The 62,907-nt window shown below is 40.5% G+C and overlaps 2 protein-coding genes across 3 annotated transcripts in view; both read left to right on the top strand.

The window, feature by feature from the left end:
- Positions 1-6,798: 6,798 nt before the first annotated feature.
- Positions 6,799-38,801, top strand: SLC38A9 (solute carrier family 38 member 9). Its single transcript, XM_082013367.1, has 13 exons — positions 6,799-6,870; positions 7,441-7,562; positions 7,711-7,774; positions 7,890-7,983; positions 8,949-9,119; positions 11,687-11,746; positions 13,997-14,194; positions 17,119-17,226; positions 20,791-20,897; positions 27,616-27,729; positions 29,039-29,187; positions 36,773-36,862; positions 38,573-38,801. Exons 1-13 carry the CDS (start codon positions 6,814-6,816, stop codon positions 38,736-38,738), a joined length of 1,500 nt encoding a protein of 499 aa, XP_081869493.1. The 5' UTR covers positions 6,799-6,813; the 3' UTR covers positions 38,739-38,801.
- A 23,667-nt stretch (positions 38,802-62,468) lies between these two features.
- Positions 62,469-62,907, top strand: part of PLPP1 (phospholipid phosphatase 1) — a gene marked incomplete at both ends in the record, with an annotated part of 71,649 nt that continues 71,210 nt past the window's right edge. For both annotated transcript variants that reach the window (XM_082013370.1, XM_082013369.1), the window contains one exon: positions 62,469-62,526. In XM_082013370.1, the coding sequence (XP_081869496.1) occupies positions 62,469-62,526 (58 nt within the window). The remainder of the gene's footprint in view (positions 62,527-62,907) is intronic.

Here is a 62,907-nt window from a genome sequence, read left to right as displayed (position 1 = left end):
GACATATCATGAAGGTGATATGTCAAAATGCCAAGATCCACTTTTCAAGAGTGAGGTTAGGTATTGTTTCCTCATTGTGTATTTTTTTTTTCTTGTGATTTCTTAGATTTGGAGACTCGGGTTCATAAAAGGTCACAGCGTGTGGTGTTTTGTTCCGTCCCCAAAAGCAGAAACATGTACTGAGATTGTGTTCCCACCTCCACAACCTCCAGCTTTGGAGATCCGTCCACTTTGTCCTTGTTGCTCCTCCCTTGAGTTCGTTCTCCCATTTTCTACAACCTAGTATTTTGCCTTCCAAGCATGCAGAGGCACAAAAATGAAGGGCATGAGCCCTGGGATATCAGGAAGGCCTGGAAATCATAGTGGGGCCAAACAAGGCGGAACTTCATCTCTGCGTATTAGGAGAGACAGCCGCAGTCATTAGAAAAAGGAATGGGGAGGAACAGTTCACCAGGGTGTGTGTCAGTCGTGATCAGAGCAGTGGGCGGTTTGAATGGTTTCTTCCTTAGAGCTTTAGGGAGTAGCAGCTCCAGGGAGAGAGATTTATCCTGCATAGAAATATCAAACAGTGCAAGTGCAATAGTATGTGATTTGTTCTTCTTAGTTTGCTCCTTTTTTTAACTCACTGTACAGAAACCTGATCGGACCTTGATGGGTGGTCATTTTACTTTTATTGAGATAGCTCTTGAAGTGTTTTGTGTGATTTGCTTGTAATCACTGTTTGTCTGTCTTAGTGCTGTTCTGTTCTTTTGTTTGGGTTGTTTGAGATTTGGCGGCATTTACATAGTTATTTGCTTTTCTTAACAGCCTGGAGGATTTGAGATTTTTGAAAGGCATGCTTTTCAGTGTTTACATAAGAACAATAAGCTAATTGTTTTTTAGAGTTGTAAATTATTTTGTGTAGTATTCTTTTGCTAATTTGGGGAAAATATAAAGCCACTTTTAATCCTCTTAAAGAGGATATTATTGTTCTTCACAATGACCCGAATTACTCTTACCGTATTAGGTGCGTTTTGCCCATTCTGTAGGTCCCTGTAAAAACTACAATGTCATTGCTGCAATGGTTTATTGATGATTATTGTATGCAAGAGAGGGAGTGTCTTTTTTTTCTTCCAACTGCTCTTTAGATTTATTTATTGTCAACAGGTACTGCAGTTGTCTTCAGGAATACTTAAACCTTCAAAGAAACAAATGCTGTTTTCTGTTAGTTGTTTTGCATATGAAAAAACTTGACAGTGCTCCCTGCTAAAGGGAGATCAAGCCTTCTTCCTTTTTCTATTCTTTTTGAAGTCCTGTAGTGTTCTCATACAATGTGGGAGAGATCAGTAGGTGAAATTAAACAGTTATAAATTAAAGTGTCTGTAGATGGCAGTCAGAGAAGCCTTTTTCATGCAAAAGTGTTTGGTTCCCTTTTATTTTCAAAGTTCTTTTAACTTACAAAAAGATAGACAGTGGTCGGGACTAACCTGTGCAAAACCACCATTTCTGCATTCGTTATGCTTTTACTGCTGCCCACACAGATAGTCTTTCTACTCCGTTGCCAGCTTTTCATTTTCTATGTTACTAACATCTTTACTGATTCCTAATATTACTAATTCCAACTGTGAAGAATTAGAACCTTCTTAATTAAGAACCTTCTTACTTCTCTGTAAGAGAGGAGTAGAACAGCTTTGCCTTTGACACAGAAGAGGGAACAATGCTTGAAATGTGGTATGGTAAAGCTTGTGATTCTTTATTTGTTAAAATGTGTATCCTGTGAGCAACAGAGGTGGCTTAGTATTGTGCTCTGAACGTTATTTTGGTTTTGCATCCAGCATTTTAAGATACTTGTGTGGTCATGGTGTAATCGTTATAATGACAACGGTGATACAAATGTGGAAGAAGTGTAAGTCAAATGTATCGCCAAGAGAATAAAGATAAACTGTAAGCATACTGCTTACAATGATTATGTAAATTCAGACAGTTTAGAAAATAAAAATCAAGCTAGTGGTGGAATTCTTAGGAACAGGTTTCCTTAAGAGAAATGCACTGACATCTGTAATGTTCCTATCCAGATAGGCAGTTGCCAATTAAAAGATAGAAACCTGTGAGTATAGTCTTGTTATTGTTACTTTTTTCCTTACTTTAATTTCCATGACAATGAATCAGTTTTACTCCTTTGTTTCTCCTGCACCATATACAGCATTCCTGTAATAATTTAGTGACTCAGTAGAACAGTAAAGCCCTAGGAATTTACTAGCTTTATTTCTGTGTAATAATCCTATCACATCCCTGAAAAGTAACTGACTGATGTGCGATATCAAAGAATCTGTCCAATAGCTCCTCATGGTCTTTTTGAAGGAGAGAAAAGAAATTATTAAGCATCCTCTAAAGTGGTGGGTTTTTTGTGTTTGTTTAAATATGAAAAGTTTGTCTAACGTGAAGTCATTAATACTGTCATGTAGAGTCAAAACACACACTGACACGAAAAATTGTATTATATTGTAACAGCTCAGTACTCAGAACATTACTTTTGATGTCCAGATGTCCAGAACCAGTTGCTTGTTGTGTAAAAATATTTCCGCTAAGGTACTCAGAAAACAGTATTATTTAGTTTAAAACTTCTTGAAGTAGATATTTGCCATACTGCTTCATTGCTCTACAAGATGTAATGCATTGCTGAAAATATCCAGACAAAAAGATATAGCATCCTTATGAATGCTAGTGGTTGCAAGATTGTATGTAGTTTGCCAAACAAATTTTCCTATTGTGCTGTTCCCACTAACCTTCCAAATCCAACATTTGAACTTTGCCTAGCACAATATTTGGAAACAACTTCAATCATGAACATCTCTTCTTGTTTTCTTTGCTTGCAAAAATTGCTACCCAAGTTCCTAATGTGAGAAAGTTTGGACAGAAGCCCTCTTCTCTCTTTTCCTGGACCAGCACTGGAATTCTTATTAACTGTCCCTTTGTGTGACTGAGAAATAACTAGCAGATGAGTGTAGCTGCCGGTTTGCTGGGAATAATTTCTGAAGTACATATGCGGTGTTGTAGTGTATGGGAGGTGTGGACTTCCTGCATGAGAACCTGCATCTTGTCCATACTCATGGTGCTGTGGAAAACAGCTGGTTTTACCGGTGTTTGGCGTGGTAAAGAGAAGATTGTTTTTCAGTCTAGCTATTGAAATATAAATTGTAATTGTGTTTTTTAGTATGTATATAAATAATTTCATTGGACATTATAGTCTATCTCGATGCATGGAAATTGTCTGCACTGTTTTGCATTGGTAGTCACACCCTCCGGTCATGTAACCTCTCCCCTTCCTCCAGATCACATTGTCCCACATACTTTTCATAATCATTTTGCCACATGCGAGATATGATGTGATTGCCTGTATAAATCAGCAAGTTTTCTAGGGATCTGTTGCAGCTGCTGATGCTTGCATGTACGGAGTGCTTGTCTGCTAGACTTAAGGTCCCTGAAGAAAGTTTTCCACAATACATTCCAGATTATATCCTACCTGCTTAAGGCTTTGAAAATCTCAGTCTTTGAGAACTTCTTTGAGCCTTTGAGTGTTTCTCAGACTTCGGAGTATGCCCTACAACCAGTTTGATCAGAAGTGTATCTGGGGGCCACACTGGGAAATGGCCATGACCCTAGACAGCGTGCTACCCTCTCCTGCTGGGGATCAGGGAGGAAGGTTACATCCCAGCCTGTCCGCATAGCTACCAACTCAGACTGATGGTTTCAAAGAGATCTCCAACAACCATAAAACTGATGAGTGGACAGTCTATTTTAGCATAGTCACTTGCTCAGTAAGACTAGAGGTGCAGTGGTACCCTGAGAAAAAGAAAATTAATTTCTGCTTTAGATCATTTTAATTCTCAACAAATGTACACCAGACGGTGTCAAGAGGGGAATTAGCCCAAGTACTGGCAGCATTAAACATGTGCACTTCTCCAGGCAGGAAGCAGCAGCAACAGATATATAGAATTTCCTTGGGGTTGTTTAATTTTTTTTTTCGCACTGGTAGATTAGATTCTGGATCGTACCCTTCTGTTTTGTGCTGGACCATAAATTGCATGTTCAATCCATACTCTGTTCATAATACTGAAGAAAATGAAGTATCTTCCTCTAAAGAATTTCTTAGCTACAAACAGATACATTTTTGCTACATGTGAAATTTTTTCTTGCTATTTGTTTGGTCATTGACCAATAATACTGCTTTCCCCATAAAATAGGATGTTGTATTCACGTTTTCTGTTATCTTAATTTTAAAATAATCCATGGCTTTAACTTGAATTACTTTAAAAAATGATCTCCTACTGTCTTCCAGTCTGGAAGAGTTTTCTCTGATGCCCATGTCAGCAGTTGTTGAACACCATTTTGAAGGAAATCTTTGCCACAGATCTGCTCACTTTGAAGCAAAATTTGTCTCAGTGTAGTTTTTGCACAGTAGCAATGGAAGTTTATGAGGATGTACTAATAATACTAACTGGAGATGGGAAAAGAGGTAGTCCTCATGAAACTCTTCACACTATGCAGCTGCCGTATAACTAGCAAAACACATACTTTTCATGTTCTGAATATAAAGTGTGTCAGGATCCAAAAAGAAAACAGCAGAGAATTGGCTGGGGGTGGGGAGGCATTTAAACATATTACATGTCCTGTTTTCATAATTAGTCTTTATTTTAAGGTCTTCTAATGAAATACTTGTTAGAAGCGTCCAATGACTGGATCAGCCTAATAAATTTTAAGCTAAAACAAGTGAAGTCCTTTAGAGCTGACAGTCCATGAGTATTGTATGTTACGTACTTATGGAATTAGTTAGCCCTGTGTGCCTCTGACTTGTGTAATGAATCTATTGCTTAAAATTTATTCTTGTTTAATTGCGGTATCTCTTTTAATTGTTTATAAGAACAGCACAGAAGCCCACATACAAAATGGGGATTTCCCACATCATGTCATAGACTTGGAAAAAAAGAGTTGATTGAGAATGTTTTAAAAATTGAAAGTGTGTTCACTTTCATTTCAGTAAGTGGGAAAGAGCTTAGCAAGTCTAAGCCATTTTTAACATGAAAGAAGATGTAAGAATTAATGAAATCTAAGATGAAGGCAAGAATTAATGTGGAGAAAAGGAAGTTACTTTTTTCTGTTTTCAACTTTTGTCAGTCAGTCTTTGTTATTCCCATAAATACTTTAACCTGCGGTGTCCCCTTAAGCACACAGGAATAAGGACGTACCTTCATCTCTTCCAAAGATACAACAACCAGCTTCAGAGCTGTATTCTTTGTCTTCCAGATAGAAGGTGGTGCCATGGTGCAAATGCTTAATGATTCACTGGGAAAGAGAATGGGACCTTTGTCACGGTATTGAGAGCTGGGGCAGGAGGGGTTGACCAAGTTCCTTTGTAATCTGAGACAGAAATGGGTATTGAAAAACTGTCAATTCAAATAGGCTTTGCTCACATTACAGAAAAAATGTCATGGATTTATTGCTGACCTAATTTCTGCCTGAAAATTGTTGTGATTGGTACTTCTGTGGGTTCTGGTTTTGGGATGGTTCTTGTTTCTGAGTGATTTAAACATCAACGTTGAAGAAGAAGATTAGAAAGCTGTTGAGAATGCTTTAGAAATTAAAAACACTGGTGAAAGGGGGAGGAAAAAAAAAGGGCAAAACCCTGTATCAAGGCTTCCAGGTCACCAATACCCCCTCTCTTTTTTGAGAAATTAGGCTGTCAGTGCTAAGACTGAATGTCACATTTAGGCAATAGTATAATATGCCTATATGGAAGTAAATTATACTTGATTTAAAAATAAAAATCTACAGTATCTTGATTAGGTTGAATATCTCTTGCATGAAGCTAGATTTATGTTGTGTTGTAACTTTAGGAACAGCTTTCACTCTGCTCTGTTCCTACATGTGTGCAGATAAAACAAGGGGTGTGTGGTGTGGTTGCTTAGTGGCTGTGACCATCCTGCAGTCTAACTCAGCTAGGAAAAAAGGGAAGGGAGACCACCTGTATTTTATACATCTCTGCATGAGAGATGTAGGACTTCTGCTGCTGACAGTCCTGTTCTCCGTGATTACCCTCATTAAATCTGTTGAAGTTGTGAATTGCAATAGTTCAGAATTGCAAATGGACATCTGTTGCTCGATGTTCTGTGACAAATTCCATTCCTGGTTGCATTGGCTTAAAAATAGTATGAGGACATGGACTTATTTGGGCTTGATTCCTTCCCCATGGAACACAATTTCATGCAGTGTTTTTGGCTAGATTAGTAGTTCCTAGCCTTTTCATACGTGGTCCTTGTTATGACCTCTCATTCCTGTATTTTTCTCTGTCTTCTTTCTGCTTCTGCATTCTCATGCTTTCTGTTTCTACCTCTGTTCCTCATCACTAGTTCGGGCAACACCGGTTATAAGCACTAATAAGCTTGGCCAAGCTTATTAACATGTAGTTCTGGTGTGACTCATTGTTGAGAACTAATAGACTGGATATTAGGTCTGAATTTTGATGTTAGGTTGCCCCACAGAATCTGGGCAAGAGGCCATTGTAATATGGGTGATACAAACACATGGTTCTTTCATGGGTGGTAGCGTCCCTCATGGCGGTGATATTTTTGCATTTGCTTTCTGTGAGTGAATGACAGACTCATCATGAGTGATACTGAGCTGTTCTCAGAGTTGTATATTACCTCTTATGTTCTAGGTTTTAAAGGTTTTGTTTTTCTTTCTTTTTTCCCCTCCTTTAGACCATTTCATGTGGAGCCTACCAACATAGTCAGTGTGAACGATGACATGCAGAGAGTCACTGATGAAGCTTCAGCAATGAATAAGCGGATTCATTACTATAGTAGACTCACGTCTCCTGCAGACAGGGCATTGGTAAGGCAAAGACAGGGTCAGAGTAACTGAGAGGTCTCTGGCATGTTGGGTCTTCCCCAGCCTAGGTTTATAAAAGAAGCACAAATAAAAGTAGCGGGAGAATTGCTCTGCAGCTTGCTTTGAAGTAAATATCTAGTAGCTGAATGCCTTAACAAGGTCTTGTGTTATCACAAGTTGAGATTGACTTCTTGTACAATGCCTTCACCATCCAAAGAGAAGAGAAAACATACAAACAGCTTGAATTTTGTAACAGTGGTCCAGGCTGCTTGGATGTGTGTACTCATTTCTCTCATCTATGAGAGGATTTAAGCAGTGGTCAGCTGCAGTGATTGAACTAGCATGATCTATGCATAGTATGTTACAGGCATTTTGCAGAAGAAATTTTTCTGCTATCTAGCTAAAAATCCTATCAACAGCTTTTTTTTTTTCATAGGGAGAAAATGAATGTAGTCCAACTTTTTTTTTAATACACTTTTCATGGGAAAAAATTGTGATTTACAACAGTTGGCTGTATTTGAGACAAGTTACTTTGATGTTACTGATAAGTCTTGGTTTTTATCCATTTATTAGATTGCTCCTGATCATGTTCTTCCAGCTCCTGAAGAAATCTACGTGTACAGTCCATTAGGAACTGCTTTTAAAGTTGACAGTTGCACAGATGGCTATGGTAAAAACTCCAGTATAGTGACAATGTATGTTAAGCACCTTGCCATATATTAGCCAGAAAATGCATTATTATTGAATGTTCTATATTGTATGCATAAGTATTGTAGCTAAGAGGATAGTATGAACTAAGAGTGCTTTTTAAATTATTCACTGGCTTTTTTCTTTTCTTCCTAGATTTATGATATGGAATACAATGATGGGTACATCTATATTAAGTATCCCATGGGGAATAAAACAGGTAAAAGTATGAAAAATGCATGCGTATGAAAATGTTTTTGGTAACATGGCTTGCTCTTAATTTTTCTGTAGTGTTATTGATAAATAAAGTAGACTGTTTTTCTCCCTCTTAACAGGCAGGCTTTACTTCTGGAATAATTCTCATCTTACTGATGGGCATTTTGACTCTCTATTGCTGCTACAGAGTTGTGAAATCACGGAAAATGATACGTAAGAAAAACAAAGCTTCATAACACAAATGTTTCCATTAAGTGTGAAATGCAGAGATCTAATAGATTCTTAGTTTGTCTGTATCTTTGCTATATGTTAGACTCGACCTACAAATAAAAGCTGTTCCTTTGAATGTCTCCCTAATTTTGTAGACTGGATCTAAGTTCTGTAAGCTAAATGTCTGTCTTCGCTTATTAGATTATCCTTCAGTTTCTTGGCACCTAAGTAAGTATTACAGCCAAACCCAAACTGTTAGCAAGCAAGGTCTCAGATGTTCACGTGTTTGAGGACTTACGGAGTTAGAGGCTCCTGTTCTTCTCCATAAGCGCTGTCCAGTTCTTTACATGTATTTCTGATTGCATTTCACAGTGGAACAGCATGGGCTGTAGCTGCATCCACTTGTAGATGTAGCTTGCATGCCTGCACTACCCTAAAAATTGTGTACATTTTGTGTTTGAAGCAGTTTATGGACAATTGCCTCACTGACAGTGGTTCTACTTAGAACGTACTTCTGTTGTTCAAAACTCATCTTGCGGCTCTTGTAGTTAATGTTTTTATGCATAAACTAGCCCCTCACTTACTCAACTAAAGGCAGTTAAGACCTCCAGTTTGTGACAACTCATTTTGAGGACTAGGTCATGGTCTGGCCTACTTTGCCATAACTCCTGCAAAAGGCTTTAGCTGCAAATGCATGGCTTGATTTTTTCTACCATATCTTATTCCAGTGCTTGTGGAATTACCCGAAGCAGTGGTATGGCCACAATAAAAGCCTCTTACTTCTTCAGGTTCCTTCAGTCACACGCCTAATGAATGTTATACTTTAAAGTTAACAGCAGTCGTCTTAGCCCTTGGAAGCACTGTGAATTTTTGTAAGAGTATTATGACACAAAAACACATCCTGTCATGAAGAGTTCTGTTGACTCTAATATAACATTTTGTTATGTTCCTGGTTTTTGTATCTCTAGCTTTAATAGATACCTCAAACTGGGAATTCCCAGACGTTTGCAAGTATTACTTTGGATCCTTTGGTCAATGGTCAAGCCTTTTATTTTCTATGGTATCGCTTGTTGGAGCCATGGTTGTTTATTGGGTGCTTATGTCCAACTTTCTGTTCAACACAGGAAAGTTTATATACAGTAAGTATATATTTTTGGTTAACTTTTACAGGTGTCTTGTGGAAAGATCAAGACTTTGGTTTATACTGAAAAAGGATTGTCCATTTTACTTAATCTTGATTTTTCTGTTACTTTGTGTGAAAAGTCAAGTGAGTGGAGTTATAGGCAGAGTCATGTGTGTTTTCAAAGGCAGTTTCTCAATCTTTCATTAAAACCACACTTTTGAGAGACAAAGTACCAATTTTCTGATTTGCATGTCAGTAATGAGTTTTCTTGGTGTAGTTTAAACAACCCAAAACTGGTTGCTTGTTTCCACTTCATATTTTCACTTGCTCTTATTTGCATGAGTGTAACTATTTGAACAGCCGTATAACACCCTAGGCTGTTGAAATGATCCAGGTTAATGAAAAAAAATCGAGTTTCATTCTAGATTTCAACAAACACACTTAGAGTGCTGCCATGTAGAAAGTGTTTACAAGCGTCCCTGAAGGAACGATGAACTGTAGCACAGTGGAAGAGCAATTCTTAGTCTGGCATTGCTACAAAAGAAAACATATTGGTTGTTTACACCCTTGTACGTGCACAGACACACAAGCTTTTGTGGATACAATCAATTAGGTATGTAGAGTTGTGGGAATAAATGATGGAATTGAGAGCTTTGAAAACCTGACTCATAGCGTTGAATAGCACGACTAAGGTTTAAGAGTTTCTGTTTTGAAGGTAATTAACAAAGCTCTGAGGCAAATAACAGCACAGACACTTATACCTCTTAAACAATGTTTAATTAGAGTTCCCACCGTCCCTGAAGGACATACTTTACTTTATTGGTTAATGACTGGTATATTTTACAGCTGACCTAATTCATAAGTTGCTCAGGCCATTTAATTTTAGACTTTTTTTTTTTTTTTTAAATGAGGTTAGCACTTTAATCCAAAGTTATCCTAAACCAAATAACCCCAATTCTAATAAGAAAAATTCAAGATGATCAAAACCGTTCCTTTTCTAGGAAGAAAGTCCTGCTTTTCCCTGAGATTGGCATGTCATTTTATCACTTACCTGTATTTGTTTGGGGTTCTTATTTCAGTTGTTTGCACTGTGATAACTTTAATCATTGGATCCTTGTCTTAAATTTCATTGTGGCTACTTAATTACTGAATTATAAAATGGGTAATAGGATGTAGGTTTGACACAATGACATCTTCCAGCCGTGTGTTACTCTAAGCAGGCTACTGTATTTAATTCTAGTGCATTCAGATTACTTTTTTAAAATCTGCACACAAAATTTAGGTGGGAACAAATTGATTTTCTAAGGGAGGATGGTCTAGAAATTAGTAGTACACAAAGAATGCAAGAACTGCAAGCCGAGTATGATATCCTGTCTTTTTTTTTAACAGCTTTTTTTCTGTTTTTGTTTTATGAAACAAATAAATCCACAAATGGAATTGCTACTCCTAAAACACTTTTTAAGTACAGAGAAAACATAAATTGGCTATCCATCTATAACTAATTTTAAAGTGCTCTAATTCTGTAAGAGCTATCAGTTCTTTTGATGGCTTCACACTAGGTACTTTTTTTTAAGTAGAAACACAAAACAGTGACGAAGTGAGGAGGTGATGAGTGATTTTAGTTTAATCCTCTGATTGTTGTATACACTGAGCTCATCAGTAAGTGTGAGAAACTCAGTTGTAATTCAGGGTGTCATAAATCAAAATGAAGAAACAAAAAAGAGTTTTCTTCCCACAAGACATTTTGCTTTCTTTATGAGAAACAAGCTGCTGTTAATTGCGTTTAAAAAATCTGAGGCCTATTGCCCCAGTTGATGTTCTGCGTGCATAATATACCCACATGCAGCAGAAATAAATTTTAACCAGAGACAGACTAATTAAATTTCCAAGCTGATGGGCATTTTCTGTGTGTATATGTACATAAATTTAAGGAAATTGCTATGCAGTACTCTCATACTGGTGAAATTGCAGAAACTTGGAAATATGTGGTGTGGCAGAGCAGTAAAGTAACACAGGAGTGTAGTGGAAACAAAATACTACTAGAGATGACTGTAGACAGAGAGACATAAACCTTTTTCCAGAGATTACCTCCTCTAAAATACAAAAGCATCCCACAGAGCCTCTTCTGAAAAAAAAGGTTAGACAAATGAGTAGGGGAAGCTTTTTCCATATAATAGCATCTCAACTAAGGGTATGGTTGCATGCCCTTTTTTTCTGTCCCAAAAGAGGCTGGTTTTAAGGTGCATCGCCTGACTAACCTACTGTACAACACTGCAGACCGAGGAGCTGGGACAAGCCGAGGTGTGCTGGGGGAACAGGAGTGAGCAGCTGGGAGGGGGGGCTTGGGAACTTCTTAAACGGGCAGGGCTGCTTAGAAGAAAGTAGTGCAGTGGGGGGCTACTTTAAAACACTTCTAAAAGAAAGTTTTTTTAATATCCACTTGGGGTTGGGAGAGTGCAATGTACTGTATATGCCTCTGATACAATTTGCCAAAGTATTTCCTTACTTAATTTTTATCGAGTCAACAGATAAAAGCCTAATAGCAGGTTTGGGACATTGATAGCAAGATTTTCTTCTTTTCAGACTTTGTTCATGACATTAATGTAACCGAGATTGTTCCTGGCACAAATGGAAGTAACAAAGGTAAGAAGCACTTACTGGTATAGTGTTTCCTGGTCTGGGGTGGGGGTTTAAAGACAAATCATATTTCCATGCCTAACCACATTCCAGTCATAAAGTGTATATCCTCAGTTCTAACTACCTTTTTTTTTTTTTTTTAATGTAATTTTCTATCTGGGATTTGTACTTCCACAAATAACCACACAGTTGGAAAGCTTAGTAATTGGGGGGGGGGGGGGGAAGAAAGTGAAAGAAAGTGACGATGGGAATAATGATTAAAAAGCAAATTATGAGTTTGTGTATACCAAAATAGATCCTCCTTAAAACCGTGAATGTTAGACCTCTTAACAGTAGTTGCACAATGAGGAATTGTCTTAAGTAATTTTAACTTTCACACCCTAAAATTGAGGCACATCAGATCTGTTTACTGTTTAAAATCTTGGCTGGTGCATCTTCGCTCCTGACCACCTCTGCAGCAATGTTCTTATTTGAAAAAAATAGGAACAGCTTTAGTGATGCTGAGCGTAGGAAGAAACAAGTGTCAGGCTACATAAGCTGAGCGACTGCTTGCCTTTTGTGAAGAGTCTGACATTTGCACAACGAACACAAGAAACTGCAGTCAAGTGTGAAGATCGGTCTGTTGAGTGTTCTTAAGTAGGCAGACTAATGTAGAATGAAGGCAGCAGCTAGGCATTGTTGGCTTCTGATCTTTCCACCTGTACACAGTAGCTGAACATGTAGTACTTTGTTATGAAGCAGAAAATTTTCTCTATCCTGGGTGCTTATAGGAGTGAGGAAACATTTCAGTACCAGCCAGACAGCTGTGTGTCACACTAGCTGCAGCCGTGTTTCTGGAGAGCAGCTGTTGGAGTCAGGCAAAGGAGTTGAGAAATACTTCTGAAAACCAGCTGATGTGTATTTGAGCTGGTGTTGAATCCTGTTTCTCCTACAGTCCTTACCAGCAAGGCACCAATAGCTGCTGCAGCAACCTTGTGCTCTCCCTCTGCTTCTGCTGTTCTGTCCTATTCTTATGCAGCAGGGAGTATAACTTGGAGACAAAGTAGACAACAATATTCCACAGCATCCTCCGGCAACTGGAAGATTTGAAGCAGCTGCTTCAGAGAATTAAGGGCTGCCAGATGCTTAAATGACTCTTGGCAGGGCATTCAAGGCTACCAAGGAGATCAGTAAGAACAAAAGCATTTTTCAAGGTCTGTGAAACATTCCTCTTATAAGCAATGGAGAGAAAGCAATAAGAAAGCTGGAAGTAAAATAATATAATGGTCTCTCAAGAAATTTGACAGAAGACTTTTCACACCGTTGCCTTTGTAACAGCAGGCATGAAGGCAATCAAGTGTTGTGGGATGCCAAAATTTAAAGTAAGGCATTATGAGAACAGTAAGACAGGTTCATATTTCAACACATAACTTTGTAGGCATGTGTTAGAAAGAAATGCTGATATTAACAAAAATCAAATAAACACGTTTTTATCAAGGGATCTTTTTGTTCCAGTTACTTGTTCAGGTGCTGCCATTGATCAGCCACCATGTAACAGGAGTGTGATGTTCCCTTTTGGTAGTGCTATGGGTGCATATCTTAAATTGCTTCTGTTGTGTTGTGGAGCAGTGATGTACTTGGCACCTGGCAGGGCACCAGGATGACAGGATGTTTTGATTCGGTGCATGAGTTTTAGACCTGCCAGTAGTTATAGTAGCTTTCCTGGCATCCTTAGTTTGTGTGTTCCCAGAGCAACCTACAGTGATACAGGCTCTTCTGTACACAGATGCGCTTGTGTCTTGGTTCATAGGATCTTAATGGAGTGTGCAGGGACAGATTACAATGCTAAATACTCTGCCAGATGCAGAGGTGAATTGCTGTGTCTTGATTCCAGCAGGTGACTGTAGGCACTGAACACACCTAGTTACAGGTGTGTGACCTTGAAGGCTGATCCTATGCCACAGCTCAGGCTTCAAACAAATTAGCATCTTTGTTGTGCAAGGCTGAGAGAACCATAGCACTTGTCATCTTAGAATGAAAGGTACTTGGCAATGAAATCTTAGTGCTGAACTCCTGATTAATAAAAAAAAAAGAAAAGAGAAAAAAAAAAAAGAAAAAAACCCCAACCAAACCAACAAGTAGAAGTTAGGAACTGAGTTGTCAAACATTGCTTTTGAGTGGTCCTATTCCCCATAGGTAAAACACTCTCCAGAAATTATGGGATCTTGCTCATGAACCCTTTTCATCTGGTGATATTTTTCTTTTCCTTTCTTCCAGTCATTTGTCCAAGTGCTGCTAGCGGTCACCCACCACAGAACAGGAGTGTGATCTTCTCTTCTGGCAACAATACAGGTTTTGAACTCTTTGAAGAGTGGTGGAACAAATCACAAACAGTACCGTTTTACCTGATTGCTGTTCTTCTACCCCTGCTAAATCTGAAGTCTCCATCCTTCTTTGCGAAGTTTAATGTATTAGGTAGGTAACATACTATTAAAGTATTGGTTCTTTGTGGCTAAAATGTATATAAAATGGTGAAAACTGCTCCAATGAGTAGAATCATACAATAGAATCATTTGCGTTGGAATAGACGTTTAAGATCATTGAGTCCCACTGTAAACCTAACACTGCCAAGTCCACCGCTAAACCATATTCCTAGGCACCACATCTACGCTACTTCCAGGGATGGTGACTCAACCACTTCCCCAGGCAGCCTGTTCCAGCGCTTGATAACCCTTTCAGTCAACAAATTTTTCCTAATACCCAGCCTAAACCTCCCTGGCGCAACTTGAGCCCATTTCCTCTCATTCTATTGCTAGTTACTTGGGGAGAATAGACCAACACCCACCTCACCACAACCCCCTTTCAGGTAGTTACAGAAAGTGACAAGGTCTCCCTTCAGCCTCCTCTTCTCCAGACTAAACAATCCCAGTTCCCTCAGCTGCTCCTCATAAGAGTTGTTCTCCAGACCCCTCACCAGCTTCGTTGTCCTTCTCTGGACACACTCCAGCAACTCAGTGTCCTTCTTGTAGTGAGGGGCCCAAAACTGAACACAAGATTCAAGGTGTGACCTCCCCAGTGCACGATCACTTCCCTACTCCAGCTGGCCACACTATTTCTGATGCAAGCCAGGATGCTGTTGGCCTTCTTGGCCACCTGGGCACACTGCTGGCTCATATTCAGCCGACTGTCAACCAGCACCCCCAGGTCCTTTTCTGCCAGGCAGCTTTCCAGCCACTGTTCCGGTAGTTTGCGGGCAGCCCATATTGTGCTTCAGTGTGGTTTGTTGGTTGGTTTGTTAATCACCCACAGGCTTTCTATCCTGCTTTGCTTGAGTCTTACAATTAATAAGGAGTTAATTTTTTTTTCTTTGCTCCCTTGGTAATCCTGTAAAAGAAGTCCCACTATATTTACAACAGATTTTCCCAGATGGTGGTGCACATACTGCTATGCAGCATTTGATGCATACTACCTTGGCACAAACAGTCAGGCATACCCTTCCTCATCTGGTAAACATTTCAACACAGGCAATTACTTCCAAAGATTAATTGTTTCTGACCTGAAGTCATTTGCTACCAATCAGTGGATTGATTAATCACATCAATCAATCAGTGTAACCTGCTGCTGTGCTTCGCCCCAGCTCCCAGTACCTTGGCCTGTTCTATGCTACAAGGACAATAATTGTGACTTCTTGCTTCCAAGTCTTGAGATAGAAGACCAAGGCATGTGGAGTTGGTAGAGTGGATAAAGCACATGAATGATGGCTGGGGTTGGTCACAGTTTATGGATTAGGAGAGATCTGAGGGCATAACATTGAAGCCCATGATGAAGAGAAAGGGTAAAAGGAGATGGTGATCACAGAACAGGTTGAAAAAGATGGATATGTATCATAAAGGAAGTGAGGACAGGGAATTGAAGGTCTAGTGTACCTTGTCCTCTGTTCCAATGTGACAATTAGAGCTTGGATCTGCTGTTGTTGAAACCACTAAATGAAAATACAGCACAGTAACTTGGGTAAGTGCTAGTGCTTCTACATAGAAAGTAAGGTTTTTATGTAGACTAGATATAACACTAGGGATAAGAAAATATTTTATCAAGGGAGATCTAGCCGTAATTGTATGTGTTTTTAAAATAAGCACATTAGTGGTCAACTTTTTTTTAATTTGAGAACCTGCATATTAACATATGAAATTTCTCATAACTTCAGTAGGTTATTATGTAATTCAGAAGGTGTTCAAAGTTGCCTTAATTTTTGTAAATTTTGAAGTTTATAGAACAAGAAAAAATGGAGAGCAATTTTTGAGATGGTGAAATGAATCTTAATACAGAACTTTTACTTATCTTTACACCTACAGAAACCTAAATCATTAGGAAACTACAGAATATGTTATGCTGATCCTCAAGTGTAGAACGTTTTGTCTTCCTAATTCTTTGATGATGCTCTGTGAGACCAAACGATAATATCTTCAGTTTATTTTTTAACCCTGGAGATACTGCTAGAATGAAATGACATCTCACCTGAAACCATACTCTAAACTGTAAAAATGCTGTTTCTTTGTCTTTACTTACTTATAGTAAGTTCTCTGGTGACTAGCAGTATTATTGACTGGGAGGTTGCATTGCAGTAGCCTTAATTACCATTGCACTGTTTCCTTCAATTTCTAGGTAGTTACTGTTCTGCCCTTATATCTTTCAAATGACAGGAGACAAGATCATATGCTCTCCATCCCACATGCAGACACAGCAAGATATTTATATCCATCTGTGATCTTATCTGTAGTCCTCTAGCTGTGCACCCTATTGCTGAATGCCTCTGAACCAACGAGATGGAATGCAAATGTAGTGTTATGATAAAGGTTATCCAAAGTTATGATCAAGACAAGGTTTAAATCAGTAGTGAGCAAATGTTGTTATCAGCTTCTAGCTCCCACTGTAAAGTTCACAATTGCAGTAAAATTTCATGTCTTACTAGGCCATTTGGTTCAAAAAGTCAACGACTGAATGGATGTTGTAATAGCTGAAGTACTGTGGCCGACTTTGCCTCATGTTGGATTAAAATCCTGACAGCTGAAGCCTGAACTGATCTGTTACTGCCTTGAGACCTCCCTGTCTGCCCAGCACCAGGGATTACAGGGTTACTTCTTCCACTGTCACTAGTGCAGTGTCTGGAGAATATTAAACATGTTGAAAGCTTGAATTGGGTGCAAGTGCATTATTCTTTCTCTCTGACCTATAAATGAAATAAAGAAAAAGAAAATTTAGACCTAGCCTGTATTTTTAGGAATGAATGCTAACCCTAAATGTTTGGGCTACTGGTAACTAGTTGGATGGAGCAGGAATAAAACACAGCACAAATACTTTCTACTGCCTCATGGTGTTTATTTGGCTCTTGCCTTTTCCAGGTACAGTTTCAGTTGTCTACCTAGTTTTTCTGGTTACTGTAAAAGCTGTTCGTCTGGGAATCCACTTAGAATACAACTGGTTTACAGAGAATGATTTTTTTGTACCAGGTAAGATAATTAAAATGCAGTAATGAAGCCTATCTATGATTTTTAAGGTTTAAGTTTTTTTAAAGCAGTTAATGAATGACTTTCTCATTCACCTTTTAACACCTCTGTGATACAAATAAAGTGAGGAAATGCTGTCTGGTGTTGCGTGTAGAGGGTCAGGAAGGAACCCTTGTGACAAAGTGACAAGGAATGCCTTTCCCAGTGAGGTTCCTTAATTAGCGGACAGTATCAGCACTGGTAAAGAGGAGTGCTTATTAGAGGTATCTCCAAAATTTATCATGTGACAAGAAGCTTGCCATAGCCCTGTTTTGCCTATAGTATAACAAGTTCTAGCTGCACCATTTTCAGATCATGCCTATTTCAGTAGCAGTTACAAATGACAAACGGTAGACAGGCTGACTGGTAAAGGTGCTGTAAGTTCTCCACGCACTGTCTTGCTTAAATGAAATAGCTCATTCACATAATTTATAAGTACAATTTTCCTATGCTTTCCCAATCTATCTCAGGTTTTAGTCCATAATCTTAGCTCTTCTCTCGTAAACACCTGTTAGCTCTCCAGTATGTTTCTTTTGTTTTCCTGAATGTTGTTTTAGTGGCTGTTTGTTCTTTCCAAATTACTGTTAGAAGTTACTGTGTCAGATGTCACAATCATAAACAATGGTATTGCATGAACACATGGTCTAAAGAGATCAGTTTCTTGTTTTAGGAGGCCTGGAATGAGAGATCTGGGGTTAGGTCTTAGTTGTTTTTTTCCCATCCTTTACAATAGGCAGAATTGTGTGACCAGTTAGCTCCAAGGAGCTGTGTCCTGTACTATTGAGTTGTAGCACTCCTGTTCTTAGAAACAAGAGTATTTTGTCTTTATTTAAAAGTTAACCTGTTTACTTAAGGCAAAATTTAGAGTTATGCACCTTCTTGGGGTTCCTTTTGTGGGTTTGTGCGTTTTAAGTTTCCCACTCGCAGTAAGCACTGTACTAACAGTTTTACACATGGGCCTATTGTTAGGTCCAATGAAGTAGAACTGGAGAAGAAAACAAGGATAACTTAAAACATTAGGATGGGTTTTGAATTACTGTTGCAAGATAGAGATCAAAAAAAAAGGAAAAACAGGGTTGTTCCATCATTCTAATAGAACCTAACCTGATATGTGGAATCATGGTAACACACTGTGGCAACAAGAGTAACAACTCAGTGAGTAAACTATAGATAGTTGAGTAAAGTTACTGATACGAAATTCAGCGGGTTTAAGTGTGTTCACATCACAGTTTGCAGTTACTTATTAGTCTTGCAGCTACTTATTCTGTGTTGTCTTTTACCACTCCCTTTTGGTTGATCCGTCTCTCTAGTTGAACTGAAATTGATCTGGCACAATAAGCAGAATAAACAGCTTAGCTAGTGTATTCCGCGTACGTTTGACAAAGAGGTCTGCTCAAAACCCAGTATTACCCTTCTCCACTACTCAGCCCCTACCTATCATCAAATCTCTTTGTTCATTTTTCCCTAACTGCTGAAGGTGATGTCTTCCTCATCTCAGCCAGGCATTCAGAATTCTATTGCAAAGTCTGAATGCCAAGAAACAAGTGAAAGGCTATGTAAAACAGTTTCTTGTGCTTGGTCATGTCACCAAGAAAAAAAAATTATTGTCCTTTCTGGCTGAGTCTTCAAAGCCAGGCAATTTTTGCTGAGTATGACTGTGTGGAAGACTAAAGCAGATGCTTTGAGGATGAACTGGATTATCTCCATAATTCCCTAAGAATCCTCCTGACTAGTGCAGCATAAGTACAAACTTAAAGATAGATATAGGTAGCTCTGAAACAGTGCTATGTATGCTATCTACTTTCTTCCATCACTGCACTTACTTTTAGGCAGAATTTTTGGACTAACAAACTTTGTCTCCAGTGTAAAAATTTGGATTTCAAAGCACTGGATGATTAACATCTGCATTAGTGACCTAATTTATTTTGTATGGCATTATTCATAATGCTATCTGTAAATAGAAATGATAAGCATGTGCTGCTCAGTCAGGAGATAGACCACAATATTTGGTCTTGCTCTGTTGGGAGCATGGAAACATGAGTTTAACCTGAACTGCCTCAGCAGACAGTCTTAAATGCTCACATGGCCTCATATCTATGGACTTTTCCTGGGAGTGCAGGAGAAAATTTGCCCAGACTATGGCTCACTAACAAACCCACATAAGCTGGAAACCAGCCTAAGTCTAAGAAATCAGGTTTTAAGCATCTTGAAGTTCAACTCCAAGATCTATTAAGCAGTCCTAGTGTAATGTGAGTTCTAGTATGACATGTGCTGCAGGTCACTAAGAAGTGGTGCATCCGGTAGTTTGATTATTTTGGCAATGTGACTAGTACTGCTAGGATATAGACAAAGCATGTAGCTAATGCATACAAAGCCAGCTACTACTGATTCTTGTTGTGATGGAATAAACACAGTGCTGAAAGAGATTCTGAATCTGTCAGTTTGATTTTTATTACTGAGATTAAAGTACTGGATGAAAAACAAGCCCAAAAGTCGCTTGTACCCTCAGTTCCATCAGTAATGCATCATGCTAGCTAGATATTGAAGATACAGTGAATCCAGCCCTAGGGCAGGCATATTTTCTCAACCTGGATGAGCCCTTCATTAATTGCTTGGGGTGTTTACCTTGTTGACTTCATAGCACTTAAGAGAAATCTGGTTTAAATAAGTTTGCATGGAGCTCTCTGCGGTTTGATCTGTAAGGGTTTGTGAACCTCTGATGAGTGTTTTGCTGTATTGCTGGATGCTTTCCAGAAGCTGAGCTAGCTCAGGGACCTCTAATTGCTGTTAACTCTCTAAAGAGTACATTTATCCTTATATAATACCAGCAAGGATGGTGCTTTACACACTGTGAATTCCTAGACCAGTTGCAGCGCTTCCAGAAACACAGTCTTTGGAAACACAATCTTTTGAACATAATCCTTCAAGTATTAAAAGCAGCAGAGTAATTCTGTTCCCATGGAGACAAAAAAATAAATTCTGTATAGATGCTGCAAGGTGTATGATAAGACAAGAAGTTGCTCTGCCCTGGTTTGTAAGCAGAACCTCTTAAACATCAACAGATGTCATTTTTCCGCTGGTAGCATAAGTGACTTCTTAACAACCAAAGATGCTTACAGCGCAAATGATTCCATTCCCCCCATCTCCCTGTTCAGGGACCAATAGTTATACAGCCTGACTGCAAGTAATTGCTGCCGCAAAAATGTGTTCTGTTGAGAAGCATAAAAGCTTGTGTGTGTAAATCCTAGATTAACCTAATAATCTTTGATTGTTGGGGTCTCTCGTGAAACTTTGCTGGAGAGTGTGCTATATAGTAACCACTGCCTTAATTTTGTACTTCCTACATTGGAAGTACATAAATACCCTGCATAAATATCTACATTGCCTGTAGTCAAAGATAAAATAGGTGTCCCATTTCAACATGGAGGTTCATGTTTTCACCAGTAGATTCCATGGCACTGTATGTACTCTGCATTTTGGCATTGTTTGTTTCAAAGTAAGTTACTAACACTTTTTTTTCTTCCTTAGAGTTTAGAATTCTGTTCCCTCAGCTCACAGGGGTTCTGACGCTTGCATTCTTCATCCACAATTGTGTCATCACACTTCTTCAAAATAACAGGAATCAAGAAAACAACGTAAGTAATTTCACAAGACTCTGCTGATTTGTATCTAGATTGCAAGGTGACACTGATTTTTTTCCTGCCTTCTTTTGAAATTGATCCAGGGACTGTAATAGCTTCAGAAAACAAAACTCGCTCTTGTGATCTGATAAGAAACCAGTTATACATACTTTTGACTGGCTACCAACCAGTAACAGATGCATTAACAAATTTATTCATATGCAAGCCTTGAGGAGTGTCCCAGACCTATTTGTGGTCAGGCTGGTATTAAATGGCCAAATCACACAGAAGAGGAAGAAGGCTTGACGGTGTTGCAAGACTCTAGAAAAACTGTCCAATGTTACAATGAAAAATGCTGGAGAATATTGGGCTGATTTTAGGAGAGTCCTGAACGATAGCATTGTGGTCTAGGTAGTATCTTTTCTCAGAGTTGCTTCAGTAGTTTTATGTCACAGTCCAAGTCAAGGTTCATAAGGAAACCTGACCCTATTTAGGAGATCCTCAAAGTTGAAGCCTGGATTGGGAATCTTTGTGATATGTAGCCTTTGGACTGGTCCTTTGCCCTTGAAAAAGTTATGTACTGCTCATCCAGATGGAGCTACTTTCTTAATATCTTCCCATTATAAAATACAAGATGGAGTAAACATGATGCAGAGTTAGAGTCCTAGAGTACATTTCTACTGTAACTATTTTGATGTTTTAATTTTTTCCTCCCTACTTTCCAGGATTCTTGTCCAGCTTCATTAAAATCTTAGCTGTAAAGGTAACTACAATAACATACAAAGATTTTTAAATATTAACTGTATGAAAAACTGGTACAGAATCCCAGAATCCCAGAATGGTTGAGGTTGGAAGGGACCTCTGGATGTCATCTTGTCCAACCCCCCTGGTCAAGCAGGACACCTAGAGCCGGTTGCCTACACAACACATCAGATAAAATCGATCTGATTTGATTATTCAGAGGTGAAGTGCAGGTTACGTGCCAATGCAGTGAGACGACCTTTTGCTTTAGTGATCTGCATAGTTACTTTTTTGTCCCTGTGAACCAAGGCCAGGTTGTGAGTGATCATCTCTGGAAAGGATGTATGAATTCTCCTCCAGGAAAGCTTGTTGGTCTTTATTGGGCATTTCTGAAAATAGTTTAACAGCTAAAGAGGGGGTTAGTGGAGCCCTGAAGAAAGAAAACTAAATAAGTTTCTTCTCTTTTCTTAAGACAATCTTAGGATATGGAAAAGGGCAAGATTTCTCTTTCTCTATAGCTGTGGCTTTCAAGTTCTAAAGGCATGGTCGCTCCAGCAATCATCTCTGTATGCAGAGAGGCCTAATGCCTCTATGCCACTTTCAAGACTTTTGCTGTGTCTTTTCCCACAGAATCACAGAATCATTAAGGTTGGAAAAGACCTTTAAGATCATCAAGTCCAACCATCAACCCAACACCACCAAGCCCACTAAACAATAGCCTGAAGTGGCACGTCTACATGTTTTTTGAACACTTCCAGTGATGATGACTCCACCACCTCCCTGGGCAGTCTGTTCTAATGCTTGACCGCGCTCTCAGTAAAGAAATTTTTCCTAATATCTAATCTAAACTTCCCCTGGCACAACTTGAGGCCATTTCCTCAAGTTTTATTTGGATAGAGATTTCCTTCCCTGCTTGTAGCTGTACAGGAGCTTTTCACCTAGGTCTCAAAGTGTTTTTCAAATGTTAACAAAGCACTGATGCTCTTGAAGAGCTAACTTTTTTGTCATTATTTCACTAAGCTGCTGGACTAAGTGGGAGATTTACATATGCATAGGGTACTCAACCTCTGTCATAAGTTACGGTGCTGAGGGTATTTTTTTCCTATGTATTTACATCAACAAGATGCTTTTTTACACCAGCATCTCATGGGGAGTCGAATGGAGACTCCACTGTTTCATGGATCGACCTGTTAACATGTCACTTCCATCAGAGTTCTGCAAAAAGGCACAGAACTTGGCAAGCTGGAAAAGTACTGTTTTAGTTTTGAACAAAACTTGCTGAAACTAGTGGTCATAAGAACAACTCTTTGAGGAGGTGGAAAAAAGTAAGAGAAACAATAACGTTCCTTTTATGGAGTCAGAAATGAAAAACAATAGCAGCTTCCATTCTGGTCCCAGGCGTGTATCACTGCCCAAAGCTAAAACACACATGGGAGAGGATTCCTCTGGCTGCTATTCCAGTACAGTGGTGTGGGTGTGAGAAGAGCAGTGCACTGGAAGCAGCCAAATGTCAGCAGCACAGCCTGGAGAAGCCCTGTGAGCAGGGTTCCTAGTCTGCAGTTGAAAGTTGAGCTCCCTGTTCCCATCTGCCTTGTATTTATTGGTGTAGGTTTTTGTGCACTGCACAATCAACTGGTTTGGAAACTGGTTGCATAGAAAACTAACCAAGCCACAAAAAGGTGATTAGTTGGGGTTGGGGGTTTGGATCATAAATGTCCAAATTTGTTTTGGATGTTTTGGATGATAAAAAATGATGATAAAACAAATGTTTTGGATCATAAATATGGTTTTGGACATAAATCCCCCCCTGATTTATGTCATTGTTCTGGTTCCCTGAGCAACTGTACAGATGCTGCACAAGCCCAGAGCATGATCTACAGGCATGAGTATGCTAGTGCTGTCTCCTAACAATTGTTTGTGGACCTACCTGGGTGAAAGACTGGGAGTGGGGAGATGTTTTTTGTCCAGATAGTAACTGCAGAAGGCATGGAGCTGTGCATGATTCTTACTTTCTGCAACATGGAAACACTGTTTATTCCCTGTAAACAGAGTGAGCTTCTATTGATGCTGCTGTACCACTGGTTTCTCTTTCCAGCCAGAATTATGCACAGCACTGTGCATCTTGGTGAAGTATTTTTTTGTCACCCTGTTAAATGTTATCACTTGCCCTTGGTGCTTGAACAGGTGAAGTCTGTTTTTTATGATATAAATCAGAGTCCTGTTGAGCTATTACAGAGGCATCGTGCCTTTTTTGAGAATTGACCAGTCTAAAATGAGATGATCAAAAGGTGGTACTAATGTGGTAGTAATTACTAAGCACGGGTATAGGCTTCTCCATCCAAGATGCAACTCTACAAACCTGAAGATTTTTTTCACTGTGGCAATGAGGAAAAAATGAACTATTTTCTCCATGGCATACAACAGGGAAAGCAAGGCCTGAAAGTTGCCTGTTCTTTTCAGCGTCACATAGGAAATATCTATAGAGCCACAGAGCCTTCCTTGTGCTGCATCCAGTCCTGTGCCACAGATCCAGCTTGCTCCTGGGTACTAACCTATGACTGTGCTGTAACATCTCGTAATTCCAGAATTTTCTTTGTTAGCTTCACCAGAGTTGTCAGACTCATCCTTTTGTTAGGCGACTGATTTCTGCCTTCGTTCTGCTGCTGCTGCCAGCCTCAGTCACTCAATCTTCTGTTCTTCCAGAGGCACTTTTAACACTTTGTTCTATGCATCTGACCGGACAAGCTCCTGGTCAGCAGGTTAACTGCAGGTAAATTGTTCTCCAAGTTCCACCTCAAAATCTGCCTGTTAGGTCAATTGTACTTGACAAGGACTTGGCAGGTGGCAAGCTGCGGTCCTTATGGACTGTGACCTGCATGTTATCTTTGATACTTCCCTTCCATGCTGATCCCCCAAATACTTCCTTCTTTCAACGATTTTCTTCTACCTGTGATTCTTAGATTGTAAACTCTAGGTGTGAGGACTGCCGTATTCTTTACGCCTAGGCAGGTTCCACCACAGTGATGTACATTCCTGAATATAAATGTCTTAATATGAAATTTAAAATAGACAAATGCGATTATTGCTCTGTTACTTAAAATTAATCCTTTTATCTCTCTCCATATGTCATTTGGTTTTATCTGGAATTACGTTGTCTAAACAGTATTTACAGTCAAGGTCTTTAGAGAGTGACCCCAGGTCTCCTGAAGAGTAATGAACTGTAATCAAAAGATGTTACGTACACAAACACACACTCTTACACAAAGATAACTGTCTTATATGCAGAAACAGACATTTGCAAGGGAGCTGACAGATGTTTGAGAAAAAATAAATTCAGGTTTTTGGGTTGTCTTTATTTCTTTTCTGGTTTCTTATGGAAATCAAAATCCCGGTATTCTTTGTGTGGTGACAGCACCTGAAGAAAAGGGTCTGTTGTATTACATGCTATAAAAATACATTATTAAATTTATCTCAGTACTTAGTTTCAATACAGATCAAGCCATACACCCTTAAGAACTGTAGGAACATGAACTGGTTAGTGTAATCAGAAGTAGTAGTGTACCAGCTATCTACCCTTAATTAAGTGTAGTCCGAAGGAAGCAGTAAGAATTTAATTTCAGATTGCTTGCCCTCACAACTGCAAGTACTTGTCACAGCAAAAATAGTTTTACAGTTGGTTCTAGAGCTCATATGCAGGCTGAGTACAAATAACAACTGCAAGTTACTGTGCTGTCTCTATGCATGAAGAATACACCTAAAGTGCCAGATTTAAAGCACATGAAAACAGGTTTTGTCAGATGATGTGCCTTAGGAAGGTCTTGGGTGCATTTTAAAAAATTGTCCAAGTCCTGTCTTCAAGATATGAGAGTCCATGTCTCTGCAAAACCACCTTACCTTGATTAGTCTCTAGCTCCTGCAGTTAATGGAAGCTACTTATAAATACCTGTAAGAAATCTGGATGCTCAGGTTTAGTATTCCTAAAACCACTTTTTAGGAGGGTCACTGGTGCTTTTGAAAATATAGCTGTTATATAAAAACCTGTACAGCTTCTGATGTCACCGAGGACAAATTCTGGGAATAATCTGAAGAAAATGCTATTGCCCAATCTCTGAGAGAGGTTGGTAGTCCTTGCTCGGTGACCAGTGCAAGGAGAGTGAAGACTGGAGAAGCGTCTTCCGGCTGCATGTACCTGGTTAGCAGGAGGTAGAGGTTGCAACTGGAAGTGTGCAACTGCCAGGGGCATGAGGGCCACCCTGGGGTACATATTAGCAGAGCATGGTTGTCGGATGAGAAATGTCATTGGCCTCTTGCAGGCTGATGGGGAAAAAGGCATCGATCTGCTACCCCAAAAGCGTGGGCAAAATGAGCAGGAGATTCTAGTTCCCTCACTAAAATCTGGCTTCCTTCTGAACTTTTCTTGAAAGTCGTAATCTAGCATTTTGTACTTTCCTCAGGGACTACCTTGCCCTCAGAAGACCCCAGAAAGGTATAAGATATGCTTCCTTTGTCAAGGAGATAGTGTGAAGAAGCATTTAAGGAAACATTTCCATGCACAGATGTGAGCAAGCTTTGCCCACACTCTGAGCTGGCTGGAGGCCATAATTATGATCCTGGTCTGGAAACCGTATAGTCCTAATAATTTGGTGCTGTGCCAGAGCTAATAAGACTTGCTTCTTAGTCATAGGAAAAAGGGTCATGTATTGAAGCATTACTAGTAATCCTTTAAGAAGCTGATTATTAGCAGCAGCTGAACAAATGCTTTGCTATAAGGTAACGACTGTTTTGTAGTTAGCATAAGCTTATACAGAATGTAGTTAAGTAATAACTAGAAACAAATGGTCTCCCACTTTATTTAAAAAAAAAAAGAATTGATGTAGAAGAAGAATAGCCCACTTAGTACATTGCTATGATGTCACTCTGATATATATGTGGATGCTGCATTTTCATAAAGTACTTGGGTAGATTTGGTACTTATTTTCCAATACTAAATGTTCCTAAAAATTTTAATTATTTTTGTGTAGTTGACAATCTTTCTATATTTTAGATACCTTATAAATATAGTCCAAATTTTCAGAAGTTAACATTGAAGTGAAGGTTTTCATCCATATTTAGGTACATGTAATATACCTATGACCCTAGGTTCAGCAGTCTCTTAAAAATCTTTTACTGTTATTTAGTGCATTTATCTGGAGTGTTTATAGAAATTCAGTAATAAAGTGGACAGGAAATTTTAAATGAAAGAGTCATTATAAAATACAGTGCTAAAGCTAAAATATATAACATATATACCTCTGTGCCTACCTATGCTTTTCTCTTTTATTTGTGTTTTATTTGTATTTTTTATTTAACAGTATATTAGCTATGTCTTCCATTATCATGCCATTCATACAGAAGCCTGACATATTATGTTCTGGTTTGGAGCCAGTGTGTGTGGATTATCCTCTTAGGTTTCAAAGCAACTTCTTAAAAAATGTCCTTACATTATATCTGCGGTTGGGTAGGCTAATGTCTTTAATTGCAAGATTTTAGCCCTGAGAAGAAATCTAACATACAGCATTGCTGGGCTTTCTGTCTTCAACAGCTGTCTCTGTGTCCCAAGGGTCTTTATAGGAATAGGTGAATTTAAGAAAGTAAGAGGGGGTTTCTTGTTTGTTTTAATAACTACCGTATGTTTGTGTGTCCAGCAATAACGTGCTACATCTATTGGCATATCTGTTTCTTGATGCCTTTTCTGTATGTAGATAGATACATAATACTTGTCTAGCTCCACTTTGGGGTCTCTTACAACTTTCCAATCTGATCCAGGACCAGATTTGAAGTTCCCATCCAAATAATAGAAAGTAAAAATGTAAAAGTAATAGTAATAAATATAAAGTAGTAATAGATATAAAAGTAACAGTAATAAATGCAGTAGAAATCTTTCAATGAGGTTTTTATTTTGCTTGCTTTGGTGTGTCAGGGTTGGCCAAAGTAAGATTTTATTTTTCCTCAGGTGAGAGACCTCTCTATTGCATACTTCCTGGTGGGATTAACGTATCTGTATGTTGGAGCGATAATTTTTGCATCTTTTCCTTCTCCACCATTATCCAAAGAATGTATTGAACAGGTGAGATACTTTACTGCAGTATATATTTGTCTTTGATCTTTTAATAAATATGTATTTAAAAAAGAACTGCTACTGCTTCTTGCTTCATGACTCACACTGGCAGACACGTCTGTCCTTGACTCTGGTCAGTTGGCTAATGTCTCATGGGCACTACCACAAGCAGATGAGTAATGCTTGTGTTATCTCATTTATATTCATGTCTGGTTGCCAGTAGTTCTGCAAAAAACAAGCATGTAATAAATACTCTGTGAAAGTCATGAAGAAAGGACTACAGTGAACGAGTGAACAGTTGAGGCTTTAATTTCGTTAATCCTGAAAAGTTTAGGTTTGGTGGTGCGTGCAGTGACCAATCCCACTCATTGGGACTGGTTTCAGGTACTCCAGAAAAAGAAATACAATGTGAATGCAAGCTTGTTTAGATAGAAGTCCTTGGTATGGGTAGGTTTGGAGTCTAACACTATGGTGAGCCTTGCCAGCAGAGTTCTTCAGGTAAGAGCACCACATGAAACACCCTGTGAAGACTATTAAACCCTTATCTGCTTATAGGCAAGGCAGATTCCCACACCCTAAATTACATCAAAGATAGGAGTTATCAATTGGTGATCCATTTTATGCCAGGTGTTCCATGTCTCTACCATAATATTTAGCAATAAAGCAACATTTAAAGGCTTCCTCTGACTATAGGTTAATTCGAACTGGTACCACTGTTTAACCATGAAATGATTTTTTGAACCATTTGAAATAACTTCATGGGGTGAAATCCACAGTTAAATAATAAATGACAAGTGATTTTCTTCCCATTTATGTTCTGTAGTTACGCTAAGTAGTTACAAAGCCATTTGTATATTTCCATGATACTTAAATCTTATACTACTTTTTCAGATGTTACCACCTGTAGTATATGATCCCTTCCTCATTTGTATATGACCCAGTTTTACTGATCAAATACTTTTTTGATATCTTGATACGATATGACGAATAAAGGAGCATATGAAGCCATCTGCCTAAAAAAACAGGTGGCCCTTCCACAGTCTTGATTATTTGAGGATGTTCAAAAAATTAGAAAATAATTCCATCTTTAATGCTAACATGAAAGCTGACATTAGCCCTGTAATATTAAAAAATCAGTAGTATTTGGTGGCAAGGCAATTGTAAAAGAGGAGAGGGTATTTAATGTTATGGAGTTCATTTAGCAACTTAGTCGCTTGGCTTTTTTTTCCCCTTTCTTTTTTGCACTCAGTTATTAAAAATCATCAGATACATGTAATCAAGCCACCATTGATAAGTGTAACATTATTCCTATGTTTAGAATTTTCTAGATAACTTTCCCAGCGATGACATCATGTCATTTGTTGCAAGAATATTCCTGCTGTTCCAGATGATGACTGTATACCCACTGTTGGGCTATCTGGCACGAGTTCAGCTGTTAAAACAGTTTTTTGGAAATGCTTACCCAAGGTAAGAAGTCTGCTTCTTGACAAGAGCTTGGCGCAATTTGCTAAGCTGGCCTTCTGTTGTCAGAAATTTGGCTGAGCTTTCAGGGGTTTCCTTTGCTGCGTTAGGTGCATTTCAAAAGCTATTTCACAGTGTTTGTAGAGTCTTGGCAAAGCAGAATGGGGGTGTTCTTTTGTTTTAGCTCTTCATTTTTTCAGTAAGCAGAGGAATTTCGTCAACACAGTTCTTTTGCGTTATGCATTTATATGGAGAAAGAAAGGTTGTACAGGAAAAAAATTTGTTCAGTCTAGAAACATTTCATCAAGTAGTCTTCAAGCTGTGAAGGACATACACTCTGGATATTCACATTTCAGGATGCCATATGTGTTTTGATTGTGCGTAATTAGTAATCATCCATCTGTTTTTAAACAGAGCTAATAGCTAAATGAGTTGTTAGCTGTGTTATCTAGGCTGCTGCTATGCTTATGAAAATAGCTTTTCACATGCTAATTTCAGGCATGAGCCACACCCCTGCATTTGTACAGTGCCTGAACTCCAGGGAAGAGCTGATCCAGATTTCAATTTTAGTTCTGTTGTTTTTTAAATAAAACCTAGGACATTTATATTTGGAGTATTGTCTGAATTTGTCACAGCTGAGAAGTTGGCGTTTGTCTCCAAGTTTCTTACTTTATATTGTGAATTACTGTTGATGTAGGAAAGGAAGAAAATAACCCAGGAAGAAATGTGTATTTCCTCTGTGGCACCAGCAGTAGCATACAGGTCTGGGAAGACTTTGTTCCAAGTTTCAGGTTTCTTCTGGGTCCTAAAATAGGTATGCAAAGGTCTAGAAATTGGATGACTAAAATTAGGCAGTGAAATAAGTGCCTGCTTTTTTTGGTGCTAAATTGTATGCAGTTCAATGTTGAGGAGATTTTTAGGAACGGCTGCAAGCTACTGTTGGAAACATGGCCATTGATTTAAGTGCTAAACATGGATTTCACAGCCACCAAGAAATAGCCATGTTCTTTATATTATGTGGATGTGCCTCTTCCTATCTCCTCCCTCCAGTTACTCCCTGACGAGAATGGTTTTCATTTTCCTCATGACCTCTCCTAGAACCTACAACTTCATACCACTCACTTCTCAAGTTAATTCCAGCTTGCTGTTTTAAGCCTTGATGGTATGACGAAGGTGATGATACAAATTCTTGCTTGGCTCTTGTCTCTAGGATGTCCTGTGGATAGCTTCACTTTTTTTTTTTTTTTAAGACTGCTTATAGGGAGGTATTTAAAATTTCTGAGAAGTCAAAAATGGTTTCTAGGAAGCCACTTAAATCACTCCAACATACAGTGATAAGGTAGTACATTTTGGCTGGCTGGCTGTGTCTCCCTCTCTAGTATCTCAGGTATCTCAAATATAGCACAAAAACCACTCAACTAGCCTCCAGGCTCTGGCTTCTGTGCATTTACAACCAGCAAGGTCAGCCCTTAGTTTTTCTGTGCCATGGGGACTAACTGAAGACCGGTAGCAAGCACAGGACCAGTCTCTGGGAGGATAGTAAAGATTTGATTCACCTGGTTGTGAAATATGTCTTTTGATGACTGGTTGCCATCAGTAGCTAAAGCTGACAAAGGTACTTTAGTAGCACTGTGCCTATATCATCTTTCTAGGAAAAATTTCATTATTCTGAGTTTTTCCCTGAGCTGCTTTTGTCGGGAAACATTTTGCAAGTACAGAGAAGTAGCTCTTACTGACATAAACCGATGTCTCACTGGAGAGCCTCATGATCCACTCTGAAGAACCTACCTGGAAATATTAAGTTCTATGGCTTTTGTGTAGGAAAATGAGCACTCTACTAGTAGTTGTATATACTTCTTTTATTGAAATCTTCAATGTCCAGGGCTAACGGTTCATGGGCAGTAAGAAGACTGACCTTCAGAGACTCAAGATTTAGCTCTTAGATGTATACTTAAGGCATATAATATGAAGGAGAATATTCCCAGTCACTTGACTGGAGCAAATTTCTCTTTAAGTAATGAACGAAAAAGATGAAGCATGGGAAAAAAGAGCAGAATAGAAAGTGGGGTTCTCTGCTGTTCTTCTAGAAGAATAAAAAAAAACAAAAACAAACCAACCCCATAGTTTAAAATCTTGTATTTTTGTGACTGATTCTGTACATTTACATGATTTTTCTACCTTTTCCTGTTTTTATTTTCAGGTTGTGGAAGTGGGGTTTAGGATTGTGCACAGATGGTATATCCATCCATCTCTTTATGCAGCACATTAGGTAGTGGGCTGAATTCATATTGATTGTGCATTTGAGGACATCTGTTGACAACCTAGCCTCATTTAACCCTGTGATTCAATGTGCTACATCACATGTATTTCCATAGGTGCATCCTTCCTATATTGTTTCCTTTGCAGCTGAGAGAATGTTATAGATATATCTTCTGGCTATAGTTGTCCAAATACTTACTTTTTTACAACAAAAAAAAACCCCAAAACCCCCTCCTTTGGTCCAAGTCTCCATTGTAAATTTCACTGTCTTCATTTTTAAGCCCTGGGTTGTTCCACATGGACGTGCTGCAGGTTTCAAATGAACTGGAAGCTCCCTGATATTAAAAGTCAGGCTTCTTCGTATGAGTGATTGTTTGCAGATGTGGATACCTGCTGCTGCTCTGGATGGAGTTAATGGATAGCCATTAAGTTATTATCTGAAGCACTTGGAATTCTGGATGGATGCATCTTAAAGCTGGCTGTTGATTGAATAGCTTGATCACACACATGCTTACCACAGCTGCCAGATAATTTTTATTTCCTAGTAGTGACTATATTGCTCAGATCAGTTTGGTTCTTTGCTTTAAATTCTTTTTCTACTATTTATGTCACTGGATATGACGAAGCACCAAGGTATTAGTTTGCCGTCTTGTAGTTCTTAGTCTTGACAATTGGTCTAATCCAAGACAACTTCTACCAAAAGCAGCACCCTGTTTCGTGTCCTGGCTTTTGCCGGTAGGCCATAGCTTATAACTGGATTACAATGAGGAACCATTTACTCAACTTCAGGGGAGCTTTTCTTGGCTGAAGACTGATCCTCATGTCCTCTGTCCCAGATTCTTCAGATACTTTGCAGTGTTATTTTTCTACTAACAAGGCTTTGCTCGTGCTTACCCATAGCGTATCCTACTAACCTGCAGTCTTGCATGATGAAGCAGCTCACCGTCTCCAAACTTAAATGCTTAGGCAGACAATACATAACTTTTTTTTCTCCCAGGTTTCACATCAGGGATCAGCAGAAGAGTGGCATCTTGCTTGTCTGAAACGTAGAGGAAATGAGCAGCATCCTATGTCCTCCAGCAGGGAGGAGGAGAGCAAAAGCCCCTCTGCTTCCGAGAAGGAGGATCCTCCTTCCTCTTATGTACCAGTATCTGTCACCTGTGTCTCTGCCCATCTTAAAAACAAATATATGTGTAGACATGCTGGGCACAGTAGTCTTCTGACAGGCATCACCACAAAGCCTTCAGCCTTTCTGTGCTTCCTACAAAAGATTGAGAGACAAGAGAAGGCATCCTAATTCCTCCTTTCATTTCGCAAAATGTGTGCTAGTGTACAGTCTACAACATAGAAAGTGACGTACTGGGACAGAACCCAAGGAACTTGTTCATTTTCTTCTTCTCTCCCTGGAGTTGTAAAGGAAAGCCAAAGTGTCGTGCATTGGGAAATTACTTTCTTTTCTAGAGTGAGATACGTTTTCAGTAGCATCGTTTAACGGGTGACATAGGGCCAGAGGTATGTGGTTTATCTGCTGTTTCTTACGTGACTCTGGACCTTCTTATATGTACAGAAAGCTAATTTTTTTTTATTGTTATTGGCTCTTGGCTACAGTGATAATTATGTTACAGAATTCCCTTGATTAATTACATGCCACACATAAAATGCTTTGTACAGTCATCTGATTGTTTTTTAAAACTTTTTAACATCTTCCCTGTTCTGAGAGGTTAAATCAGCTGATGGACAGAAATCACTTGGCTTTCTTTAAAGATTGTCCTCCCTTTACTCCATGGAAGCCCAGCAGACCTGCCAGTTCTCCCACAGATGTGTGTTTTCTGATGCAATGAAATACATTTGTGCTGTTTGCAAGCGTGCTCAGTTATCTGCTCGTCACCTAGCTTCTGTCTTGCTTCTTAACAGCCGTGATTCAGTCTTTTGACTGGATGTCACTTGAGTGAGAATTCCAGGAAGAAAATGCATTTTTAGATCAGCAACCTTTCAAAAATTCTTACTTAAATGATCCTGGTTTGTTTTTTTTCCTTTCTTTCCTGTTTCCCTTATTTTGTATGTTCACCCTGGGAATCCATGCTGAGTCCAGCACTTCTAATTACCTTGCATCTGACCTGAGGTGATTTAAAGTCCATTTCTTTCTTTAAATGTCCCCTGCACTAGTGTTTGGTTTCACAGTTTTCAATACGATTCTTACTTTGAGGATGCTAAAGTCAATTAGATGTATGTGGTCACTGTCATTCCATGGCTTAACTGTAACTACCACTTCTGCAGGAGAGAACTTGACAGAGCAAGCCCTCTAAATGATCTTCTGGCACACCAGGTTGTTTGTCAGCTCTCTCAATCTGAAAGGTTAACCTTGCAATGGGGAAAGAAAACAAGATTTAAGGGAAAGCTTGTTTTTATTTTTTTCTTTTTGTTTCCCTCCTCCCTACTATCATTTTTATGGGATTGTGGGATATTTGCAGGTGAGCAGTGATTCCCTTTGTAGAAAAGAGCTAGAGTCTTCATCTGCCCAACCAAGACTATTGAGGCTGAGGACAGAATGTAGAAGATGGAGTCCCATGCACCGCACTTGGATTGCCGTGGGTGTGCCTCCCTTGTGAATTACAGCCTCCTTGAGGCAATCCAACCTGTACCTCGGAGCAGCTGCCCCAATCAGGCTGCCCAGGAGGACAGTCCAGCCCCAGCACGGGCCACCCAGCTCTCCTGCCATTGACCATGAGGAAGGAAGTTACGCTGCTTAGAGAACAGCTCTGTGCCAGCTGGGCGGTTAGGTAAAAATGTGCCGGATCTTTTCTGATCTCTAACATCATCTAAATACTTCTCTTTCTATAGTCATAGTGAGCAGAGTTGATATGGTTATGCCCCGCAAAAATACTGTTTTTCTGACTGCCCTTTTGCAATGCATGGTGACCATTAATTGTACTGTAAGCCAGTGTCAGGCTAAAAATGAGCAATTTAGAACTTGTTAAAACGTTACGGGCTATGATAAATGTTTGTGCCTTCTGGAGCACACCTGCATGAAACTTACAGTTATGAAAAATACTATCTCAAATAATACAGCTACTGGTAGCCCTAGATACCAGGTTCTTCTTATAGAAGGATAGGTTTTTCTCTAAATGGTCATGCCTTTCTCTCCATTAAGAATGAGGCTTTTTCCTGGCTTGGAGCTGAGATGAACTATGGATATCTGCCTAGGAAAAAGAAAGTGTTTGCAGGTTAAGTACCTGTTGTCTGATAACATGGTTACAACTCAGACTGTTTTAAAAAGGTAGAAAAAGGAGCAAGGATGTTCCCGCGGAGAAATACAGTGTAACCTTTTGCCCTGAAACAGATGGATTTAAATCCTTTTCAGCCTTTTTGATTGTGGCATTGTTCTTGAGGATCCTGCTTAATTGTAACAATTATAACTGCAAAGCACTACTCTGCAATTGCAGAATTGTTTTGGAGGCTCCAACATTTTCAGACCATTGTTTTCAATTGAGCCAAAACACATTCTCCCCTCCTCCCCCAACCCAGTTATTGTTTTCCCAGATCAAGAAGTTGAAAAATCTTTCATTTCACACCAAACACACACACCACTTTGCTTTTGAAGTTATAAGAAACTAGAATTAATTTTTTTAAAAAGCAACAACTTTGAACTACTAAATCAATTCTGTTTTAAAGCATGCCAGAATGAAATACATCACACGTTTTTCAGGTTTTCTGCTAAAATGTTCTGAACTGACAGAAGTTTGCAAAACATTTTTTAATTACTAAGCCTACACTCTTTTTAATCCCACTTGCTAAAAAATTAATCTCAGCAAAAAAAAGAATGGAAGAAGTGCCATCATTTTCTGTGTTCATAAACTTTTGGCTTCAATTGTGCTGTCTGACAGTAAGATTTGTAATCTGCTGTGTATTTTGGGAGAGAGGAAGTAATTTTCAATGGCAAACACTTTTTTGTGAACAGTTTAGTTAATTGGCTTTCCATAGCAATATTAGAGAAGCACTAAACGTTTGGTCCTTCTTTCCCTAATAAGTCTGATTCTTGGGATTATCTTGTATCCAATTATGTTTTTGTTTCAACTGCTGTATTCCCACTGCTATCTTCAGTCTCTGAGGTACACCTCTTGTACCACTGTTAAAAAGATATAGTTTCTGTCTTTTTGAAATCAATTTTAAAGAGTAAATGTTAGAAATAGTCCATATCTTAAATTATTCCTTTGTGTTTAAATTATTTCTATCCCCCTAAACTTTAGTGAGGCTACTCTATATCTCTAATCTTTATTCCTAACTTGGAAACTGGCAGCCAGCCTTTCAGCCGTGGAAGTGGTCACTTTTTAAAAGCCTCTTAGTTAGTGACATCCTCCATAATACAGATACTTTCTACAGTTAAGGAAAAATTAGCATTGGCTTACAGATTTTGTTTATTTTAAGAAGTCAAATCCTCCATAAGAATAAACAAAACCTGTAAGTGTATGTAGGTTTCCTCTGTGTGAATTCTTTTTTCCCTTCATAGAAACAGCTGTGTGACCAAAATATCACAGTTTTTAATTATATTTCCTGACTTTACCTTAGGTTAAAATATGCCAACATTTCATGTTCTCTAAAGAAAAATTATACTCTTGTCAGTCTCAGCTCTGTGCATAACTACACTGAGTTTGTCTGATGCATTAAAAGCTGCTTTTGCAGAACAGAAAATCTCTGTTTTTTTCATCCTTAATGCAAAAAGGAAAGCAACAGGAAATTACTTGTAAAAACAAATTCCACAAAAAAATCCAACATAAATAGTACAGAGTTCATGTATAAAATGACGTCCAACATGCTAGATGTTTGTCCTCTATCAAAATGCATTAGAGTTCAAGTTTTGAGGTGTTATTTCCCCCCTAGTATTCCATGTAATGTTTTCCACTCAATGCATCTTTTCCTTTCTTCTGGTTTCCATTAGTTCGCTTTGAGCAATTCAGATCATTCTCTGAACAAGCTAATTCTTTCTTGTGGGAATTAAGTTATACAGTATTGTTTCTTTGGTATTTGAATATCCATCTGAAATATTTGAGTGCTGAGTACCATGCATGGTGTTTTTCAGAAGAACTGCCAAATTACACATACTTACTCCTCAAGAATATTTTGAGTCAAAATACTAGATATTTAGAATTTGGCACTCTGAATATTCAGTAGACCTTATGTTTGCTGTGAAATTAATTAGTGTTAATAGACTGAGTTGTGCAAATGCAAACACCATCCATGTACCAGTTAAATGTTAGTGAAAATGAAGGATAATGGTGGTATTTTGTAATAAATACAGCACAGATTTTAACACTCTTTCCTCACTTTCCTGTAGCGTTTTCCATGTGCTCGTCCTGAATGTAGCAATTGTGGGAGCTGGAGTAGCAATGGCAAGATTTTATCCAAATATAGGAGGTATCATAAGGTGAGTGTTGCTTGCACAGTGAACTTGACTATGGTGTTGCTGCATGTTTGCCTCTTGATGTTGGAAAGAAACAGTGTGAGCGCCGGTAATTGTATCTTCATATTTTGCGAGACTTACAACTTTTTAAGGTGCAAATAATGATTTAGAAGCATAAACAATCAGCTCTTTTAAAGTTCTGACAAGCAGCTATCTGTAATTGTGCCTCTAGCTGAGGTGATTGGGATGATTCCGCAAGTTTCATTGGAGCTGTGTCTGAGGACCTTATAACTATACACATGAAAGAATATGGTGTCAGTAGAAAAGTTGCCCAATTATTGTGTGGCTTCTTTCAAGTTTTGTTATGTGTTAAGACCATTTGAAGCTGTTTTGAAAGTCCATAATAAAAATCCAAGAAAGCAAGTGACTTCAAAGGGAAAAGTGACATGAAAGCTGTACTTCTAAATGATATCTTAAATTTACTATGTTAATAAACACCTAGGATTTCTATAATTGGGAAAGATTAGAGGAAACAATCTAATGAGTTTTATTTTCTACATTGACACTACCATATTTGTAATCATCATCATTTATTCCTAGTTTGCATCTTTCCTACAGCAACCAGGAGAGGGAGGTATTTAAAAATATAGAAATCTGCAATTATAAAACCAGAATGACAGGCTTGGGTCTGACCGAAGTAGCAAAATAACTTACTTTTGCTCGATGGCTAATCTTTGAGGTTTTTTCCATTTCCTTTTTTTTTTTTTCCTACATCTCCTTTTAGTGACAATTTTTGTATTCCAGTAACAGAGATGGTCTAGTTATTAATTCCAAATAAATATCATGCAATACATTTCTCTGTTTGCAAACTGATCCTGACCTTGTAATGTGTTCATACTGTCTGTAGTAACCAGACATTTTGAACACTGCATTTCCAGATGATGAATTGTCTATGTACAATCTAACTTAACTATTTGCTGGTTTTGTGTTGCAGACAGTTACTCTGTATTACGTTGTTTCCTCTGACTAAAAGGACTGTTCAAGTATTTGATATAAAATATGTTGTTAGTTAGTAATGCGCATTTGGCTGCAGTATAGCTTAGCAGTAGGGGAAAATAATGAGACGTTTTTGGTAAGCAAGGGAGTGGTTAGCAAAAGAACAGTTAAATGTTTCACTTGCTGTGGTTGATGGTGTTACCAGGAGGGCATGTTGATCTTTCCAGATCTGGAGAATGGTTTTCTAGGAGCTCATTAAATAATTAAAATAAAGGCTGCAGATTCAGGAGCATTTCTATGCTTACATGCTTTAACATGTGTCCTGAGATGGCTGGGGTGCAATGAGATTGGCAGTTCGGACAGTAAAAGATGCCTAAAAAAGGATGCACTGTCCAGTCTTCTTCTGTTGCATGTTGACAAATTTCCCCAAAGAAGGAAGAAACATCAAGTCAAAGATAGGGAGTCAGTCCCCAGAAGCATCTGGGGATGTGACTGAAACGTCAGAGGCATTTCAGGGTGCAGGTACAGGGGAGCAGAGGGCTGAGCAACACAGTGGGGGATAGTTAAATGCCAGTGAAGGACTGCAAGGAACAGAAACTGATGTCTAGTGACTGCAGATAGTCATTGTTCAGCCAGGGTGTTCATTGGTTTGAGGGGGAAAAATGACAAGAAATAAGAGTTAACAGAAAGCATTCTTTTTTTTTCTTTTCTTCTTCCCCTCTCCCCTGCTTTCCTCAGATACTCTGGAGCAACATGTGGTCTGGCCTTTGTATTCGTGTATCCTTCCCTCATCTACGTGATCTCCCTGCATCGTGCTGGGCAGCTGACGTGGCCAGCATTGATCATTCACATCTTTATAATCCTCCTTGGACTGGCTAATCTGATTGCACAATTCCTATTGTGAAAACTCCCCCTTCTTCCCTGTGGCTGTCACAAGTGGTACTGTGACATTTGGCAACAGCCTTGAGCAACTCTGTCACGCGTGAGAATGAACAGTCCTCAATATGATCTTCTTGAGAAAAGCTGCACCTTTGAAACAAATTCAAAATTTATCTTTCAGGCGCTTGACCAGGAAACCTGTCTTGCTCCTCAGAAAAACAGCATTTGATCAGAAGGGAAATGATACAGATTTGAGTGAGGTAGTTCTGGTTTTGTTGAACATGCATCAAAGATTGATGAAGCTCAAATATTTTAATTTTTTACGGCACACTTCTCAAAACACACAGCTTTCAGACTTGGGCCGTAGAACCCCGCTTTCTTCCAAAGGAACTGTCCTTACCTTTATTAACAAACATGCTTTCACAGTATTGTTCAGTGACTGTTGGAAATGCTCTTTTGTTGCAGTTATTTTCCTGTTTTGTTTGGAAAATGAAGAAATTATTGTCTTCTCTGGGTTTTTTTCCCCTAGGTTAATTTATAGTCATTTGGGTCAAAATGCACTCTTAATTTTGAATATGCTATTAAATTGTTTTGGCAATATTTCTCCTCTAGGAAATTTCAACTAAGAGAAACAATAAACTCATGTCTCAGTGTTTTATTCAGAACCAATATGTACACAAGTTATTTGTGATCTTACAATGAAAAAAGTCAGAAGGATATAAAAAATTAGAACAAGACAATTAAAATTAGAATTCCAGGCTTGACCTCACTTCAACTCTGTTAACTGGGCTATTACGTGCTGTGAAGTAGTCTTGTCAGGAGTTGCATGTGGTTTTATAGATGCATGTTGGACACAATGTGCATGACAGGCTTGCTCCTTCCCTTGTAGGGTCTCACTCTAGTGGTCTCACTATGCTCTTCCACTATATTACTCTAGATATTTTGGATGAGAGCAGAGAGACAAAGCTAGCGCTCTTCAGAATTGTGGACTAAATCAAATAATTTAAGTTTTGAATAATTCCTAACAGAAGCTGGAAAAATCTGGAAGGGTTTTATTGTGGTTTGTTTTTTAACTTCTTGTTTACTAAGAGGATGTACATGCATAAGCACACAGACACCTTCCTTCACTTGCTGTTTGTGAGTCTGAGTCTTAACCTAAAACACGCAATATTTAATTTGCCAGACACTAGTGGAATGTCACCTTTTGTGGTTGGAGAGTAAAAATTCCTCTTTTTACAGAATTTCAGTGTATTACAATAATCAACAAATGTACAATAATTGTAAAAGGACTCTGAGCAATGCTAAATTCCAAAGTAAAAGAGGAGAAAAGTTCGAGTGATGCAGTATCTGTGAAGTACAAGTTGATTAGGAAAGATAATTGTATTGCAGGGTAAGAGTTCATATTTTCGTCAGAAAGACAATAAAAAGTGTAACCTAGATTATTGCCACGCTTCTCTGGGAAATAATGTGAATTTTTGTAGTAAAGAAGTAAATTAGTTTGTTTCAGTTAGGCTCTTCAAACTGTGTAAAAGGACAGTGACTTGCATAAATGTAATTTGATTTGTAAGAAATACAAGATCATACAGGTTTGGAATATTATCTGCAGAATAGAATAATTATTTCAAATTCTCACTTCTTTTCTGTGAAACTTACTGTGTCTTTAAATCAGAATTGGAGAATGCATCCATCATCTTTTCTGTATTAGAGAGAAATACTTGCCCAATCCTGGACATTTTCCCTGTGTATACTCTTGTCTTCCACTGCTTGGTTTCCTTATTCTCTAGGGCATATCTGTCCACCCTTTTCACCGTCTGACAGTGGGCGTATCTTGCAGTGCTGACACTGTCAGCACTGGCCAAAACACCTGCTTTTTAGGGACTGGGTCTGACCTCTCCCATGAAACACTTCCTTGAATGTCTGGGTCGTCATCACTGCATGTAACTTGAAGGCTGCATTCCTTCAGCATTCTCAGCAGTGTATTTCACCAATTAGATGTGTATTTTTTTTTCCACTTTCCAGCAAACTTCCTCTTCTTTCCAACAAATTTTCCAAATTTACAGTTTCACAACTGTAGGATGTTGCTAAACCCTCCACCGTTATTTGATACAGAAGTACTGGAACACCAAAAGGAAAGGACAAAAGATGCAGGATTTCAAGCATCATTGGCTCATTCACATTAAGCTTTTGTGCTTATTTATTATAGATTCAGTGCTTAATTTAGGTACAAACCCTAATGAATGCAGGTACTTCAATTTGATTATGTCCTTCCATGTTCCATCTGGATATGTTTCCATGAGTTAAATCCTTGCTATTGAAGCAGGTAGTAAAATGCCCATTGATTTTAGCAGAATTAGATTTTGTTTGGATCTAGTAGTTCAACAGAAATTCCCAAGTAAGACAGAGTTCATGGTGAAGTGTCTTAATTGCATCTTCTATCCATTTGTCTCTTTTCCAGTTGTTCAATGTACGATGATCTGAGTTAATATTTAGAAGGAAATTACTCAGTACCTTTCTAAGAGCCTGTTTTAGCTCTGGGTTACAGAGATAGGTTCTTGCTGTGCTGTTTATTTATAGAGGCCTTTATCAGCTTTGATTTGAATTATAAATTGCTAAGTATTAAAGTGATAAAAAATATTTCATTACACTGCCATCACCTGAAGAACATTTTCTTGTGAGAAAGTATTCCTTTATTTTACTACGTGCAGTTGAGATACTTACCAGTGATAGAAGCAAGTTAGGAGTGTGTAAGTAGAGTGGTGTTTTCAGGGTTGTGGGTTTTTTTATTTTGTCAATGGTCAGCATCCTAAGTTAGGTAATATTTTAAAATTTAATGGCAACTTAAATGTCTAAAACACCAGAAGTAGATTGCAGTGTCTCTTTTTATGCAAGCACAAAGCACACTTCATTTTGCTCGCTCATGCGACCTGCAGTGATGGCTAGCTAATTCCAATTCCTTATGTCCTCTGTTCCAGCAAATCATCATGTTATTTAGTGGAGCAGAAAAAGTAATATATGGACCCAGTGGTGTACTGTGAAATGTCTTCTATTGCCTTCTTATAAAAGAAAAATAATTTATGCTGGAAATATTGAATTCTCTCTTTACATTTGAGCTTTGCTGGAGTAAGCTATGAGGTGAAACACTGTTCGCTCTGGTCATTGAGTAAGAGTCTAAGGATTTCTTCATAACCATACTAGGCTCTTTGTGTGGCACCATCCCTGCCTCGTTGCACTCTGAAAATCTAGCCCTCCATATTATGTGGTAACACTGTGATGCAAACTGAAGTTTTCGTTGCAAGAGGCTCAAGCAGCTGTAATAATCTGTGCTGATACCATCAAGCTAAAATCCAGATCTCAAGATATATAAGGCATTAACCCAGCATGACCTTTACACATTGCCAAAGCATCAGTAGCCAGGGAAATTCCCACGAAGCTCCATGAGCATTGTGGACATGCCTGTGTAGTGAAGTTGTGGACCTGTCTGTGGGTGATTACATACAGCTTGAGCACCGAGACCAATGGATTAGTTTTTCAGTGTGAGCTTTGTGATGAACAGAAGTAGTTGTACTTTCTGAGGAGAAGAACAGATTATGGGGCTTTTATGTCTGCCTTGTGCCACGATGAGAGAAAGAATTACCTTCTCCATATCCATGCTTGTAGTAACCTCATTGCCTTCCCTGTAACAGCCTAGCATCATCTGTTCCTGTTCCTTAATGTTACTGTGGCTCAGATTCTTTGTTTCAGCTCCTAGCAGTCTTCAAAAACCTTTCCTGTGCTTATTAACTCTCAGTTTCCCCTTGCTCTTCCAGTCACTCACAGTTGCATCTGTTCCTACAAATCAATTTTTCCTGTTCCATCTGGATTAATAATGTAATGCTAATGTATTAAATCTTGTAGCTCAGATGATCTGCACAGCGAAAATGAGCATTCAGGATTCAAATGGAAGGGCTCAGGGAGGACGTTTTATGTAGTATTTCCTTTTTTCTTAAAAGTTCAGCCTTTCGAACTCCTCATACAAAACATCTGTAAAGATAATGGCATTTGGTTGCAGTGCTGAATGCTTTTTTGGATTGACAGTTTGCCCGCCTGGCCTCCGGACTGCCCCCTCCTCCACCAGGTTTCCACACAACGGTTGGCATTTGATTACACAATGACGTTTTTCCATAGGGCATCAGACTGAGAGTGCAAAGGTCGCAAGACCAATTGGTTCCCTATCATTGCTCAGACCTGGCATCTCCTGACTTTGAGTGCCGGACTTTGGGCGAATGCTAATTAACATGCAAGAACGTGTAGTTCAGCCCTAAGGTTGCTTAAAACTCCTTTGTGGTCCGTGTGCATCAGTGTTCCTCCAGCATGGCATAACGGCGGAATGCTGAGAGGCAGCCACGGTATAGCTGAATGCTGGAGCTGCTATGGGAAGGAGAGACTTCCTGAACGGATTAACTGCAACAGTCAAATCTTTGATAAACAGTTTGCATTCTGTGAAGTCCCAGAGACTCCTGTGTACGTACAGACAGACTGATGTTCCAGTGGCCGTGTTCTGCAGCAAAATGGTAGTAAGGGAGGCGTGAGAGACATGGTAGCTTCTGGAAAGCAAATTTTTCCTTTTCAGGGTGTTTTGCTCCAGAGGACAAATGCACTAATCATCTGTCATGATTATAATGGGTATGAAAGCACCTGAGGAAAAATAATAATGGGAAAAGGATTAGGGCTTGGTAATAGCTGGTACCAGAGGTACCAGCAAAACAGTGTCCTTCTCACCTTTAGTCGGAAGCAGAAATTCCTTTCCGTGGGCAGTTCATGAAATTTGGGGGCTGTACTCTGTAATGAAAATGCTATTTCAGGAGACCTCTCGGTAACTTCCTAATAGGAAGTAAAATATTAATAATATGCAAAGCACTGGTATGTTTGTTTTAGCTCATTGTACCATGCTTGATGGAGTACAGTGCAAGCTTTTCTCTCCGAGTTGGTATTCTGTGAGGTTGGAGTCACAATCAGCGTATTTAATTTCTTCTGCAGTTGAGAACACCATTAAACTTTTCTTGGAAAGGAACAGGACTCATCTTGCCAGATCCTCTCTGCCTCTCTCTCCTGTAATTTCAGATGGTGGAACCAGTGCTACGTCACTGTTTCTCTGTGGTTTGTATTTTCAAACACCAACTGATCTGAGCAGGGCAGGAAGGGTCCCTTTCTTTTTTCAAATTGACCTAATTATGGCTTTTCCCATATACCTACTTTTTGTAATCCTGAAGTAGATTAAACAGTCCAGATAAAAAATGGGGCTTTATATAAAACATTTGTTGGTCCCTTCTTAGTATGTTTATATTGCAGCTTGGCTAAAGCTCATTGAATTATTTCCAATAGCCCAAAGACTGTTTAAAAACTGCTGTCCATGAGTTTCTTTTCATCATTGTTTGAATGGTCTTTTTTCAATTCCGTGGACCTTGTTCACTTCTGACATTTCATTAAACTGTTAGAGGAAGTTGAGATTAGTCAGGTCATTTCAAATCAACACAGCAAAGTCATTCAGCTGCAATATGAGCGGAGGAGAAATGCCTACACATTGAGTTCCAGGCTAGATACGAAATGCCACACCAAACAGAGACATTGTCCCCACTGCCCAGCTGGCTTCATCTCTTAGAGCAAAAGGAGATTGTATTACAAAATTACCACAGGGCATTCAAATTACAGGCTGGTTATGGGAGGAGAGGGAAGGCTGTTTTTTTAAATTTATCTCCTCAGTGAATATCTGGTTTTTTCCATACAGATGTATAACAAGAACCCAGGTTGGGATGCCAAGTTAGTGGAAGCAAACTCAGGGACATCCCTTCACCTTCCAGCATAAGAGTTCAAGGGGTCTGGGCTGGTACAGGGTGGCAGAGGCAGTGAAGATGATTCCCACTGATGCTTTGTGCTGGCTTTATGGGTTTGGGATTTGGGAGAGCTCATCTTGACTCATCATCTCTTCCCCCATAGAAGCGCAACACTCTGTGCTAAGGGAAGGCTGAATCTCACCTATCCTGTCTGCAGTCCTTCAGCTTGAGAGGGAGGATTTGCATAACTAAAGTCCTCTGTTATGGAAATATGCTGCTATTTTGGGTGCAGACAGATTGACAATGGGCAAAAGATATCTTGCTCCTGTGAAAGTTACCATGAGCAGTTTACTCTTACCCAGGAAACAGCTGTCTTTTTCCTGAGACCAGATTTATTTAGCCCTTGAAATCACTTCACATTTCTTTATGGTGCCACCAACTCCCTAGCTATTTTTACAGTCGTGGTTCAGGTTTAAGTGTTATCTTTTTTCTCCTCTTAATACACCTGTAAACGAAAGGAGTGAGCCGTTAGGGTAACCTCTGCTAGCCAAACTCCAGCTAGTTGCGATTTCTTCTCTGAATAATTAGTTGGGATACCAAAGGTGTAACAAGGGGGGTGGTGGGGGATTTTTTTAAATTAACTGAAGTCTGGCCTAAAACAATATTGATCTATGAAAACAGTGAGTTGTTCACATTCATATATGCATTCATGCATATACTGTCCTGCTCCTACACCAACAGAAGAAAATAAGTTCAGTTGAAGAAAAACCGATGATGACAGTCTTTGCACTCTGAGTGCACTTGCTTATACCACAGACAGCACTTATTTTCTGCAGGCAGCCAGCTACCCCATCGTAGCAATTGCAATAAATGATGGACTAGAGCTCCTCCAGAAATAAACTCTTACCTAAAGGTGCACGGTTTTCCATTCCTTTCCTGTCTGTTTTTGTAGATAACTTGGATGCCCCAATGAGCCCCTTTCAGATAGGTTTGTTCACCTGATTTGCACTTTGGTAATGACTTGCCATTTAGTGGCATCAAAGGAGTATGTACATGACCACAGGCTCCCACGCCTTCCCTGGGAGCTTATGAGACTGTCCCAGTTCTCTCCACAGTGAAATCTGCCCTCAATCCCTGTCCACACTGGAATGCCTATATTACCTCCGAGGCCTAACTGCAAGTAAACTTCAACCATTGGGTAAACTTGTTAAAAACCTGGCTTCTATGGTTTAATTGTGAGGGAACCACACCGTTTTCTTTAGCACATGACTGAGTCTTTTACTTTCATCCCATGTGTTTATACAGAGAAAATCAGGCCATTGGACAGCAGAATGTTTTAACATAGCATATGCTTCCCTGACTAAAGCAGGTCTCTTAAAAATTAATCTGATAAAATGATCTTCTGTGTTGAATCAAGGATAGAAACACATCAACCCCGCTTTATCCAGTATGTGAAGTGTCTGGAAAAAATTCACTGGAAAGTAAGATCCATAAGGAAGACAACTACAAAAAGAGAAGCTTTAAAAGTCCTCAAAATGCACATAAACAAAATTTTCTGGCAAGGACAACCTAGACCTCTGGCTTACTTGGGACAGCTGCCATCAATAGGAATCTTTCCCTTTGCTTTCAATGGGCACTGATTCAGGCCTTGGAGAAATTGCTCTTGAAGAGATTTTGGCAGTTAGGGGAAGATTCCATCAGAAACAGCAGGACTTGGCTTTCTGCACAAGAAGCTGGGCATACTTCAGCAGCTGTTATTCAGGTGCAGTCGGACCTGCATCACAGTTCACATGCTGTATTGTTGAGTGTCATATAACCTTATTACCTTCAAAAAAACTCAGTGAAAAGGTGATTAGCAAAGTAAAACACAGAATATAAGTGGGAAGCACAATCTGATTTTTTAATTTTTCTTTTTTTTTGTGCAGTGATAACTCATACAGGAAAAAAATAAATACCTTTGAAGTACCCATGGCTGGATACTTCATCCCAGGGTGGATCTTGCTTTTCTTTGATTCCTTGGGCAAAAATTTACAAGCACTCTGGGATTTGTGTGTAGTTGCATTGTTGCTCCCCTATGTACTTGTTCTTTGCCTATTAGTTGTCAGCAGTGTTTCTCTGTGGAGTATTTTATAGCACTGGAACTACATGGAAAGTATGTACCAAGCTGAACCCGCTGAATTTTGTGAATAATCCGTTGTGTGCAGATGGTGTCATGTGTTTCTGGAGAAGAAATAAACACTAAAGGCACTCTGTCCTCCTCAGAAACACTTGTAAGGAATGGTCCCAGAGCTTTAAAAGGTCCTCCCTTTTCTAAGTGCTGTGTGAATTTCCATGCAGTTCACTACCTTCATTACTGACTAGAGCCACAAACCTCAAGCCAGCAGACAGCTGGAGAGGAGCTGTGAACTTTTTTGACCACGTTTATTTTAAAATGTTAAGCCAAAGTATATATGGAAGACTCAGAGCTCATTTTTCTGCCATGTGCTTCTCCATCAGCCCCACCAGTTGTCCATTGTATCGTGCTGCTTTTTAGAGCAACTAATCCAGTTTTGCTTAACCTAACTACCAACTGTCCCAGTTATGGCACTCCTGATGACAGTTCTTCTTCAACAGATGAATAAATAGTTGCATAGCACATCAGGCATCTCTAAAGGAGCCACAGGCCTGTGCAACTCAAGTAGAAAGAATCTCTTTTGGGGATCTAGAGGCCTAAGCACTCACATTCAGGTGCTGACCTGTTTAGAGAGGGTACCACTAGCTATGCCAGACACACAAATAACGAGCATCTACCTGCTGCTGCCTGAACCCCTGAAGTACACATTGCACCCTTTTGTCATGAAGTTTGCCCATGGTGGGCTGTGATCAGTTTCATCGTGCAGCCACCTTGATATCCAGTCCACCGAGAGAACGAGTGTGTGATGGCGGCCCACTTGACAGCCGAGGAACAGTAAAACGTCATGGTTCTAGCTCTGAGGATTTTGATCTCGTGTTACGTGTTAGCCATGATGGCCTGAGTGAATCCAGGAGGTATGTTTCCCACTGAATTCAAGAAGGGAGGGAGCTGTCGCGGATGGGCTAGTGCAACACAGGTGCCCAGAGCCGCAGCTGCGGCAGGCTGTATCCCGTTTCCAGCCATTCGCACCCACAGGGGGTCCCCTCCGGCTGGCGAACACATCATCGCTGCTAAACATGGTACAACGCTGTAGACTGCTTTGCCGTTCTTCTTTCAGGATCAAAGGGGATAAAATGATGCCTTGCTGAGGACAACAAAGCTGTAGAAGAAATAACAGGAAATTAATAGAAAAATGCAATGGCAAAGGCCGCTTCAGGACGTGCAGTTCCACCCAGACACCTAGAGGTGCAGAGACAGAGGAAAGCATTGTGTCATTGGTTCCATCTTCTTACCACTCACAAGAGTATTAGCAAGATACCCCCAAGTTCCACTAAGCTCTTACTTCAGCCAGATATCCCAAAGCGCTACGCAGTCCTGTGCAGCCAGGTTAGAACTATAAAGCTGTAAGTGAATGACCTCAGCACAGGACAGGTCAAAAAACCGTGCAAGTGGGGCAGGCAGACATGTAAATCCATCACACACTGTGCTTGTGTGGCTGATGCAAAAGCTTATGCAGTCTTTTAACATTCCATATTAACTGTAAACCTTATGAGACAAATGGAGTATGTTACTTAAAAAGCTGTAGGCAATATGATATGAAAAGTCATTCTCCTTAATAAATTATTTCTGTCTTTTAAAGCTTTGGGTCCTCAGCAAGACTTACTTTTGTTTGCTAATATTAAATTAATCCCTTTTGGATGAGATAGATTCTGTCGCCTGGCCCTCCTCACAACTCTTAAGGCCAACATAGCATTAAATAAACTGAAACAAATTTGAACTCTAGACTTTTTCTGCTGTGAAACAACTATTACAGAAATGGCATTTAAGACTGTGTCAGTTTGTCTTTTTTTGCCTTCAAGAGTTTTGGAGTAGTCCTCCTTTTTCAGTTTCAAGATGACCAAATAGTTCCAGTAATTTCTGATCTCCCTGCCAGTTTATTATTAGTGCAACTGGCTACAAACCAGCTGACTGATGTCAGTCTCATAATAAAGAATGACAAAGCTAGACAAGGGTCCCAGGAGAAGCAGGAGAAGGAGGATCAAACACCATTGTAACTCTGTGCAAGAGAATACAAGGTCTCTGGCAAAAGTTTTACTGCTTTTTATAGCACTACTTATTCAACAGCTTTTCTTTCCTTTCTCTTCTTTTCCCAGGTGTGTGCATGTTGCATTGTCCTCTGTTTTGTTGGTTGTTTGGTTGGGTTTTTTAATATGTCATGTAATGGAGTACATAAATATTCTTATTTAATGTGAGTGCGTAACTCTTTATTTAATACAACTCATTAATATATCCCACAAGGTAGAGCATCCCTAATTATTTACTATGTTGCCAACTGCAATCTTAGGTTTGCATCTTGCAGTTACATAAAAGAATTGTAATTGTGAAGAAAAGCCATATTTTCCAAGGCTGCGACGGCAATTTTTCCAGCTATTGTGTGCACAGGAATGTGGCTGCACACACCCAGAGATCTCCAGACATCAGTAAAGCTTATGGATCCTGTCAGCTGCAGAACCAGAAACTAAGTGTTAGTATAAAAGCCACGCATGTCCTTCCCTCATCTTTCAGTAGCTCTGTTTTTGACTTAGCCTTGTCTGATTTTGCAACTAAATTCTTAAGAGTGGTGTTGTAGAAAGGTCATTGCAAAAAAAAACGGACAATTGCAAAAAATCTCTCTGGATTATTTGAGACAGGACTAAAACAGATTATAATCTGGTTCTCCTGGACTTCTTAGCACTAGGTTAAAAAATATACAAGATTTAGGTTGCTCTTCATTACTATGCCTAATTTTTACTGCCATGCCATTCAAGATAGGTTCTTGGTGGGGGAGTTATATCCCCAAGAGTAATATTTGTGGAAACCATCATTGCTAAAAAATGAATTGTGATCTAGCCAGCAAGAATGCTCTAGAGAAGGAAATGCTGTCGGAAATGCTGTAGGGAGTTATTCACCTCAGTCTGAGCTGCAGGGACATGGCATGTCAGTCATCTTATTATAGCCAAGAAAAGCTGTTGCGTTTTCCATATTTACATCTAAAGTCCATTCAGGGATCAAGCTGTACTTATCTGAGCTGTTCCTGGGATCCAGTACAACATACTCTGCAAATCAATACATCTCCACAAAAGACATCTGGACTTCGGCATTCAGAAAAGGTGTTTTGAAGAAAATTTGAGTCTCAACAACTGTTTTCATCTCATTTTCCATTGCCTAAACTGTATCTTTACTGTCATCTGTGCTACTCTACTGGTGATAAAAAGTTTCCAACCTTCAGGCAATATGAATATGTAAAGCATTCCAGCAGATTCAAATACCATCTTGCCTCAGTGCAAATCTACAAAGGTGGTTTTCCAGCACGTATTAGGCAACACCTAACCTTTGAAAAATTGACTGTATTTCAGCAGACAAGTAATGTCCTCTGGGAAAAATTCAAACTTGACTCCTTCAAGACAGACTATCAATTCAATTAAATTGCCTTTAGGATACAATTTCTTATTTCCAGATTTCCACATGGTATGAAACAGTCACATTTACAGAGGGCAAAAGTTTTACTAGGAAGGGACACAGAGCCTTGTGATGTCCTTTTTTCAAGGAAACCACAGGTATATTAAAAGGAAAGAAAAAACCCCCAACAACCAAAAAAAGAGGCTTTTGCTAATCTTTCTTCTTATTTGTGATGGCATCTAATGATTGTGATGGCCCCAAATTTTGGTTGCAGTCTGGTTTCTTTCTTTTTGCAGTTTTAACAGATTTAGATATGATCATTTCAGTCCAAGCTCAATGCTGCTAACTCTTTATTATTACCCTTTCCCCTAGTTCATTTACAAGCTGCAGTGAACGTCTACATAGACAGGTCAAGATTTCCCAAAGGCTGAAATGCCTCTCTTTAGCAGTAAGACCCAGGATAGAAAAAAAAAAAAGGGGAATTGAGAGAAATCCCCGTGGAGCATTACTCCAGGGCTTGTGGAGTAGGCAAGTTATCTTGCTTCCTTCCATCAGTGATGACCTTCATGTCAGTATGGGTAAGGCCACTTGTCATTCTCTCCATTTTACCTTCCTCCTCATCTCTCCCCATGGTTTCCCATGCCTCTAAGAGCTTGTCAAATACGCAGTGCAAGGAGGATCACCAGGAAAGGTCATGTAGCATTAAGACATAGTACCATTGCGTTAAGTACTGAAAGAAAGAGAAAACATACATAGAGTAATGCTCCCTTCCAGCATCCTGTTCTCTTTCCTTAACTTAGAATCCAGCTCCCAGAGCTAAATGTTAATCCAACTGAAAATTGTAACCAACTGGAAGGGTACAGAAATGTAGAAGGTAAGTGCCCATCTTTATACAATGTCATCAGGTCAGAGATGGATTAGACTCTGCCATCTGTGAGAGGGTACTGATGACTATAAGGAATTGGGACATTTGTTTTACATCTGTTTGTAACGACAGAAGCTCCAGCAGCACAGTGGTCGCCTAACGCTGAATTGGGGCAGTGGTTCAATACTGACTCAGAGGGAAGTGTGCCAGCAGCACCACTGAATGCGCATACATATAATACAGCAGGAAATTTGGACAGCAACTTGTTATAAGACTGTTTTGGAAATGCATGAGTCACTGTGTTTCTGGAATCTGAACCTTTCTCAGCATGTTGTTGTGCTAGATGCCCTGTCATGTTGTTTGAGAAAGCCTGAAGGACTGATGCTGAGTTAGTTTATCCAGGTTCTTCATATTGTATCATATTGGATCTCTAATCCATCTCTGTCATCTTTCTTCCTGTTTCCAAAAAACCAGAATGCAATCCTCTATTTTCTTCCATTGTGAAATATTATTTAAAACACTTCTGTAATTGACAGTAATCTCCTCCTTTATTAGAGCAACCCACTGAGCCTTTCACCTCAGCTGTTGCATCACTGACTTCTCTGATGCTTTCATATGAGGCTCCCCCACTTCTTACTCCTTCACACCACTGTGCATGCAGTACTCCTTCACTGTTCTATTTCAAAATGTTTCTTGCAAGACTAAACACTAACAACATGTTAAAATCACGTATGTGCTGTGCAGTGACTGAACATGCCAGGGGATGCCTCTGCATTTCCTTTGCTTCCTTTCTCCTCATCTCCCGCTGACCGTTGTCTCTGTCTCCAGAGCTGCACCCCTGCCTCTGCAGGCTTAGGATCCACGCTGAGCTGCACTGATGGCAGAAGACCCTTCCCTCTAACAAATGTCACAATTTCTCTACAATGCACCTGGCCTCTTTTTCTACTTCTTACACTAAAATCTAGTGCTGAACTGAATTACAGTTGAAATAGTTTTATTTCATCTGATAAATACAGGTATGCACCCACACTTTTTTATGAGACATTTAAATACATGTGTATTCCAAATTATCAAAGTGCAAGAAAAGTCAACAACATGGTTGTACTAGAAGCAGGCTGCAGAGGAAAGGGAAGCTTCCCATCTTGCAAGCAGTTACATGTGTTGGATTGAGCATTTGAGCAAACAAGTCTCAGCAAAGATGAGTAAGATTAAAGAAATGCACTCAGGAAGGCTGATAGCTCTGTGACAGTGTCCATCCTGAGTCTGATTCACAAAGTCTTCAATGCCTAACAGGCTTTTTAGATACTGGCACTTAGCTGTATTCACAATGTCTGTGACCCAACCCTGCAGGCATCTACAGTCATCCCTGGAGTCACCAGAGCGCTCAGAGCCTACCTCACAGGTGAGAACAAGGGAGATGCAAAAAACTGAGGTTCTCCAGTCTTTGTCACCTGCTGATCCTGGTCAAGCAGGAATAACCAGAACACACCTAACTGTCCCTTGAAACACAGCCAGGAAGCAGATGAGTTATGTCCTGCCCACGTCCAGCAGTAAAAGCACTCAGCTGGGAGATGGGAGATTTGGGAAGCTGAGTTCCCTCTTCTTCTCTATAACACATGTGAAGCAGACTTAACACCAAAGTCTCTCAGAGATCTTCCTAATCACCAGCCTTACAGAACCGTTTCTCTCAGCTGTCTTTAAATGTGATGAAGTCAAGTGGGTCCTTTACCATATAGAGTTGATGTCTGATTTTTCATTGATCTGTGGTTTTTTTCATTTTATAAAATCAGTTAATTTTTTTCTTAAACAAGGATAGTGCAAATGGCATGATAGAAAACAAACCATACTGTGGACATACTTAGCAGATGTAATATTAAAACTGCATTGCATCACACAGATCAATTTTTAACAGGGTCTAACATGTTTTATAGACCTGCCTTTATCTGCTTATAGCATGTCCCCTCCCACTTCTGCTTATAGCTTTCCTCTTCGCTTGTATTCTAGAAGCAGAGAAACACAGCGGTGAAATGCCACTCGGAATTTATGTGTCACCTGTATTGATTCACAGTCGCAAAATTTTTCTAAGACTGCAGGTAACTGGGCAATAAAAAGCATGTTCAGTCTTGGGTACCTCTGCCAACCTATGGAGGCTGCTCCAATATAAGTTAATTTATCACATACTTCATGGGCTCTTAAGCAAAACAAAGATCGGGCTCATGATAAATGACTGCAGCACATACCCTCTGCCAACTGCTGAGTCTGGGATGGGATACTCCCCGTTTGCCTATTTTTAGCAACTGCATGGCCTTTTTATGCCTCTTGATTGCTTTAGTCGTACAAAGTACATACACAGTAAGCAGATTTTGCCCTATATCAATAGGATATAGAATTGTGCACGGATTCTATGATGAGGCTGCTTTGCTCTTGTATTTGCATCCAGAAAACCAATACTGCACAAGGTAGCTGTCACACTGATTTTTATACCTGCATGGATCTGCATCATTTGTGTGTGTTCTGTAAGATGCTGTTTATAGGAGGAACCATCCCAGCTGTTTATTACTGATGTTGATGCACTGGTACCTTAATGGATCTTATCTGAAATAATTTGGGTTTGTATCTGAAAGCTAGCAGCTATGCTCATCCTAAATATGTCTGAAAAAAACTCCTATCTAAGCCTGATAATAGATTATTATTTGTGAATTTTATAAGAATAGCATTAGAGAAAGGAACAAATTAAATCTATGTGCTGAATCTATACCCATGATAGCAGTATCAAGTGACAAATCCCTTGTCATTTCTGTGATGTTTACCTTCACAGTGTCTACCTGCAGTACAGCAGCACTATCTTCCCCACCTGGCAGAAGGGCAGGAAGAGGGCACACGGTGTATGTTAGCTCATGGCTGGCATTCCCATTCTAGCCCAAGCTCCTTGAAAGCCAACACCACCTGTTTGTTGATTCACACTCTGACGCAAGCCCTGGTGTGCACCAGGAAAGGAAACTCAACAACACTGCAATGCCTTTTGTGTCTGAAAACGAACCCCTCCCTCCCAGACACCAACACTTAACCTTGTGGCACTGCACATTCAAGTCCTCACTCCTCTGACCTGGCTAAAAAAATTTGGACCCAGTGGGAGGGACATAAGGAATTCAACCAGGACTCCCTGGAAATCTGCGGGAGTACCTTAACAACTACACTCTTCTTCCTCATTTCTGGCTAACACAAAGCACAGCAAAGACTAGCGCTACGTTACCTACTAGTCTTGTATTATTAGGAGGGTGATAATTTGGGGGCATCATCCCAAGTTTTCTTCTTGTATGAATTTCTTCCGTACAGTTGTGTTCCCTTCTGAACGCTTTCAAAGGTTGAAAAGTTAAAATAACATGGAGTGGTTTTAGTGCAGTGCACCACACATTGTTTCTATCATGTGAGAATTGCTTAACTGCGGTACACTTCAGCAGCACAATTTATTACAAACCTTGGAAGTCATTTCAGGAGCCCAAGGACCTCATGGACCTTGGACCAAGTTTCAGCAAACTGCTCAGATGTGCAGTCACTAGGCAGATGTCTGGAAACATGTGTTCTTGCACATTTATCTGTTAATGCAAACGTCCCAATGCAAGCATTAACACTCAAGAGCATTATGTGGATTTTAAACAATCCCTGGAAGAGTTGGGTCCCATAAAAGTTATTCTGACAGATACAATCCTTCTTCTCTCTTTTGCCAAGTGCTTGCTCTGACTACAGGAGCCAGAGCACATCGAGCGAGCTTCCTGCCTGCTTCCACTGCTTCTGGTGCTCCAGACATTATAACATCCCTGCCCAGTGCTGACTTCACTCTGACTTTTATTGTTATTATTATAGTTGGGAAAGAAGCAGCAATGTGGAAGGAAAAGATAAAACAGGAGATAAGAGGGTATTTTTATACTTTCATCTGCACAGATGACTCATATGGGACAGGTTTATTCCTCGTCTCTCTCGGGATTAATACCTCAAGGAGAACAGCAGCAAAATTAAGGCTCTTTTTGCTGCTGTGGAAGATAATACTTTCTTTCTTTCACCCTGCTCTGTGAGGTCTTTGGGGCAATGGCTGTGAGTGTGTACAGCACATAGCACAATTGGCTCCAATCTTACCAAGGCCTCTCAGTATTAGCGTAAAAAAAGCAAGTACCAAGTGGTCAGGTCTTAATTATAATCTGGACATTCTGTGCTCTGGCAATCGATTACAGGAGACATTGACTTGTACTTTAACGCACTCAATCCACTGTTGGCACGAGGGTGAATCCATGCAAAGGGACGAGACAGCAAAGTGAAATCCCACGTTTCCTGCTCAACGTGTAGGACGCAAACTAAGAGGAAGTGATTTCAGTAACTGAATGCTCTGTATGTTGGAGCAGCTCCAGCTGTGGCTTTTCGTGTTCAACTCTGATGACTATTTCAAGGAGTCGAATACTATTTTATACAGGATGGAGAGGCAAAAGCTTTCATTAGATAATGATTGTATTAAGACCCAAATCCTCACATAATTCTTTGAAGAGGAACTCTAAATAATTAATGGTGCAATTATCTGTTGATTTATTCTCTTTGACACTTAATTTTGTTTTGAGCAGGAACTGACCTTGATCATGCTATGTAAAGAATAATTCAGAGATGCAAGAAATAAACATGCTCCACAACCAATTCTGAAGTGGGTTTCTTTTTGCCTTACTTCATTCTGCCAGCGTGAGGGTTTTGGTGACATTTTGCCTATTGTTATTTCACTTTCAAAGCCCCCTTGTAATTTATTTTTGTAGTTGCAATTATTTATGTGCTAGGCTATTGTAACTGCATTATATCAGTGCAGGGAACTGTGTCCAAGGTTGAATTTTATCCAATATATTTATAATGTCTTAAGAAAACAACAACAACAAAGTGCTATGAAATTGTGAATAAATTCCTTTGGATCCATGGCACTGGGAAAAAAAAAAGTCACAAATGTGTGGAGCTCAAACAAAAGCAACATGGACAACAGTAACAGCATAATACCGTTACTAAAAATGTTGCAAAAGGCCCCCCTACAGACATTATTTCCATAGCCATTCTGGTTATATTAGCCTGGCCTTAGCTTCAGAGTGTAGTTTTAGATGAATATGACTTACGAGTATTACAGTAACATCTGGAGGCTCAACTCACCGTGTTAGGAAATGTACACGCTAAGGGACTGTTGCTGTTCTGAACACTTTTCAACATCAATGAGCAGGACGCGTGGAACTGAAGGGGCAGCGGTCCGGCAGTTCACCCACCTAGAGCGTGAGAACTGGGACAGGAAAAAACTCAGATCTGCTTGCACCGAGTCTTCTTCTGTCTGCTCCCACGCTGTACTTCTAGTGGTACTTCTGCTGGTATCCAAGCCATGGATGGTAGAGGACTGGGAGCTGCTGCCTCGCAATGGTTTCCCTGTAGATTGCTGCCTGTTGAGAGCGCAGAGCGTCAGGGGTGGGACTGCTGCTGCCAGGCAGGGACAAGCTGCAGGAACAGACACCTTAGCTGCTGCACTCTGGATGCACAGCTTTGATCAGCCAGTGAAGCACATGGAGATGTCCCTGGAAGAGGCGCAATGACACATATTTTCCTTCAAGCTTATCTTCTTCTGTCTGTTGAAGTGGTTACGTGGGTGTCCAAACGTATATGGAACCAGGCACAGGAGGCTGAGTTACTGCTTTATGTGTGTGATGGGCCAAAATTGGGTGCCTTTCATACGTCATTGGCAGATTCTTCACTGTGCAACTGGTTTACCCTGATGAGGTTCATCTCTTGAGATTCCTACTGCTGACGGTTACCTCTGTTTTGCTAGCTGTTTTGACTGGAAAGCATGACCAAGAAAGGAAGAGAGAGGGGGAATGGGAAGCCAGAGGACACAAATCCTGCAGCCCCCAAATCGCTCCGACTTGCAATAACCACAGGACTTTTATTAAAAAAGTTTCACTCAGCCATGAACATTCTGTGAGTGCCCTTGAGATATTCTTTCTTTCAGAATCTGTTATTGCTTCAGACCAGTATCTGTAATTGAAGCAAATAATAAAATCCAATAAAAAGCGAACAGGGATGGTTTCTTAGCCTTAAGGCCAACTGGTAGAGCACAGCTGATGGCCACACAGCTGCATTTTCTTCCAGTCAAAATAGCATGGCTGCATGCAACATTGCCACAGGGAATGCTCCCTGGCCTGTGCTAGTTAGTTCCAAACAACAGCATTTGTGAGCTAACTCATAAGTAGTACGGACAATCATGTGCCAGTATCTGTTTTGTGTATGTTGGCCCCCTCTTAATTAACTTGTGTAGATGTAGCCTGAAGTGTTTCTTCTAGAATATACTACATGATCTTCTGAGGCTATATGATACATGCTATTAAATACATAAAAACAAAGCTATATACTTGGGTTTTAATGCATTTTCATTCATTACCTGGACATGAATATTAAATCTATGTTATTATGCTGAATAGTAAATTTATGCCATTATGCTGTCTGGTGATGGCTGCTTGATTCTTTATTTCTGTGGCTAATCTTCAGAAATAACCTGTCTTTTCTACTAGAACAGCTCTCATTGCTCTTGCAGAAATGCTTTTGTAACTTTGACCTAAAACTGGGGGAGCAGAACCCTTCATGGATCTGAACTTGCCCAGGAGTGGAGGAGTGGAGCACCGTAGGTGATAATCTCAAGTCAGCCTGACATCAGGAGCTTTTTGGTGAATAGACAACACAGTTCAACAGAGGCGTGGGGGTGAAGTACCCAGACAAGTATTTACCCAACTGTATTTAAAGGGACAAGAATTAAAGGAGAGAAGACAGGAAACTCCTCATGCTTTGTTTATTAGAAATATAAATGTTCTTTATTGCTTACTTGCTCCCCCCAAAAAATAAACCAAACAAACATGAGACATATGAGCAAAAGCAAGAAAATTACTAAATGGCCAGACCAAACAAAAGAGAGAGAGGAGGTGAAGATATGTTGGTGGAATCTAAATTCTGCTTCCTGAAACATTTTGTGCAAGGGGTGTCAACTGACTTGAGAGGTCCAGGTCTCAACACTACCTGGAGAAGCGTGTGTGAATTTGTAAGGTGCAAATCCTATGCCCTGGACAAAATGATGCAAGAGAAATTCAAGAGGGCCATCTTGGCAGACTTTTCTCCTTGATCCTCTTCTGTAGATCTTACTGTATGAGTGGGGTTTTGGCAGATAGATTCTAAATAACCACACTAAAGTATTGCAGAGTCTGAATGTGACAGAACATTACAAACAAGTCTGAACTATTTCATCTCTGCTAACTATTACTAATGTATTTTGCGGTGTTACATTATGGCCACTGGCTTTGAACATACGAAGACCTGATTCAGGTCAGGTCCATCCAGCCCAATACCGTGCAGCAGTGCCCAGCAGCAGATGTTTAGGCGGAGTTTAAGAAACAAGCCCTGCAGAATGACTTTTCCCCAGCAGACTTTTCTAAATGTGGGAAATCAGCAGTTCTGGTATTTCTTAAACTACCAGGATGCACTGCTTAACAGTGGACCTGGCTGCTGAATTTCCCTAGTGCCTTTTGGCCGCATTGTAATTTTGCATCCCGCAGCACCCTGAGGCAATAAATTCCACGATATTCTCACGTAAAGGAGGAGTCCTGTTGTCTGACACCTTATATAGGTTCTCCCTAGTTCTTATCAGATAGAAAGTAGTGAATACTTGTTACACATTTAACCTTCTCCACACGTTTCATGATTTTATAGACCTGTACTTTATAAAACCTTTTCCTCTCCCATCATTCTCTTTCCATGTTGAAAAATCCTATTCTACTTTAATATTTCTTGCATTGAAGCTGTTGTATACAAGTTCTAAAAATCCTTTTTGCCCTCCTTTGAGCTTTCTCTGCTTCTATTTACCCATTTTGATGTGGGATTGCCAACATTCAGGAATGTGTCATAAAGATATTTGAAGGATTGCTGCCGATGTCTTTCCCAATGGCATTCCCAGTGCTCTCGGGTCGGGGTGGGGATGTCTCCACTGAGCACTCAGAGGATGGCTTCCCAGAACTATCCACCATGACCCTCTCATCTCTTTCCTGGGTGGTAACAGCTCGTTCTGAGCTGCTGACTCCCACCCCAGATCAAGCTACAGAGAAACAAGCCCAGGAAAGTCCCGTCATTTACTAAAGCTGCTGATCTGTATGAATGTTAATTGCAGTTAAGAGTCCTGTTGGGTCAGTACTAATTAGTTATCATACAAGTATCACTACAGACTAATGATAAACTTCCTGAGAGATTAATCCTAACACACACAAACTCTTAAGGAAGATGGGCAAAATGCTGAAGATCATGATTTCTAGAAGAGCCAGAAGAAAACAGAGATATGAACAGGGCTTTAACTTGGTCTTGGTGTTCTCTGCTGCTCACTGCTCTCCATTAAACAAACAAAAAGATAAAATTAAAAAAAAATCCAATTAATTAACCATATCAAACAAGAGAATAGGTGAGAGGGGAAAATATTAAGTAGAGTCTAAATTATAGAGAGTAGCATTAGACTGTTTTAAAATAAAAATTTAATGAAAGGATTAAATATAACTCAGGAGCTTTGTCTGTTGCCTTCATTTTACTCGGGTCCTGGTTCAAAAATGTTCTTTAGCATAGACCCTGCTAAGCATATGAGTAGATCTGAGTTGACATCACTGGGTCACTGTGGTGGTTAAGAATGGTGGACATCTAAGCACCTTGCGGCGAGGAACAGATACCAAGTAAAGCTTATACAGGAAAAACTCAGAAGGTACTATAAAACTCTCACAGTACCAGGAGAAAGTGAAATTTAGAAGCTGTGATATTTGTCTTGTATACTTAAAAAACCCAAACCTCCAACTGATGCTGAAGGTGATTTCTATTTGTGCTTATCATCAAACATCCTCTGTCTCCTCTGGGACGTGCCGCTCCAGATGATCAAGAGCCATCAGTTTGCCATTTCTGCCACCCTGGGCACTGTTGGTGCCACAGGTACCCTATTATTTGCTAAAGGTGCTTAGGCATGCAGGGTTCTTGTTTTTCCCTCTCCAGTTTTACACCAAAACATCCTTTCTGTGTGAAACAACAACATAGCTGAAGATGCAGTACTTGTACTAACAGAAGCCTCAAGTAATATAGGGCTTTGCTCATCTGAGTAGTAATTAAGGCTGAAAGTGTTTGGGTTGGCATGCTTCCATGGTTGATGCTTGTCCGCATACGAAGGCGCAGAGAAGCCTCCTGAGAACCTAGAACAGCGCAGTGCTAACCCAGTCCCTCAAACTGTGCTCAGCTGGGGGTTTCCAAGACATAGCAAGCCCGGTGGTGGGAATGCGTTGCAACAGAGAGGCTCATATCCCTTGTGCAATGGAAAGTTTGGGGAGGAATTGAGTGACTGCTTGCTTTCCTGAATTCTGGCAGAAGATTGCAGATGCCTCTTCCCTCAGGCAAGCTACCTCTCCAGGGTGAAACCGAGATGTAGCAACTGCAAGACAATAAAGTGTGATTAATTTCTCCTGTTGGTGAATGCTGTGCTGCTGCAGCCCAATTTCCAGGTGTTTTTAAGTGTAATCACTATCTCACATTCTTCTGGGAAGAGGTCCATTTAAATTAGCACAATCTCTTCGGTCTCTAATTTACTGTGTAGGGGTGTGGATCAGGAGAGCTGTTTGCTGCTTAACCGAATGAGATTAACGTGATGCTTTTGGGTTGAAGAAAGCAATTACGGCAATTGTACATAGAATATTTGCATTGCTTGTCTTCTGTTTTTTTGTAACCACCTTGCAATTTTGGGGATGTTATCTAACCCTGAGTTAAGACCTTGTGAACAATCCCCCCGCTTTGTGAGGAGCAGAGCAGATTGCACACCTTTCTTTCAGCAGCAGTTCTCAGAAAAGATAAGCCCAGTTTTCATCGCTCTCAGGTTGTGCTCCAATTTGTTCCATTACTTTCTGCATTTTAAGACAACACTGGAGTTTCTACCTCCACGAGACCATCCCAGAATACTTGTACAGGGAAATGCGCTCTGTAAACTACACTACATTTACAGAAATCAAGGGTAGTTTTAATCTCTTAAAGCTGGCCGTTTGGATTTGTAGCTGGGATGCTTCTTGGGCGTTGAGATGAAAATGAGAACTCTTATCGGCAGCTCTGTAGAACTTCTTTTTATGTTCTACAGGGAGCTGCTTCATATACCTTTTTAGGCAGCATGGTTGAATTGAAGATACAGCATATTTAGCAAGGCATTTCTACCTAAAGAACTTGTTTCCCTTGTTGATCTGCCAAACCTGTTATTCAGCCTTTAGGACAGAATACAAAGTGAAGCTGTTTACAGAATTAAAGGGTGGAATACATGAGAAACTGCAGAAAAGTTTATGCCTGATGCTTTGAGTGTGGGAAGCGCTGCTCATCCCACCTGCAATTACCTAGAACAAAATACTGATGTGCTCGGTGGCCTGCGTGATAAGTTTGTGCCTAACAGCGCTAACAACGCTGCTGAATGAAGTTGCCTGTTTTGTGGTAAACACTGTTAAAATAAAAATGTGGCTATGCAGAAAACATTTCCTTCGTGTTGCTCACTATTTTCTTTCCAAATAAAAGCTTTTAACATGGAAAAAGATTGTTTTGAGTTGGGCTGAAACTCAGCTTCTCAGCTCTTTTGCAATTTTCCAACACTCTTTCAGAGATTGAAACGTTTTTTTCCTTGTTGAAACAAAAAAAACCCCACCCCCGTCCGTGCAGCAGAGGACCCCTCCCCAGCTTTGCGGCCCGCAGGCCGGCGCGCCCCCGCGGCTGAAGTCCTCGCCCCCGGCCGGGGTCGAGCCACTGACACCCCTCTCGGGTGGCTGACACCCCGGCGGCCCCTCGTGGAGCCGGGCAGGCCACGCTCCGCCGCCACGGCCGCTGTCGCCTCAGGACGGGACCGGGCAGGCAGGTGGAGGCAGGGCACGGGCGACCGCCGAGGCGCTCCCTCCGGCGGCGCCGACCCTGCGGCAGCGCCAGGACCACGGGGGCCCGGGGCCGGCGCGGCGACGCCGCCATGGCTTCGGGCAGGCGGGGGGCGGCGGGCGCAGGGCGGGGCGCGCCCTCAGACCGGGGGGGTGGGGGGTCCGCTAACGCGGCCCGCCGCGGGGGCGGGGCGGGAGGCGGCTCCTCGCCCGCGCGATTGGCCGGCCCCGGCCTGCCGTTGAAGCGCGGCCGCCGGGCGGGGCGTCACGGCGGCGGGCGGGGGCGGGCGGAGGCGTCGCCGCCAGCCCGCCCTTCGCTCCGCGCGCCCGCCTTAAAGCCGCGGTGGGCGCCGCGCCGCCGGCAATAGCGCAGCGCGGGCGGCGGCGGTGGGCGCTGGCAGCGCGGGGGCGGGCGGGCGGGCGCGCGCCACTGGCTCGGAGCGCAGCGCCTCGCCGCGGCTGAGCCCCTCCCTGCCGCCTCCGCCGCGCTCCCGCCCCTCGGGCCGAGGCTGTCACCGCGCCGCGCCGCGCGAGGAGGCGCTGACGCCGGGCGCCCGGCGGTGCCAGCATGTTTGACAGGACGCGGCTGCCCTTCGTGGCGCTGGACGTGGTCTGCGTGGTGCTGGGTAGGTCGGCGGGCCGCGGAGGGGGCGAGGGAAGCCGTCGCCGGGGCGCCGTGTCCCTCCCCGCACGGCACCGGGCTAATCGCATGCTCGCCTCCCCCGTCCCCGCGGCGCCAGGCACCGCCCCGCAGCGGGTCTTCTTCCAGCCTGCGCCTCCGCTGTGCCTGTCTGCCGCTTCCACCCCTGCCTGCTGCCCCCTCGTCCCCCGGCCTCCTGCCCGCCCTTGGCTTCCCTTCCCTTCGCCGCCGCCTCGGGGAGACGGCGGCGACGCCGCGCTCGCCCGCCCCGCGACCGGAGCAACCTGGTCACTGCCGCCCGCCGGGGCCGCGGGCTGGCAAGGGAAGAGTCCTGGGGGAGGGAGCTGTGCCGCTTAATCCACTGACA

This window comes from Phaethon aethereus (genome assembly GCF_964289735.1).
Source record: "Phaethon aethereus genome assembly, chromosome: Z".
In the NCBI taxonomy this organism is placed as follows: domain Eukaryota; kingdom Metazoa; phylum Chordata; class Aves; order Phaethontiformes; family Phaethontidae; genus Phaethon; species Phaethon aethereus.
This window is presented reverse-complemented; position numbering and strand designations above follow the sequence as displayed.

What these genes read in the sequence shown, in the direction of transcription:
- SLC38A9 (XM_082013367.1), top strand. Translation starts at nt 6,814, where the DNA reads ATGAATAAGCGGATTCATTACTATAGTAGACTCACGTCTCCTGCAGAC. An exon ending in GAATGATTTTTTTGTACCAG is followed by an intron (nt 17,227 to 20,790) that starts GTAAGATAATTA and finishes TTTCTTCCTTAG; the next exon opens with AGTTTAGAATTCTGTTCCCT. An exon ending in ACAGGAATCAAGAAAACAAC is followed by an intron (nt 20,898 to 27,615) that starts GTAAGTAATTTC and finishes ATTTTTCCTCAG; the next exon opens with GTGAGAGACCTCTCTATTGC.